Consider the following 72089-nt stretch of genomic DNA (forward strand, 5'->3'; position numbering starts at 1 on the left):
TGCATTTGGTTGACTTCTGGATCATTAATCGCCCCTTCTAGATTCCTTTGCTGGTGGGTAGTAAATCCAAATTCTATCAAACTACTGAAAGGATTTTGTGGAGTAAGGGGATCCTGGCCTTGCCAGTTTGAGGTTTTGTAGAGTGGTTTATTTTTTTAAAAAAACTTCTGCTAGGATGATGATGACTGCTCTATGAGTGGATAACAGTTTTGTACCATTAGACAGAATATAATGGAAGTCTTCTCTTCGTGGGGCCCAACACAACTGTGATAGAGTTTTTAGATGATGATAGGAGTGTTCAGATTTCTTTTGTGGGCTATACTCGGCTGTGTCTCCTAAATGAAACCACCATACAATGCACAGATGATCCTGGAGATTGTCTAGCAGGAATGATACAATAAAGCATTGCTTTTAATGAATGCTACCAGCAAGTCAATGCCAGTGTTTCCCAGGCACTACCTAGCATCATCTGTTCTTCACTTACTAGATGATTAGTGAAAGACAGGCCCAGCAATGTGCCCTGGAGGTATATCTCTAAGTACCCATGGACCAAAGCAGAATGCAGATTGCCAGTGATGTGATTAAGTACACCAAGCAGTGATTTGCCTCCCATTCGTCTCTGAGACAGCAGTTGGAGTAAGCCTGGTTGGACACCCCATGTGCTTAGTGAAGCTGCCGTAATACTTGGCTTAAGCAAGGTGAAAAATGAAGATTAGAGTATCTCTGCTTGTGAGAAAGGGCAAAGAATAACTTTAAATACACACTTAGATGTGCTGACCAAGACTTGTCTTAATTTGTGGGAGGACGGTCTGCTACATGTGATGAATGGGGTACCATGTGGCAACTGCAACAATAAACCGCCTTTTTTTTTTTTCCCATAAAGAAACCTGTTTATGAATGGCTGAGACAGGGTAAATCCAGTTACCGGTTATACTAAACAAGCAGGTTACAGTGTGAAAATCAATTAATTTAATACATTAGAAAAAGGGGAAAAACAAAGCCTTTAAAAACGGAGAGAGAGAAAACTTTATTAATTGTTGTTTTCTTTTCATACTAAAAGATAAATGAAAAGATGCAACTTTTCCAGGGCTTTTGTTGATTGATAACCAGGAACTCAATTTGTAATAGCTGTATCCTGAAAATAAACTTAACTGCAAAACCAAAGCAGAACATACAGAACACTTTCTAGAGGCACAGCTTCTTAATTCATTATGTCTAATCTTTAGCAAATAGGTAGGTCCAAGCCTTTATATACACTGTCTAGATGGTAGCTGTTCATCTGAGGGGAAAAAACAGTCTACCTAAAACTGGGGATGTTCAACAATCTAGTTGAGCTTTGGAGGCTGTGCTTTGAGTGGCTGGTACCTGATGCTCATGGTGTCTGTATTGTGGAGGCTTTTGCAAAGATGTTTCACTGCACACAATATACGCGGGTGCATTGTGAAGTGCAGTTTGCTGGATGGAGGTGCTGGGCAGAGGCATGTATTCAGTACAATGTTCCTGCAGGAAACACCCTTACATGAGGTATCTGTGGGTTTTCCTAGTGATATGGTTTCCTTTAACTCTAGGAATCTGAGTATGAATGTTGGAGACACAATCTGGAGGATCCCTGAAGTGTTTGTGGCTTTCCTGTCCTCTACTAGAGAAACATTTGCTCTAAGCCAAAATAAACAGCCCTGTGATCGTACACTGGGCCACAGTAAGCAGACTGCCCTCATAAGCATTTGGGACGTAACCGGGTACCAAAACAAGGGAGGAGCAAACAATTAAAATCCTATGCTCATACCTGTGTTCTGCCCCTTGGCTGATATGAGCAGAAGGATCTCTGCAAACAGGGGAGCTCTGTAGCCTTTGAGCCCATGCAGAGAGAACAGACGTCACCTGGTGCATTGTTCTTTATTCTCATTGGAAAATCTAATCACCGTACGAAGTAGTCGCATCAGAGCAGTCTTTCTCCAGGGGCTGTGGGAGTAGTATCACAACAAAATAAAACATTCCTTTTCAATTCTTGATGTAACTCACTGTAATAGTTCTCCCTATTGTCTCATCATTTCCCTTCTATTTCCTCTTCCATTTAGAGGTTTTCTTGTTGAGAGAGTCTATGGTTGAAGACAACAGAGTGATAGAAGCAGCATACTGAAAAACAAGTGGAATCACTCATTATCAGCAGCTTTACAATCTTAAGTGTGTCAAGTTGCAAGAATTGCAGGATCTAGATAGCATGCTGGGAAGTGTTTTTTCCTATTTTAGTAATGAAATGGTTGTGACCTAAAGGGATCATCTACTCTATGCACTAAGAAATGTGGACTTGTGGCCAGGTCAGCATGAATAGGTGTATTCAGTACATTAATCAAAACAAACAACTTCTTTTTCAAGCAGGAAAAGGTTGTTGGGTTTGGATTTGGATTTTTTTAAAAGAAGATTAGATCAATTGTTCTATGAAGCAGTTTTAACTGAAAATTAAATACACCAACTGCATGAATAAATAATTTTGAGTACCAAGAGCCCAGTGTATTAATATTTCCACTAAGTACAATGACTATAAAATAGCACTTCAAGTCTTGTCTTTACATCCTTTATTTTACAAATGAAGAGCAGTGGAACTTGCAGAAAAAAACCAGCTAATTTTGGGGATTGACGAGATACTTTTATGTCAATAAAAATAGGGAGGAACCCCTCACAAATTAGGGCAAGTCATTCAAAAGAAAAATAATAAAAAAACCCCACCCCCACCCAGCCCCCCCCCAAAAAACCCCCACAAAAAATCCCACCCACCAACCCCCCCAAAAAAAACCTCCACCAAACAAAAATTCAACAACAACAAAAACCAACAAAAAGGTGATAGAGCTGCCAAACAAAACTCAGCTACAGAAAGCTGAGTGTTACAGGGGATTGTGTAATAAAACTAAACCATGAGTGTATTATATGCAGATTTCAACTCTTTACCTTTCTGCCTCTGTAGAGTTTAATTCTGAAAATGAACTGCAGTTGCTTTATTGGAAGAGCAGTTGCAGCTGGTGTGCAATGCACAGCTCAGCCTGGCTTACCTCTGGAAATTGTGAAATATTTGAAATGGTACAACAAAAATAACATGCCAAATACAGACTTATACAGGGGTGTCAGTGTTTATGACCAATAGATAAGGAAGTTGGATTATTAAAAAAAATATTTCAAAATTGCTTTGATGCTTGTGTTTTAGGTCATTAGTTCGCTGTATGTTAACACATGTACTCAGCTGTTTGCTGGAATGGTTTCACTTCTGTAATATATGCTTTGACCTTTATTTTCAACTATTTTATCTAATTTACAAGTTTTGTTTTCTGAAGCTAGTTGCTGATTTCTCAGGTTAAGGTGATTTTCCAGGCTTAACCCCTAATTTTCACCTTTTATTGAGGAAGTTTTCTTCTGTATTAAGTAAAACCACTTAAGGCACTTTTAATCTTCTCTGTTTTTTTGGTCAAACTCTATTAGTAGACTTTCACAAGAGTGTAGGCTGGCAGAAAGCAAAACATCATTCAACAAAAAGAATACTTGTCACTGTCAGCAGAAGGATGAGGTTGAACTGTGCTCACTAATGAGAGAAAAAGCTGAAGTTTAATGGAAAAAGGAAATATTCTCTGATGCTTTTACCGAACTTTATATATTTGGTACTGCCCATGGGGTATACTTGTGTGCCCAGCATAGCATCAGGTTTTTTGCATCAGATCAGGCACAATAAAAACAATGTTACCTTAACATAATGAGAGGCTGTGAAAACAGTATCTTTTGGGTGGGGGGCAAAGGAGTTGAAAGGGAACCAAATGTTCTTTTGCTTCCAGTTTGACCTGGCATTATTACTTAAAATGTGAGTAGATTTCTCTTCCAAGGAAAAAAAACCCAAAACGCCAAACACCACCACCACCACCCCTCCCCTCCCAACCACCAAAAACCCAAATAGCTTTTCTTTCCTCAGACTACATTATATACCACAAGAAAGGAGTTTTGCAGCCTTAACTGGCTTGCCAAGGAGTAGTATTCTATTCTAATGAAATGTAGGCAAACGAGGCAGAGGGTACACCCTCTTCACAGTGCAGGGACATGTCTTTTCTGGCTGTGATACTTAAATAGGGGGAAATGGAGGAAAATAAAGTAGCTTCTTGGAAATTAGTCAACATGTCAGTGGCAGAACTGGACAGGGAACCTGTATCTCCTGACTCCTGGCCATGAATTCCTTGTAACATGTGACATCATCAGAACCAGACGTTGCAGGATGACATCTATTTTAGCAAGGCTTATGATCTGTGCTCCTGACAATGCTGTTGAGTCCTGCACTTATTGTTTCAAATATAGGCCATATAAAACAATCACTGGTGTCAATAGGATTTAGTAATAAAAGTGAAGAACACAGCTATAAGATTAAAAAATGTGTTAGGGTGGAAGAGGCTGCTGTTGTAGGAAATAAATATTCCTGGTTAAAGGAGTGAATGCAACAGGTAACACTTAATGGGTAAATTCATAATGAAGTCATATTTAAACATCAGCATGTTAATAACCATGCTGAATTATGACACAGGACAATTGATGTAATGAGTTTTAAATAAGATAAAAGGAAAAAATCCTTTGAAGTGCAGCTATTATTTAAAGTAATTTTAAAGGGATCATATTATGATCCATCAAAGAAAGATCAGTAAAAAGGTGTGTGGTAAAAGTTATACTTGAAATATACTTCTACATTATTCAGCATAGTGATTCATGCTATAAGCTATATTATGCTGTGCTTGAAGCATGGCTAGGGAAACCTGTGACTAATATACCAAATGGACCCAATCTTGAGAGATAACTATCCTGAAGTATGAAACGAGTGTTCATGTGTAGGTAGGTAATGTCATGAAGCAAACTTACCATTGTTTTACGGGACAGATCTTGTAGCTGTTAAAACTGATACTACTCAACGAACTCAGGGTTGTACAGACTCATACCTGTTGAGCACTTGCTTCTAACTCTTGCTAAAAGATCTCTTCTCCGGTATCGTAATAGCATGGCCCACAGTGCAACTGTCTATTGGATCCCGTTTGCCCCATTAAAAACAATCTGTTTGGATGCTACTTTATAACCAAAGTGTGGAGTAACAGGGAATAGGCCCTTTAGTTTGTGCTTATGTGTGGTTTAGCTTGCGTTCTGGATGCTCAAAAAGCAGGAACTTAAGTTGCTGATTTCCCATCTTCTTTAATCTTATGGGAATATGTGAAAAAATTGAGACTATTTTCCTTTCATATCTTTGCAGATGTTTGTGAGAGATGAGGAAAGTAGCTCATCAAATTAACAGGAGTTGATAGACACATGCTGCATATGACTGAAAATCTCTCAAATGATATGTTTGTGCACACAAGGGATTTTCAGCTTTATACACAGACACCAACCTTGTGTTAGTAACATCTTTTTAATGGAAGAAATATGTAAATGTGCTTTTTTCTAAATCCTTGTTAGCAGGGCTACTCTGGGGAAAACTGAGCAACTACATCCTTGTAAGAACTTTGCTGATTTGGATTTAAGCTTAGGCTCCATACACTTAAGGAATGCCGATAACCCTTTGCCTAGCAAAGGTACTATTAGAGGTACCGGCTTTAGTGCACTACCTGGTCTCGGGGCGTGCGGTGCATTTCCTGGCTAAGGTCATGCATCTTTGTTGTGTTTCTTGTATATTTTGGTGATATCTGTGCTTTAACTGTCTAGAAGTCTTTCTTTTGTGCTTCCCAATGAAAAGCATAAGAAAAATCTTTCTTAACAGTGCTTCCCAAAAACCTCAGATCCAGACTAAGAAGATAATTACCTCCGTAACCCATAATGATTAGGAATGGGAAGCCTAATGGTCTTTTAGCATGTTCCTCTGTTTGACAGATCTGTGTCTGAATTCTAACAGGGATTTTGGATGTGGTTTTAAAAAGAGGAGGATCTGTGTACTATTAGATCTTCTGGGCATATAAACCTGATGAGGATCAAGAATGACCAGATGGGACCAGTCACATGATGGAGCTTGCTTCAGCTTTGTTTAGGTAATTTGCAGAGGTACTAAGGCTGTATGCTCCAATGCAAAGCTGTTACAAATATCAAAAGGTGGAGTAAGATTGCATGGGTTTGGCACTCTTCATCAGCTGCCCTAATTTTGCTAATCCAATAGTAAGACCCAAAATCTGGATGTATTATTGTCAAATTGAAATGTCCTTCTGCTGTGTTGTGTCCAGAAAACCAAAGCATACCTACCGGGTAACAGCTCCATGCCTTTTAGTGGGGACTGCTTTTTTTGGTATTGAAATAATGAGTGGTGTGTCCATGGATATGCCTTCTACAGATCTGTGCCTTTACACGTTCCAGTGCACAGAGAGCATCTGTGGCTGCCAGAGGTGCCCAGAAAAGTGGGTGGGAGAGGAAGGGCATTGCCAGTGCCACTGCCACCCCCAAAGTCTGATGCACAGGACTAATGGGAGGTGCTGAGAAAAAAGTATGTTTGACTCCTTGTCAAATGGTAGGAGTCTAACAAAAATCATAAGCTGTTTCACAGTCAATAGAGAGCTGACAGATCTCCATTTCTGAGTGGTGTGAGCTCTAAATATTGTATCTCCAACAGGATTTGTAAAATTTCTATGCTAATGGCAATTAACACAGATGTCCTGCATTTCATTATTATTGCACCCTAGTAGAGCTTGGCAAAGCCTATATGATGATATTATCAAGCACTGGTTTTCAAAGCAGGACTATGTAATGCTGATATTTAGTCCAATCTGGCTGATAATAAGATACAAGTAGGAATCTAACCCACCCCTTGTGGTAGAGAAAGCAGTCCCCACAAGCCTGCTGGAAAGGGGGAAGGAGCTGTTTGTGGGTGGGAAGCTCAACATCTCTGTCCTCCGCGATAGCTTGGAGAGCTCCCTTGTCAGTTTGAATCTCTCCCTGCTGGCAAGCATCAGTTATATTCCTGAGGGACAATCCCCAGGGTATTCCAAGAGTTTGTAATTTAGACTTTTGGACCAGGGGCCATCTTTCTGTCTGTCATCTACTGTAGTGGAATCTTATTTACTAGCTGGTTCTTATAACATTGTAAATGGTCACAGTCTTGGAGGCTCTGCTGAATTAGTTTCACTTTAGAAAAATCTGTGTGATTCTGAGCACTTCATAAAGTTCCATTAAAGTAACAGAGCCTTAACACATATTGTGATGTTGAAAAGTGATAGGCACAAGAACATTATCAGCTGCTTTGCTGAATCGGTATGCTATGCTTTCTTGCAGGGTTAAAATGAGTGGTGATAGGAGTGAGGAGAAACAGCCCATCTCTTAAATGTTACCTTATTTAAACAGCTATTTTCTTAAACTACTCTTATTCATTAAAAACAAATGATGTTCCACTAATAAAATATGATCCTTGCTTACATAGATTTATTCTGACACCACCTTTAATAAATTGGAAGGAGAAAGTGCCAAAAAAGCTCAATTGCGCACATCTCCGGTATACGATACTGATACACTTTGACACCTGCACATTTTAGTTTGCATCAAGGGTCACTTTAAACTAGGAGGGAAAAGGAGTTTAGGATAAAGTCAGCAAATTGACTCTAGGGTTTTTTTTTTACAATAAAAGTACCACTTAATTTAAGATTTAAAAAAACAAAAACAAAAACACCCCAAAAGTTATGTTGTGCGCTTCAACTTGTGTGCCTGAAAAAGCAGCAGGAAAAGCTGTTTGAGGAAAGGTTCTTCTACAGAGAAGCACATAAGTACTGCTATACCCCATCTGACCCCAAACCTTTACCCTGGTTGTGTCCTTAGTTGATAACTGGTGATATTCTGTAAACAATTATTGATCTTTATTGACAATGTTTTGGGGCATAATCTTGAATAATGTGTTAGTGAAAGAGGTTAAAGTATTTCACCCTGAGGGAAAATAATTTTTAAAATTATTTATGAAAGAAATTGATACAATATAAGGCTGTGTATATGTGAAGTGATATGATAATATTTTATTTTCTTTTCACAGAAAAGAATAAAGCTTCTATTCATAATTTCAACAGGATCACATCCTTTAACAGGTCAAGAAAAAGGCCTGATCCTGTGAGAGTTTCTAGAAGTCTTGTCATTACATAGCTTAAGCAAAAGAGTGCTCTGTGATAAATGTATACCCAAATTGCAGACTCTGTTAGCCTTAATTTCTGCTTATACATGGGAAATCATGTACAGCTCTCTATATGTAGTCACTTTAAGCCCTTAAAACTTGCGTTATTTTTTCCCCTTATCCCTAATGGTTAATCTGAAAGTGCTACATATAATTGAGAAACATGATTTCCCTTAAGCAAAATAAATATCATATTCATGAAAGAAATTTGGTTTTACTTTCCTTTCTGGTTACCCAGGAGGATATCACGGGCAAATTTATCTTGTCAGCTCCCTGTGTGCTTACCTCTGAAAAGTGATGAGTGAAATCCCTTGTGGGATGAACTATTTTACTGTTGCTTCTCAGATTTTTGTCTCTAGTCCCAAAGTATTTAACTCCAGGTTTTGTAGTCTCTGCTACATTTTAAAGCATGGACTTGTGATAAAAAGGAGAGTGACTGAGTTCAAAGGAAGGGCTATAGACATTTTTCCACTTCCAGCAGCTGGAGACTGCAAATACTAATTTCTTTTTCTGAACACAAGCTGCTTTGAGCTTCTCCTCCAGCACTGAAATCTCACTGATTCCTGTGTCCCAGAGCCTCCTTGCTGCCTCGGGGAGAGCTGTGAACTTCCAATTTCACTCCTCAGGCCTCCCTAGGAGACTTTGGAGAGCTCTGCTTCTCTCTGTGCCATAAATCTCTGCTCGTCCCAAAGCGATAGAATTAGGCTGTAGCTGTTGGCATTGTGTTGGCTCTTACTGTGGCCAGTCCTGTGACAGAATGTTGGCTTACTGGAGTGGAAATGGTGGTGCAAATGTCCTGATTTCATAGTGGGGTGATAGTGCTAACAGCATACAACCGTGCTGAGAGCAGCTGTGCTCGGGCTCCGGCAGCAGCTCTCTGCTCCCGCTACGACAAAGCACGGCAATGTGGCACCTCGATGGAGGCAGTGCTGCCCAGTCCTACACCAGCACTGCCTTGACTACCTGAGATCAGTTTAAATCATACTTCAAATACAACAACCCCTTGTTCTGGGTGTGTTTTCACTTTTGATAGATCACAATTCGTAATGCTATGAACTCTGCTTTGGTTTGTGTGATGCAGCTCCACAGAGAGGCCAACTGCTGACTTGTCAGACTAATTGCCCTTTGTGGAAGGAGAAGCACTTTGAATTTAGAATGATTCTCTCTAACAGAGTCTGATAGATGGAGACTGCTTCACATTTCCATGCCCCATGACCCGATGGAGTCAGCAACTCCCTACATTTACTGATGGAAAGCTTTCTGAGATGGGCTTTTATCCTGTTTCTGACATTCACCCTTGTTTCTTCAGCAAAATATTAGATTGTTGACCTTAGTCATCTCTCCAGTCTCATCTGTTTTTAATGGGCTGTTAGGTTCAGGTTTGAAGTCTATAAGGAGAGTGATTTACCATTTTTACCCAGTGGTTTAGGCAGTTTGTCTTTCTGAGTTGTTTTGGATTGTGCTTGCTATTAGCTTCTTGTGTTAAACTCCTCTTGTTTTATTTGTATCCAGTAAAAATATGTATATATAGAAGTGGCATCAAGACAGTGGGAATGTTGACAGTGGCTTCTGTGAAGTTAGGAGTTCAGCCCCTTAATATTTGATTTTCTGTGTTTATGAAAAACTGCTACCACCGTTTTGGGAATAGGTTAATGTAAAAGTAGAATGCAAAAATAGTAATGCTTCAGAGCTTCCATGTATGGTACACAACTTCTAAAGTGCTGGACATAACTCAGGGGAATGTAATTGTCTAGCTAACATTGCATCTCCTGGACATCTCACAATCACTTGTGTCTCATGTCTTCCTGTCTCTTAGGAGCTCATAACATAAAACTGCATGCTGAAGGAAATGGAATTGTTCTTTCCTTTGGCAGATTAATTATATGAGATCAAGATTTGTGCCTTTCAGGTTTAAAGACAAAATAATTTCCTGTTTCTCTCTTTGGCTGCTTCAGGAAAAGACCATAACAATTATTTTAGTAGTGAATGATTTTTGAAGTCAAACTGATGCCATACTTCACAAATAGTTGCTTTATTTTTGTTCAGCCGGAGTCAGAACATTTTGGTTTCTTTCAGTATCTAAAAAAATGGTAATTAATTTATCACAAGAGGTTGAACAGTGTTTTTGTAAGTATGACCTAGGGATCACACTGTATAGCTGAGCATTTATGTACATGGAGATATTTAGAGATGTTTTGAAAGTCTTTCCATGACAGAAGAACTTTACCCTGAGGATTAGCTGATGGACAGAATTTGTGTTCTATCACTGCATGTAGATCAAGCAATAATTGTAAATAGCCTGGCTGTTCAGTTGTATTACACAGAAATTGCGAAATGCAATAGTTCTGACATTTTTTCTGTAAGTCACTTCAAACACTCATCAGCGATGAACTATACAGGCTGTTTGATTCCCTCTTGCTACACAGTAGCAGATCTGTGGTTCCACAGTGTGGTTGGTCTTGCAGACATGACAGAGATAACTAAAGAATTTTTCCTCTTTATACTGTTATGAAATAAATAACAGCAATATGACCCTATGACTCACTGGAATTGCAACCCCCTTCTCATTGGGTGTGACCATGTATTTGCATGAGATGGATCCTTCTTGATACCTTCTAACTGACTACTTTAGACCAAAAATACACAAAATTAAATGACCCCAAAGACAGCAAAACTGGTTCCATTTTCTCTGGCTTCACACATAGCCTAGGAAATGGCTGCTGATTGATTAACCTTTCAAGATTATTCAGCTGCATTTATAAAATACAACCAAGGTATCTTACAGTTGCTTTGAGTTGAATGAAAATCAGGTGCAAATGTCATACACCTACTTGCAGACTGCTGCAGAAGGACAAAACTGCAGTGAAAAATGTTGTTTTAAAGTCTTTCTTAGTACACTGCATGTCTTGAGTCCTTGCTTTTCTCAGTTTTCCAGCTTAATCTTCTGGAAAGCTGAAGCTTTAAATTAATTTGGTGACAGGCCTGACTTTTGAAAAATTTATGTAATTTGTGACCTATACTTATATACATGCTCATGATGGTAGTTTAAGGACTTCTTTCATTTCACATTAATCTGACTAAGAATGCTTACGTGGTCTGTGACTGCATCTCGGCTAGTTCTGCGCTTCAGACAAACTGGATTCTTAGCTTCACTCTTGACACTGTCAGAGATAAATATATCTGCAGAGTTTCTGCAAGTGGCTTAATCCTTTGTAAGCAGGAAAAGTCTGGCTTATTTCAGCCTTTTCCCCACTTGCTGCTTGACTCCAGAGTATGGCAATTGCAACCCAGCTTTTGTTGCATTCTGGGAGAAAGTGGGATGTAAAAAAAGAACTACGTAAATGAAAAGTTGTCTGGTAGAAGGGAGGATGTACGTTTACTACTTAAAGTATGCAATAATGCTAAGAATGTCTTGTAGAACTCTTATTAAGCTCTTATGAGGGTGGAAAAATTTCTTAAAAAGCCAGTAATCTGCATTAATACACAGTAAGAGTGAAGCCATTGCTCTATGGTAGCTGCTCCATTAGTGTCACTGCTGTAGCAAATATGCTGCTGAAGTCATGACTGCAGCTTGGTTTTGAAGAATTACTGACAAGCTTTCTAAGTCATAACTGAGTAATAGAGTGCAATTGTCTCATTGAAGCATAACCTTAGAAAAACTCAACTGCTCTGAGCTTGGCATATCAATTGCGTGCTAAAGATAAGTTGGTAAATAATCAAAGTATTACGAGGCTTCTCACAAACAGCGTAATCTATAACACAAATACATTTAGAAATGGCAAAGAATAGAGAGTAGAAAGGATAATATCTGGTATAGATAGATCTTTCAAAGCCTCTTTGTCATTTAGGAAAAAAAAAATCCACTGTCAATAAGACTTGCTTTCCTATCAATAAAATAACACCGAATACCAGTAGAAAAGGATGTGCAAGAAATAAATCCTCCTGAAGGGAGTAAGATTCAAATCCCACACATCCTTAAGAGTCTATGCGTTAGTCTGATTCCCATCAATTTCAAACAGAGCATTCCCTGAGCTAAGACTGCCTTGACACACTGTTACTGCACCTACGTTTTCCTCAACATAAAAGGTTCGCAGGTGTGTGAAATGTTCCCGTAGGAGTAAGCCGGTGGTAGCTGCAGGTGGGCAGGAAAATGCCTTCCCTAGGGAGTGGACAAGGCTCTCCTCAGAAGAAAGCCAATCCTCACAAAGGCATTAATTGCATAAAAAGCACCCATTTACTTCAGACTGTTCTCCGTGAAACACTTAACAATGGCCTGCAATTTGAGAATACTATGGAACCTTTGTTTTCAAATGGTTTTGTGGGTTCAGGAACATACCTGACAGAAGGTTGCAGATAGTCAGTCCAGTCCACTGGTTCTGTAGCTTGTTTGGACCCTTCTCTTTTGGTCCAGCTAAGAGACAGAAGATCTCTGAACACCAGTAATGGTTCCTTTGATCTCTGCTCAGAGACCTCTCACATCGCTTAAGTGCAGTTGACTAAGGCATCCTTCAGGGCTCTCAGAGCCTCTCATATTTACCCCTTATAAAGGTTAATCTACCTTTGATAGATGATCAAAAAGGAAGTACATATTAACTTGATATAATCACCTGCTAACTTAGAAATGAACCTCTCTTCTCCAGTATGCTGCTACATCTATGAGGAGGCAGAAAAAATGATTCAGCTTTCAATGTTTTAAATTACTGGAGACTTTTCTAGTTTTAAGAAAGCTGAAGAGAAGTTCCCTATTGAGTAGATATCTCATGAAACCTCCCTTTCCATTCAAAGCCCTTCCCTCTAAGCTATTTGTTAGCAGGAACCTCATACATCCTTCCAGTAGAAGCACAATATTCCTTTTCACTTAGTTAAACTAGGATTTTCAACAGCTGCTGAAGGAAATACAGCTTAATTCAATCTAGCGCTTAATGATGGACGTCATGCTAAAATTAACAGCATCTCTTCCACAGGACTCTTGATTCTATCTTTGCTGCCATCAGTTCAAGTCCTCCACTCTATTAATAAAATGAAAAGCGGCAGTGATGGCAGGAGTCAGGGTGCTGTTTAATAAGTCTTCTGGCTGCCGAGCTGAAATTCAGGCTCTGGTGTCCTCTGAGGTTGTGAAGCACAGAATGTCTCCAGTGCTGAGTGAATAGAGCCCTAAGCCTTTACATGTTAAGCACATTAAATGTTTCCAGTTAATTTCATCTGACATCAATCAAAGCTGCACTAAAATTACTCTTAGGGAAGGTGCTGGAGAGGGAGGGGAATAGCAATACCTTTTAGTTGGCTTTTAGTCCTTTGTGTGAAGAAAAATCACCAAGCACATTTAGGAAGAAGGAAAGACCCGTGTTAAGAACAGTTCTTTCTGAAGGCTACGTTACCTGCTTTGTTTTCTTTGGGAAAGAGTAGAACAGGAAAAAAAATAAAGGTTTTGACTATACTGTAGCAAAAGAAGGGTTGTTAAAACTCACTTGTGGCCTTATCTTCTGGGCAAATTCAAATAAATACCATAAACTGACTGAAGTCCTTCAGTCTGGAGAACTGTTGAACTGGATGCAGTTCCTTATTCACAGCCTAAATGGTAGGGAGTTCACTCATCTGGAAAACTACTGCAGCAAGGTGCTCTGAGCTGCCGAGAACTGACCAGTCGTTAGCTGGGCAGTACTTTTAGAAAGCAATGACACTTATTTGCTGAATTATCCAGTCTCAAATGAGAGGGAGAGATGAAGGAAGAAGAAGAAAAGATACTTCAGTATTTATGAAGAAGAAGAAAGCTGTAAATTACCTTTTGATAGCCTGTTCTGCAGAGCAAATGAAAGAGTTGTGCATTTAGTTGGTATGAAAATGTGTTTGAACCATAAGATAAAATGGGATGCAAGGTTTGTCAAGGGTCCTTGTTATGAAATGGACAATAAAAAGAGTGATGGAGGTCAGCTGCTCTTGAAGATACTGTGGGAGTTTTAATGAGTTACACCAGCATCCTCATCTGATCACCTTTGCTACAGCGAATGAATCCATACTTTCCAAAAGTATGCACAGAGATATGTCTCCACTCTGGTCACAGCTTTGAGTATTTTAATGACTTTCTCTATTTTCTTATCATACTGGCTGAAAGGTTCCTTGGCATGGGAAAATCTCCCGTGGCTTCTAGCCCATCGGCTGACAGCCTGCTGTGATTCATCCTGTGGTTCCCCCTCCATTCTATTTTTGCACAGATCAATCCGATTTGATCCCTGTGCTGTTTCACCTGTCTTGGTTCCCTTCATTTTTTTTAAGTCTCTCTCCCTTAAGAGAAGGGGCTTGGGATATGGCACCTGGAGAAGAAAGCACATGGTGCAAGAAGAGGCACCAGAGGGAGAAAAGGAGAGCCTGCTCCTTGCCTCATTAGGTGGCTTTTCTCTTCCACTGCTTCCACAGTCACGTTACTGTTACACTTCTCTCGGCAGGTGCCGCTTCCCACTTGACTATGCCTATTTTTGATCTGTTTACTGCATTCATTAGGGCTGACAGCCATTGTGTCTTGTTGGTGCCTCATAGATCATTTTTAAGTGTTAAATTAGGTATATAATTCTCTTATGACTATTCCTGCCTTCCCTCTTTTACCCCCCTTCAAATTAAAATTGCTTAACAACTTTAATAAAACTCAACCAAGCTCTTGACTAAACTAGAAAATGTTGAGAACATCTCATTGCATTTTGATTTAGTATCTTTTAATGGGAAGTAGGAGTTACAGATGCTATTGAAAAGCACAAATAAGCCCAGAGAGACTTGGCAGAATACTAACATGAGAAGGAAAGAGTTGAACACACAATTCTATAATCCATGCATTGCCAGAAGCCATGGCTATGTGCCACAGTCCTTCATGTGCAGCCAAACTCTATCAGCTGTGCTAACTGCTATCGCTAATCCTATGTACTGTCATCACTGACCATAAAAAAAAAAAAAGGTAAATTGCAAAGTCTGAGCTTCAGGTTACCTGTATGTCTTGTCCTGCATCTTTCCTTTCCAATGTGACTATGTAGCTGAGTGCTGAGTACTTTGCTAGATGTACTGTAGAATTTTTTTGAGAGGAAGTATTGCCCAGTAACTCTAGCTTGCTCATCAGTGCTGAGAAGGGTCCATATAAGCAGAAACAACTAAAGTGCTAAGGAGCTATGAAGACTAAGCAAAACTAACAACTTTTCAACAGAACTGCTGATACTTGTGTTTGCTCTGAACCAATGTCACCTGAGTCAGCTCATAAATGTTTCAAAAGCAGGAAACTGGCTGTTAAACTGGGGATATAATGCTAGGCACTTGTTTAAAAAAATATTTAAAAATCCAATGCAGATTATTCTGTTCTGAGCCACAATGTATCTAGTATTTCCTATAGAATGAGAAAGTCTTGAGCAGCTTTTAATGGCCCTAGAGGTGACTATTTTTTTGTTTCTTCCAAATTCTTAGGAAGGGGGAATATTTAGGTTTGCATTTTTCAGCTAGTAGTTCAAAGCTATGCAGTGGTTTAGGCTGCCTGTAGAAAGGTTTCATGTGCCTTTAGTGTGAACAGAGACCTGGTAGCTCACTTCTGGAATGAAATTCAGAACTATATGAGGATTGCTACTCGGAAGCAGGTACAAGCAGTACCAGAAATCCACATGTGGGGTCTGTTGGTGAAGGAAGCACCGTGTTGTATTGATGTAATTGATGTAGGGACAGTTATAGAGTCTAATCCTACACTTGAAACCTAAAGGGCCAGAGAAAGGATAAAACCTATGCATTGTGGCTGACAGGTGAGCTTTAATGGGGCCACCTGCAGGGACTGAAGACCACCTCCCCTGAGATGGGTCCAGAGTACCCTCTTGCAAGTGGGTTTCAACCCATCTGCAAGCGGGCAGTTGAATTCAAGGCACACATTTTAATTTACAAGAGAAGTTTAAGTCATGGGCAGATAATTCCATTCAAATGATACCTTAAACTTGGCTCTTACCAGCACTCTCAAATTAGATACAATGCTTTTTTCCTTGAGCCCTTATCTTCAGTGCAGGTGTACAGCAAGGGAAGCGCAGCTGGTGAGGAAGGGAGAACCTTGGCTCTTGTTCTCATAAAAGATTGGATATTTTCAGGGTTTTTTGGTAACAGTTTATTCTGTCTGTGTTTTGGGTGCACAATGGCAGATCAGGCTGACCATCCTAATGGTTCATTTGTATCCTGTAAGCTTCCATTCTTCCCTCCTCCCTAGAACATGTCTTAATAAATGAAAGTATTCTCATCGCTCTGATTCAAAACATGTTTGTTTTGTATATTGGGCCATAGTTCTTAAGTGATGATCTACTGTTCTAGCTCATCTCATTTAAATTGCATTCTCTATCAGTTTATTCAAAAGGAAAATGAATTCTGACAACTGGCATCCCTTCCTCATTATTGTGATTGGTGTACATATAAAATTTGTTCTGAATGTTAGCAAAAAACATTGGACTCGGAAACTATCTCATCCTATTATCTATTTAATAGAAAGTAAGTTTTCTAAGTGAAAATCTGAATAACTTCATTTCTTCCTATTTCACATTGGCTTTTTTCTTTGTTCAAAAGTGTGCAAAATAGTCTACTGTTTGTGGAGCCTATGAGAGAAACTCAGATTTCTGTGCTCACAGATTTATCTCATAATAGAATTCAGAAAATATGCAAACGTAGACAAGGTTTGTAACTACTAGATGGGCTATGCTGTTGAAAATGAAACGAGTTGAAGGAAAAATTGGGAATGTAGAAAAAAGATGGAGAGAATTACTCTGGGGGAGGTGGGAACCTTTGTAAATATTCTAGAAAATTAGGAACCTTTGTAAATATTCTAGAAAATTGTGTGGAAGAAGGGAAGGTGTTTTTAGCACCTTCCTTTTTAATTGTTCCCTCAGATTTCTGTGTGACCCTGGCAATTTTGAAGTAGCACCAGGAACTGTGTACACTTGCTGTAGAACTGTGCACAAAACCTGTAGATCAGAGTTAAAATTGTGTCGACGCCTTTGTTCTGATACCAATATTTCTCTGCATAACATCTAAAGACCACTAATTACACAAAATAAGAAGTTTCCACTACGAATATTTTACATTTATTTTAAAAATGTTTCTTAAAGAAATTGGAAATTTAATGAGATAGAAAAATTCTCCATGTATTATTTAAAACCTACTCCTCTGCCATCATAACAGTTCACAATACCCATCTGTTCTACAGTATGCAAGTTTTACTCTGAATGCAAGTAATACAAGCTACTCTGGCATATTCATTAACCCAACAAGGAAAACAAAGACATTTTCCCAGAAATTACTGCTGGTGTAAAGCAAGAAGAAAAGCAAAACTTACATTAAAAAGAAAATTAAAATCATCCTATCGATATGAAAGCATTACACTGATACAAGTTTTTATTAATTTATGAATCTAAAAGATCATCCATGCATGAAGAAAGGACCACATGCTCATTCTTATTTTCCAACAGATCAATAGAATGACACTATTGATCACTTTTTTTTAAAGTAGAAAAAAGGATTGATAATCCTATGGTAGTGGTGGGAGTAAACAAGGAAGTTCAGAATCTTTAATCTATAGTATCGCATGCAAGCTAGTATTAAACAGAAAATTTTAATTGGTGCAGTATAAGCTTTAATTTTAGGAAGGAATAATTTATAGCCTGTCTATGCTTTATAAGTTAACATTTCTTGAAACTTATAATGGGACTATTTGAAGAAATCACTGCTGGGACACAAATAAGGAACACTTTGTTCCTTAATTTGATAGTTCACTGGCTTTTGCACATTCATAAAGTGTTGCTTTATGAAAAAATGGGTTTTGACTTAAACTAGTTTTGTACAGATTTAAATCTTTATGTAGACCAGATAAATGCGTTTTAAGATTCCTGCAGTACAAAACCCTGTAACTTAGTGTCAATATCTTTTCCTGTTTATTCAGTGGGTCTCCCTGCTCCTTCATTGCATGTGTAATCTCAGGTAGATGTGGGATACAGTTATGAAATGTTTCTGTGATGAAGAAAATAATCAGCCTTATACAATAAACTTTATAAAATCATGGTCACTGCTTCTTACCAAGAAGGAAAGTGTGAGCTGAAGTTTGTTCAAAAGAGTAAAGCTTATGCAGGCGTATGTTTATAAACCTTTCTGCTGGACCTGAGCCTTGTGTTGAAGACTACATCATATTATTCCTGCCATTCCTCAAAATCTCCTGAGGCAGAGAACCGAGGCAGTTAATGAAGCGAGAGACAAATGTGCCTGCAGTTGGGCTGTGTGTGGTGCCAGGTGAGCATGTAAATGCTTGGTGTGGTGACAAGGGGAAAGGAGGAGACCAGTCACTTCCACAAACCCACTTTGCATTTAAATAGAATATTTTTATAGAGGGATGAGGAACTGGTTTTTAGCAGCTGCAGAGCCTTCTCATGTCTCTGGCATCTGGGTGTGATTCCTAGCTTTATGCATTTGGGCAGAGAGCAGTGAGAAGTGTTTATTCAGGAGAGAGATGTAGATGTCTGGACACAGAGCAGTTTGCAGGGGCAGACAAAGGTGATTACTTTTTGTGACTGAACTATGCGAAAACTGAACACCAACTTTGATAAAAAGAAAATAAGGGTTGTTTCTAGTTCTCTGCTTTGTCTTTCCCAGTTGAAATCTTATTTAAATTATTCTATGAAGCCTTTTTTAAAGATCGTATGAGATGACCATTTTCTACTAAATTCACATCCCTGAGTCTTTTACAGATAATCCATGAACTTCCACAAATTTGTCCAGTGTCAGTGGTTGTGCAGTCAAATTTTAGATTGTGATTGTGGTGTTCTGTGATGGTACTCCTTGAGCAGAGCCTTTATGAGGTCCAGGACTGAGTTTTTTAGCATAAATATTTTGTAATGGGCAAGTTGGAAGTGGACAGCCAGCATTGTAGGTCAGACACCATAGTGGTCAGTTTACATCTGGAAACCTTGGTCCTTTGCCTGATGATGCACTGTTGAAGTAAAGCTTTAGGCAGGGCAGTCACTCTTTGCTAAAAGTAGTTCAAGCACCTCTGCGATGCTACTGAACCCTTCCAGATAAAACAGAGCTGGCTGTTTTCTCTCTAAAACTACTTTTGGTTTCATTTTCATGTTTGTAATGGTGGTGTCAGCCAAGCATTAAATTATAAACAATGAACCATGGGTAAATTTTACAATGCACCATGTTCTCCTAAACTGTTCATGTTTATAAAGAAATTTCTATCCCTTGGGAGCAGACTGTAACTTCAGTGCCCCAGAAGTTTTTACAATAAAATGATACATATGCTGTTCTTTAAAAATCATAATCTTGTATGTCTAGCCATACATTTTGCTGAAAATCTTTTCAAAAGACACTTTTTCCTCTGTGTGTTGTATGGACCCTTCCTTTGGTTTAGAAATTGTTTCACATTCAGGCATTGTGGCAGCAGATGTGAATGCAAGGACTAATAGAATATGCATGAATATGTGTGATGAATCCTTGAAAGCATCCTGTATTGATGGATTACAATAGCAGAAAAAATATAGTCCTAGCTTTGACGCAAGAGGTCATATGGATCTCACTTCACAATTTACAGCAAAGACTCTCAGAAGCAAAATGGCAGCAGAGAAGCCGTCCTCTTAAGGGAAACATGTTATATATGCATGTAATATATTTGTCAATCAAAATTATTGCCTTTGGGGAGGGTGTGATGGCTGGGTGGATAGCCAAGGTTTTAACTGTCCAGTACAACTGTGCTAGGAAGCAATGAGAGGGAAGGAAACTTCTCTCCTCCACCCTCAGTGAGCATGGTTACCCCACAGCAATGCCAATAGTGGTCCAGGTTCAGATATTCTTTTAAGGGATGAAGAAGGACAAAGGAAGACTGGATACCACCCTGGCCTCCACACTCTAGTAGCTCAGGGAAGCACATATGCTGCAACTTACCTCCAATACTATAAATTATTGTCTCCCACAGAAATAATTTTGCCTGAGATGATATTTCCTCATGCCCACATGTCAGTGTCTCTTTTCTGACACTCAGCACGGGAACTGCCCTTGGAAAAGGGCTGTGCTGCATGGGGGCAACCAGACTTACACAGGCCAACTGCCTGGTGCTGAGTCTGGCTGCAGTGTCTTGTCACGGGAAAAAGCTGCTCAGCATGCACAATTTACATCTCATTAGGATTAAAGTGGTTTAGTGACTTATTAATAGCACATAATTAACAGGTAAGAAGTGAACTAAAATTCAGTATCGGTAATAGAGTTAATATTTTGTTTGCTGTTGTGGTTTAAGGCACAGCTATGAATTCTTCAACATCTTCCTGTAACTAATCCTGAACACCTCCAGCTCCCCTCACAAGGAACCTGCACACCCCTTCTCACAGACACGCGGTTTACAAGCACCCCCTCTCCTGTGAGCATGGCGTCAAGCATCCTGTAGGAACTGCAGAGGCTGTAGTTTCGTGCTGCTCTCTACAATTTGCTCACCCATGTGGCAGTGAGAAAGTGAGTTTATATGCTCACACACCTGAGCTGAGGGTCCATAACATGAGCATAATTCATTGATTCAGCATCCTATTTAAACAGTGAATCTCAATTCCTTCAGCACTGTGACACAAATCATCCTCTGCTAACAAAGCACATCTTACTACGTCTTAATTTACCAAGATTAATGTTGGAAAGTTCAACTTTGTGCAAGCCATTAGCGAGACAAATTTTTCATTAGTTTTAGTCAACCATCAAATTATACTGAGTAATTTCATAGTGCAGCAATAATTCAAATTAAGGAGATAACCTATTCACTGATGTAGACCAAACTGATCTCAAAATTAAAAGGTCAGAGCCTCAACTGGTATAAATTAGCGTAGTTCTTCAGAAGCCGATGTAGCTGAAGTCAGTAGAGCTGCCCTGGTCGGTACCAGATGAGCCCGTGGCACGAGGACTGCTCCGTGCCTGGGTCGCAGGGCTCGGCTGGTGGCTGGGCTTCGGTGAATCCTGCTGGGGGCAAGCTGGAATTGGAGCAGGCACTGGCCACGGCTTAGTGGATGTGTTTGAGCATGACAGTACTATACGACTCTGATACAAGCTGCAGATAGTCATTGCTCTCCTTTAGAGGGTCAGGCTATTTTTTTGACCAGGGATTATTTCAATTCTTATCCTACTTTAACAGAGAAGTTGCAGTGCGTTTCAGTGGGTCGGCCCTTGTCATTGTTATCCTGTTGGGTTGGCAGCTTATTCCACAAATGGCTGTATTAAAACCAGTAAAGATAGGGGTTTAAACAAGTAAATAAGAGTCAAACTAGTCAACCCTCACTGCTGGTAAGCCTACGTGTTGGGTAACACTTGTCTTAAGTATCAGACTCTACAGGTAGGTTTTAGTTGTAACTCGTCACCCACAGAAGGGTAGATCTTGATCCCAACACTCATTTTTTGAGCCATGCTTGGATGGATATTAATTAGGTATTCAAATATAGAATCCATCTTTTTAAGGAGTTCACACAGCACAGGAATATTCCCTTCTCCACAAATTTCTGCTTGGTTCTGTGAAACTGCAAAAAAATTAAGACCTGCTGCCCTGAGAACCCAGCACATGATGGGCAGCCTTTCCCGCGCAGCGGTGACTCCAGGTCTGTCAGGCGGCTGTTCCCGGCTTCGCATTGCAAGCAGGCCCAGCAGCTCTGGGTGACTGAGCATGATGGAAGTAAATTTTTCTATTGACTTTGGGGGAATCTGGACCAGGCCTACATCCTGCCACTGAAAACTGATAGAATAAGCTGCTTGTTCTCCTTTGCTGTTCTACTGCCTTGGCAGCAAAATTCTTTCCTTCAAAGAACCAAGAGCCTAAGTTTCAACCCAAATCTCCCACTGGTTTCTTCCGGCCAAGTGGCCCTGGTAAATGCACAGAGTGGAGAGTCTGTGAACCTTTCTGAAATTACTGTGGACAGATTAATGTTCCTGTAATTATATTAGAATGTCTTGGAAACACAAATATTAATTAAGAGTATTGAACCGATTTAGAACAGTGTGCAATAGTGTTGAACAGAAATCCTGTAAAAATTAAGCAATATACAATCATTGGGAAAATAATCAGCATCAGTCACAGCAGATTAAGTAATTATTAAAGGTAAAGTGATTTTTGGCTCCGAAGTTATATCATGGCTATGAAAGCCTTGCTAGTATAAACCTTGTGATGTAGCAATAAGAGTTTTTCCGTATTTAATTTTAAATCAGATTTTGAGTAGTGAGAGAAATACATGCTATGTTTTAAGGTGTGTTCCAAGCCTCTAAGTCCCAGGTTCTTCAAGTTATTCCATGCATGTGCTGAGGTTGAGAGGACTACTAGTCAGTTAAGAAGTTCATAAATGCAGTCCAAAAAGATCAAGTGTTTACCAGTCATTGCTATTTCACAAGTTGTCTTTTCTAAAACACTAGGGCTATTTTGTTGTCTTTTTATATTTTGTTCTATAGCTATTTAATTTTATTTAGCTGGAAAGGACTAGGAAACTATAACTAATGAGTCAAATTTCTTAATTGTAGAGAAAAGGCTTATATTTGGCCCATCTTGGCTTCCCTTCATGTTCACAACTGCCTACTTTCCAGCTACCTAACACCCTGAGGGCCCATTCATTCTCTTACAAGTTAGTCATGAGAAAACCAACACAAATTTTTGCCTTAATGTTCAGTAATATAGACACGAGAGCATACCTGCTGAAAGTACTGACTGCCTTTTCCCCTCCTATATGCCTTTGTTGTGCTTTGTTCAACAAAATTTATGCATGTTCTTAACTCCGTACTAAGTACCAGACAAGAAGGATGGGTAGGTCTGCTCAGGGTGGGCGAAGGCAAGGACAGCTGTCCCAGGCTAACAGGTGAGCTGTGCCTGCTTCAGAAAAGTATTCAAGCATCTGTTCGGTCTAACACTAGGACTGAAACAGGTCATCGGTTTTCTTAAGTATGTGCTTAAGTACTTTACTAAATGAGATTTATTAGCAGTCCTTTCATCTGCATTTTATTATATGTGGCCTTACTATAGACTTTAATTAAAAGAATGAAATAGTTAACCATATTACAATGTCAAACTTTTTAAAAAATAGTTTGAATTTTTTTTTTTTGGTTCATTTGCATGTCCTGAACGTCTTCTGAATTTTCTGAGTTTATATTCTGCATTTAGAGCCATGTACCTTCTTGCTGTATCTTTTCTCATTTGCAAAACCCCCACAAATTTAAGAGTAGAAAATCTAGCATAAATACTAAAAATATTCCAGCATGGCTGAAACAAATGAAATCACAGCTTGCCTTGAAAATTATCTGCAGAAGAAATAACCAAAGAAATGTGCATTCTCTTATCTGTATTAAGCTTTAAGACAGCGAAGTAAGCGGACCACAATGTTCTGTGCTGTGTATATTTTGAAAGCATAATCACACTTCAAATCAGAATATCTATGTATGAATTCACATCAGATAAGTAATTAACCTTCTGCCTCAAAATATTTCTAATCTCCCTGTCCTTGAGAATTTACTGATGGCATATAAACTATTTACATCTTTTCTGAATAATTTATCCTGGACTTCCATTATGCCAAATGAATTTATAATCTTGGATAATGAAGCATTTCTGAGTGAAAGTTAATACAGAGCTGCACCTCCTACTGAGTACAAGCCTGATTTTTTTTTTTTCCCACGGAACCTTATAAATTCTTTAAATATACTTATCCCAGCAATTCTAGGATCAGAGAGCTTGGTTTTGCACAGCTTTTGCTGATATAAAACAAGGTAATTCCATTTATCTCAAAAGAGCAATTCCTGATTTTTTTTACCACTGTTAAGTCAGAGAATTGAGCCCAGAATATTTAACTCTGATAGAGAAATGTGGATCTTAACTGTACTCAGATGCATATTCTATCCCAATATTACCATTCGTTTCATGACATTTAATTAAGAAAGGTCATTTTTCTCCAGAGTACTTGTAAATATTGAACTATGTTTCCCCTATGTATAGTTTCTTCTGCACAAAGGGATTAACATCAGCCCACTTAAGGTCACTTTAGCTAAATTTGTGCTGAAGAAAAAAGACCAGAGCAAGCTCCCTAGAATAAAATTGTCCCATGCAAGTTTGACTTTGTGCCTGTGTTTGATTTATGCGTATTTAAAGATCCATGTGTGTCTTTCTAGGATGCAAAAATACATGGGTAATAATTTCCATATATGATTATAAGCCACAAGACAAGCAACCCACTTTTGTAATTTGCCTGTTATTGTTTGTGACAGTTTAATAAGGTTACAAGAAAGAAAATACTACTGATCTATATTAGGCTGTTTTTCAATAAAGCACAGAAAAGGATGTAGGTGCAAGTATTTTCTCTTGTACATGTGCCAATAGGAATGAATTCTTGATGTGCGCTGGTGATAGGGTTTCTAAGCCATGAAAGCAGGTCTCTGTCTTCCTCTGTCTCTCCTTAATGAAAGTTCCCTTCAGCAATTTCTTTGTTTTACAGCAAAACTTACCGTCTATGTTCTCTTTGTCCTTGCCCTTAATTTTGTTAGGTGCACAGTGTTCTCCTCCTTTTTCTTTTTCCAAGTAGTGAAGGAGTGGGTGGGTGTGTGTGTTTTGTTTTTTTTTTTTTAACATTTATTATTTACAGTCTCCTTCCCTTTGGCCTCCAGTTGCCTTTGCTGAAGCACATCCTGTAGATAAGGCACCAAGATGCTCCATGCTGATGGAAGCTCAATCTGCTCCTTTATTCCTGTGGGCATAGCAGGAAACTAATGATGATGTGACATTTAGAAAGTTTGTCAGTGGCTTTTACCATCCCTTTCTGGAGCCTTTAAGTTTTCCAACAGTGTCCTTGTACAAAGGCAATCTTTGAGATAAGGAAGAAGTGACATACAGTAATCGTGCAACTCAAGGGGAGGAGGAGTTTGGCACCTGGCTCTGAGAGGCATCTCCTCAGGTGTGGGAAGTGTCAAAGTTGAAAACATTGGCCAGGAAGACAGATAAGAAGATAGTCAGAAATGGTACTTTTGCTAAATAATACTATATTTTTAAGCCTGAAATTTAGGAAAGATTGCTAGCAATGGGAAGGCTGCTATTCATTCCTATTTTTCCCACCGAGCGTAATAGCATTGTTGACTCTCCTGACTTACCTCATACAATAGCATGCTCCGATGACAGGCAGACTGCTCATTGCTTTCCCATCTGTAGTATCCGCATTCAGACTCTTTTGTTACAAGACGAAGACTCAGGTGTGTTCCACATGGCACAGGAAAGAACAACATTTGACAGCTTTTCCCTGTTCCTTTTAATTTCCCTTTCAGAACTAATGAACAACTGACAGACTTAAAAGTACAACTTCTGAAAGTCCTGGTCTCTAATTCTGAAAATAATCTTATTTTTCTCCTTTACCTGGAAGCAATGTACAAGCTAGTTTGTACTCCATTTCCCCTTTATGCTTGCTTGCTCTACTGATTGTAGAGAAGACTACTTGCCCTTGTCTTTACTACTGCTGCTAAGCTCATATTTTGACCCCCTAACATTTGATGAAAAAAATTACAAAATGCTACATGTAGAAACTTTCTTTCTTTTTTTTTTTTTTTTTTTTTTTTTTTGGGGGGGGGGGTGGGGGGAGGAGCAGCAAATGGTCAAATATTGATCCCTTGGAATCTGTTAGTTTTCTCTGTCCCCACTCTGGAATTCCTGTATACCAACTCTTTTACGTAGTTTAAAAAAAACAAAAACAACCTAGCAGAAACTAGTAATGTGATGGAAAATTAATAAAGCTGAGTGGAAAACTACATTCCTAATGGGTGAAAGAAGGGATCACAAGACTGATGGGAGAAAGGCTGATGCCCTGCAAGAATGAGTCTCCAAGTGATGCAACGCTTCAGTACCTGGACTCAGTTCACAGCTTCCCATGGGTGGGTCACAGGGATGAAGCTTCCAGTATGTGACCTAGAAACATGATCTTGGACCAAACAAAGGAGGCTTCTAATTAAAGGTCACGTTTGGCTTTCTGGATAATTTAATAAGATTACTTTCTCTACCCCACTCCTGCAGCTTTTCTCAAATGACTAGCCTAAATGGGAGGAAATTACTGGTGATTTAATGATTCTACAGCATATGTTGGTATCATGAAGATATTTTAGGAATACAAATAGGCTGATGGATGGATGGGAAGATGAAAAGAGCCTTTTTCGAAGAAAAGAATATGCAGCAGGCTTTACACTTCAGTAATATTTATTGCCAAAAATGTTTTGAATGTATCATTAGGACTTTTCATGTTTCAAACCCGTTCCATTTACTTCATATAAAAATGCACCTGTGAGATTTTTCTTGTGGGCAAGTCTTAGTCCTGCAACAAAAGGCGTTTACTGCAAGCTGAAGAAACCCTAGGCCATGAGTATGCTCTGCTACTTTCCATGAAGTTTAAGACTGCAGTCAGCTGTCAGACTTCTGCTTCCTATTTTACCAGAAGTCATAATTCATCCCGTGAGCTGACTTAAAAGTGGAATTTCAGCAAGACTGGACAACTTGTATTTGAGGGCATACACTTTCCCTCTCAGAAAGATCACTTTGACTAAAACACAATCTCTCATTTCTGTTCTTCCTTTTTCAGCTTTGGAAAGTGGAATATTCCACAGAATTTGTAGGAATATTTAGAGCAAGGAGATGTATGATTAATTGTTGTGATAATTATATCCCTACTGCTGTCATCCTGATGAAGTTTTTCCTATTTACCTTTTTTCCATTAGTTCATTTAGACTTCAGACCAATGGATTCTTCCATTTGCTATTTTTATACACCATGAGAAAACCCAGGTGCTCAAAGTACCTTAAAATCGCTAAGCCAAACAGACGAACCCTGACTCAGAGGTTAAATTATTTTACTCTGGAGAAAACAAGTCAGCTATGTTCATTATCTGTTGCTATGCTGCTAAAATATTTTTTTTCCCTACACTAAATGGTGAGAGACAACAAAAGTTTTAAAACCTCCTACCTGACTCATAAATAAATCTAAAGGATCCTGTTCTGCTAGGCATTAGCTCTTTTCCTGGCTTCCAGAGTATATACAGGTGGATGAAACTGGTGGTGATACAAAAGGGGATGATTTTTGTTTTCTTAGATGTGAAGAATTAAAGGGTTTCTTAAGAGAAAAGAAACCTTGGGCCCTCTTAGGTGATTCCATATAGATGCTGGCTGGTGTTTGCTGATACAAACATCTTACTGATGTGGACAAGACTATTTGCAGCCTGTTTTGCAGCAGGTCCATGAGGGCAAGACCCTCAGCTCAAAAACTGCCCCAGGTCAAAACAGGGGCCCCCGGCACTGCTCTGGGGTGGAGAAGACCCTAGCCTTTCCCCAGCCCCTTCTCAAAGACCCCAGGCTTGGTCATCTGCTAGGGCACCGTCTTGCAGTGTCACTTGCCTTGGACACAACCCCAAAATGCCTCTAGTGGGGGAAGGCTCAAGGCATTTACTGTTATCAGGTTCATTGTTTTGCTGTTAGTAAAAGAGCGCCAATAATTACGGCTTCCTGTTCTTCTGTGAATAAAGTGGCCAGCCTGATGATATGCAATAAAAATAACTGAAGAACTTAAAGACAGTGTTTCAAAGTAATTTATAAAGACAAGAGATCAAGTGACACCATCTTCCTAGCCACTTCAATAAATACAGGGTTATGATTAGGAAATAAAACTGAGTAATTGTAGTTTTCTGCTCAACGTAGTATGATTTGCTTAAGTATCTCTGTCAATCAAAGTTATATTTAGATTGACACCGTAGGGATATGTAAAACCTATTTATTTCTGAATAAATATTTAAAGAGATTATATAAGCAGAAATGTCCAAAGCTCAGGGATTTTATCTGAAAAGATGAAGATTAGTTATTGATAACAGGCTAATATAGAAATCTTCATCTGATTATCTAAAATAGTCTAAGCGTTAATAATTATAGCCATAGGCTTATGAAATGGAAAAATTCAGCTCCCCTTCCCCCCACCCCTGAACATTAAAGTCTGGATTTATTTGCCTTCAGGGAGCATCTCCAGTGGCATTAGAAATATCCACTCAGGATTGTGGAATACAAAGCACTCATAGAATGACAGCTGGAAGGTGTCTAGAATAGGCTAGGGCATCTTAAATAATGTGCTCTTAAAGTATCCAGTGTTAATAGAATCCCGTCTTTTACAAAATACGTAAATGCAGGCAAGGGGATAAAAAAAAAAATCATTTTAATTCAGCTTGACTTCCTCTAGGAGCTTCCACAAAAACAGAATTTGGAACAAAACCTGCAGATTTCAAAAGTAATTCAAAGCAAACCTTTTTGTTTTGAAATGTTATTTTCCATATGTGTGCCACCCCTGATTTTCAAAAGGGAAAGTGGGAAGGTACTAACTGTACCAAGGCAAGCACAAAATTTTAAACTTGTAAAGAAAGTTAACACAACATGAAGTTGTGGGTTGTCCCATTTTGCCAAAACCCCTGAAAATTATCAGTACTGAGACAAGAAAGCTCTTATTTTAATATGGTCCCTAAAAATCCCCAAACAAACCCTTAAAAATTATCATTTCCCTCTTTTTCATATTGTAATGTGGATACTTGCTCTGAAATAGCACTCTCAGAGCTAAGGACAGTAGTATCCTTGCAGTAGTCTCCTGCCAAAAGTAGAAGCTTCCTGCTCTCAGTCATTTCCTAGAACTGAAGCTTGTAATGCTTGAAGTGAGTTTGAAGTTATTTTCTTCAACTCTTTTGGTAGGAGAACTATCAAAAATAGATACATGCAGATGTATCATTTAACTAAGAAGCATAATGCAGGCAAAATTTGGCCTTGAGTATATGACATCAATTAGGTCACTTTAATCATTGACTTGGATTTTGTTTAGCTCCTTTCAAGTATTTTTTGTCAAAATTTCAGAGCAATGTAACAAGTGAAGGAAATGAGAGTTCTCCATTGTGGAATTGATGATGGATTAATCCTTCCAGTTTGCTCTCATTCATGCAGAGCACTGTTTTGTTCCTGAATCTGATAGTCTCCACATCAGCATGTTTTATTGCTTACTGGCCAGTATCCCCTGGGCACACTATCTTTTTGGTCCCAATTGTATAGCAATAGCAAATGAGGGCTTTTTAGTGTTCTGGATGGGCTAAATACTACATTTCCAAATCTGTCAAGAACTCTGGATACTCAGTTCCTGTTAAAATTAATGCCCTCTGTTTCCTGTCTGTTGTTGGTATCTACTGTTGTCGGTATCTAGGACCTGTCTCTGAAGCTGTTTCACATAATTTCTAATGCCTTTTCAGGCATCAGTTGAGCTTTCACTAGCTATAGTGATGGTCATGTTTCAGTTTCTCAAGCTGAAATTTCTTCCTGGAGACTCCATCCTCTGTCACAACTACATTCCCTTTGGGAAGATCTCTAGGGTACATGTTTATTTCTTATCTTTCTGAGTAGAGAACAAAGCAATAAAAGTACTTTAACTGCTTTTAAAGCTTTATTATAATTGACCCAGCTCCCTTTTGTTTACATTTGTCTTAACAAGCACACAAAAACATCTGGGGCAAAAAAACCCAGACAAACTTAACCAATGTTGCTGTAACACTTTCAAATTACAACCAGATAAAACATAATTTAAAATACCTAAGCATTATAATTATTTTCCCACATTTAATTTCATAGCATGCTTGTTTGTGGAAAGAGGCATGTGTCTAGTTTTATTTGTTTTTACAACTGTGTCATATAGCCTCTTCTGAGGTTTTGTGTATCAGAGATGGAGAAACATGTGCCTAGAAGATGTATATCTGTCTTACCACCCCTCACCTACACGCATGTATGGCTGTAAAATCTTAAAACTGCTCAACTTTTTAATGTGCTTTTTGAATTCTATTTTCTAATTGAAAGTTGAAAATGCATATAATTTTTAGTGGCATTTAATTGTGTTATTCCCAAAAGACTTGTGTTTAAAATCAGATGTTTTGATTTTTTTCTGTCATCTGCCCTAGATGATACCTTATCAGCACAGTGAACTTCCTTTTTATGTGACTGTTCAAAGCTCTTTTCATTATCCCAAATGAGCTCCTTGCATTTAGATAATATACTTATTTGCAACCCCACTCAAACCATTTGCTCCTTTTTAATCTACTTTTTTTCCCCTAAAGAAACTTTAGGATGATCCTATTATTGTGATACAAAAAGGTTGATGGTTGTAGGAAAAAAAAAAAAAAAAAAAGACCACCCAACAACCAATCTGGAGGAGATGGCTCCTCTAGCTCCCGCTCAGCTTGTGTCCAACATCAGCCCCAGGGCCTTTCCTGCAGAGCCATCCCAGCCTGTACCGTGCGTGGGGTTGTTCCATTCCAGGTGCAGGACTTCTCATTTCTCCTTGCTGAGCTTCATGAGATCAGTCAGCCCCTTCCTGCAGTGTTTGAGGTCTCTGTGAATGGCAGCACAGCCTTCCTGTGCATCAGCTGCTCCTGCCCCCACTCAGTGCCACCTGCAAAGGTGCTGGGAGTGACTCCCACCCCATCATCTAAGTCTTAGATGAAGACATCAGGCAACAGCATCCCTGGTACCATGCCCTGAGAAACTCTACTTCTGACCAGGAAAAAGTTAATTTTAACCAATGACCTCTATTGCTTGAGCCCGATGGTCCCACAGGTTTTTAACGAACTTGTTAGTCTGTCTGTCCAGGCTGCTTGTCTCTGACTACTGGGAATCTTTGGGAGATCTTGTCAAAAGCTGGGCTAACGAGAAAGAAATTGCATGTACTGGTCTCACCTACAGAGCCAGTCATTTCACAGCAGTTAGCTGAGCTGGTCAAGAACAGTTTCCTCTTGGTAAATCCAAACTGTTCCTCTTTGTTTGCTTGTCCTTCGTATACTTGGCAGTGGCCTCTGTGGGGACTTGCTCCACACTTTTCTCAAGGAAGTGAGATTAGACTGACCCACCTGTAGCTCCCTCTGCTTTTTATTGAAGGTGGCTTTGCACAGCTTTTCAAATGTGAAAGTTGTCTGCCTTGCTATGTCAGCATTCAAATGTATCGCTGCTCTTGGATGCAGCCTGTCCAGTCCCATGGACCTATATGTGTCCAGCTTGCTTCTATAAATCCCCAACCTCATCTACTGCCAATCATGGGTAGTGCTTCTCCACCCCAGACTTTGCTGTACAGCTTAGGAAAGGGCTCCACGTTAATGCTTCGTACTGTTGGTGCCATTGGCGAATGCCAAGGGTGGAAAGAAGTGCTGGGACTGAATAGCTGGGAGGAGACAGATGGAGTAAGGAGGAGTAAATGGCTGATAGCCATGTCAGCAGACAAAGGATGTATGTTATTTACTTTGAGTTGTTGATGCTGCAGACAAAGCAGATTTAAGTATTTGGGAATGAAGCAGATGGGATGGGAGCAGCTTCCAGAAACATGGGAAGAAGGCAACGTTTTACCAAATGCATATGTCAAGTCATATACCAACACAGATAACAAAGATATTTACATTTGCAGTAAGTCTGTAGCAGCTTTCTGCGAGATGGAAAACAAAGCTTTTCTGTTGTTAACTACTGATGAATGAATGCGCTGTTCATACAATGATCTGTACTTCCACATTGCGTATCTGGTGCTGGAAGGAAACTAATAGAGTTAATAAAAACAATCATAAGCTGCACATTATTGTAATTCATCTTTCTCTAGAATCCATATGCTGCAGACATGAAAGACAAAGTTTTAGGCAGCAAGGATGAACTACAGTATTTTCCCAGGCATTGGATTAGGCTGTGCTCCAGCTTCTGCTGCTGGCTCTCGGCTTATCCCCAGCGGACACTGTACAGTCTCTCTCATTTCCCATCTTTCTTTCCTCTCACCAACTATTTAGATGCAGAGGTACGCGATCTTCCACATGATTCAGTATCCCAAGGGACCTTAGTCTTGACTAAGCTGCCAGGACATATAGCCACATAAAAATATGTTGTTTGCCTCTGAAATTAAACACTTGTTAGTAAGAATAAGCACTCTATATTTCTGTACATCATCTGTGCTGGCTTCTCCACGCTTGGACAATGCTCACCATATCTAGAGCTCATAGCATTCTTCCATGTCTGTGGCTGTCACCTTAGATGTTACAAGCTATCAATGACTTGGCGAGAGAGAAAAAGAAGCCTGGTCCATTTGAATCAACTGATGGCTGAATAGTTGCTCTAAGACTTAGTAATTTGTGCTATATTTGAGTGCTTTACAGGCTTGATGTGAAAAATGGGAAGAAATTAGCTGGTTAACTGTATATGATGAGGATAGGAGAGAAGCATATAATTAGATTGAACAGACATAAAAGCAGCTCTTTAAAAACCTGCTCATTATTGTTTTAGTAGTTGGAATGTGCATTTGCTGTGGTGATTGTGTGCAGCTACTGCTAAATTGTTGCTACAGCAAGGTTTTCACTCAGGTCCTTAGATTTTGTACTTGCCCCTTCTCCTAATGTATTCTTTTCTGTCTTAGTTTTAAATATTTTTTTACTTAAAAAACCAAACAACAACAACAAAAAACAGAAGCAAAGGGAAACTGAAAAAAAAATCTTCTATGTTGGTCATAGGGGTAGATCTCATAATTCCCCAGATTGCCCTTTTCCCCTATAACTGTTCTGATATTTTGTGGAGTCAAAAGCATGTTGAAGGATTGCTACAAGTTAGTAAAAGGGTGATGTAGGAGAAAATTTTAAAATGCTGTAAAGGTTACTTTTAAGCTATGACCATCAGAAACTTATAAGGTTCTTAATAAGGCTTCATACTGAGCAGCACATTTTCTACTGAAGCTAAACGTAGTATTTGTCAGAGAAAGCCATTTTCCTGTCTATTTGTATTCATTGCAATTATATATGCCATGTCTTATGCTCTTGCATTATAAAGAGCTGCATTTTCCCCTAGGTATATCATCCATGACTACAGTACAGGAAAAAGAATTGATTCTCTCTCTAGTCTTTTTTTAATGAACTACAGTCTTACAGATGCAGTTGGGTTTGTAACCAAACATATTGTGCTGTACTGCAAGAAAGGCAGTCAGGAAACAACCTTTGGACAACTTAAGAAAATCAAGACATTTCCCTACTAATTCAGAAACAAGTATGTGCTTTCTGTTTCTCAAAAGTTGTCCAGAGTTCAGCAACTTTTTTTTTCTTTCCATTTTACCCAAGGTCAAGGGTGGTTTGCCAACTTTGTAAACAGTCTTTTTTCATTTATTAACTCCATATTCTTTAGGTAATTCGAACTACTTTACTGAAAACACCTCCTAATGTTTTGAGATGTCATTGCACAGCAGTTTGCTGTTAATAAAGCACAGCAGTTTCCAAAGTGAACCTCCTTGCATCACATCCATCCTTTTCTTTCTCTGTGAGGAATTGTAGTTGTACTTCTGTTGGGAAGAGCAGTGGGTTTCTGTCTAAGATAGACACGTTAGTTTGAAAGGGATGTATGGAAATCTCACTGCCCATGCTCTTCAAACAAGTATATCTCTTAAGACAATAAAGTATCTAAATTGTTGCATAATTAATGATGTACCAAAAAGCCCTCTCATTCCAAGTGGAATGCTCAATCATTTAAACTTTTTACTCTGAAATTATCAGCAGCAATTTTAATGGTGCAGCTGACTATAAATGGAGGCAGGTTGCCTGTGGCAATGTCAGATGGGATCGCGTCAGCCTGCAGACCCCGGCAGTAATCTGGGCTGACAGCTTCCCCCATTACTGCTTTTTCCTCGCTGCTCTATCAGCACACAGCGTGATGCAAACAGACAGTCCATGCGCTGTGCGCGCAGTCAATGTATTGGCATCGTGCACTGTGTGCATCAGTCCTGAGCTCACAGCATCTCTGTTGTGAAATCCGACAGATTTGGCAAATAACTTACAGATATGGCAAGGCCAGCAAAAAGATAATTTTCTTGATAATGGGATTTAAATAACAGAGGGTTGGTTTTTTGTAGTCCAGGAGTGGTTGCTTTTTAGCTGTGCTGTATTCTGACTTTCCAAATGTCTTCCTTCTAGAGCTAAACTGCTTTTGGGACCGCTAGCTTGTCAAATCATTAAAATGCTGAACTGCAGAGGTAAAAAAACTTAGCAAGTAGCTTCAGAAACACGGGGTAATCTATAACAATTCTCCTTTTTGATGAGTTTCTGTGCTTTTGACAGACACTGTTCCTGTTTGTGGATCTCAGAAGCTGCAGCACTGATTTAACTGTGCTGACTAAAAATAAACCACAGGTCTACATCTCACTCAAATGTACTTCTCTGTATAATTACTGAATTTCTTACACTTTTTTTACACACATCTCAACTACTTTATTACCAGTGTGTATCTGTTTTGGTATCCTGAAAGTAATAGTACATGGATTTCTTGGAAGCATCATGTTAATCAATAGCAAAATAACACATTCAGTTTTTCCATGTTCAATGCCACTTGATATTAGTGTCTGTAATAAATTTAACGGTAAAAATTATGTTCTGAATAAATATTTTAAGAAAGGGATGTTCTTGGTAATTTGAAGATAAAATCATCTAAAGACGTGGGAAAAGTAATACTTTATAGATAGGACACAGAAAAATCTCCTTTCATGTATATAACTCTACGGTGCCTCAAGTCAAATGCAGCCAAAGCAGCTATCTTCTATTTTTTATAAAGAAGTAGTATATGTGGTATATAATGCATTGCTGTCCTTGTAGGAGAAGATTTGAGAGACACTTCTTAACAGCAATTGCTTTAAAAAATATTTTTTCTTCTTTTTTCTTTTCTTCTGCCTCCTTCCCCTGCTTTCCTTTCTTTCTCTGTCATTGTTGGGTTTTTTCTTCTTCTTTTTTTTTCCTTTCCCTAGTGTTTCTGCTATCTCTCCAAAATATAGCCTAGTCCCTGTGACTTATTTTTAAAGGCCGTAGAAAGACACATTAGGGCTGTTGCAACACTTTGTGTATTGATGGGGTTGTGCTAAGTGATGCTTTCTGAAGTTTTGACCCCTTCATTCATAGATTAAGTACTGATCAAAGTAATTACCTAAGTACTAATAAAATAACTCTGGATTTTTATGAAAATTAATTTAAAAATGGAAAGAAATCTCTCTTTAGTATAGGCATTTAAGTTGCAATTTATCTCAGCAGGTTTGAGAAATTGTTCTCACACTTTCCAAACAAATAAAGAGCATATTAGTGTTATTATAAATGTTGCAAAGTCACTCTTAAATCTCTGAGAATAAAAAGAGAGCCTGGATTTAAAAGAAAGTTTAATTTTGTGAAGAAGCTTTCATGAAAGGATGTCAGCACGTCTTTATGCTGGACGTTAATGATCAACTTACTGGACAGGTACTCTTAAACAGGAGGTATTTCAGTGCCCTGTGAGGTGAGGTGGCACTGAGGACGCAGTCTCTCGCCGTTGCACAGAACAGGACTTCCCAGGGAATCTGTACTCTTCATGTCATATTTTCAGAAAGGCGTTTCTGTAAAACTTACTGTGATGTGGGAAAGTCTCTTTTGGTTGGAATCGAGGTACAATCAAACTTAGTCATGATTTATAATTAAAAATTGATTTTTTGGATTTGTATGACTCTGGTTAGTGTATGCATTATGATTGGCAACCTTAACTAAAGAGGCAAGATTGAAAAGGGCACAAAGTTATCCATCCTCTAACTCCAGATGATAAATCCAGGCACTGATTGAAGCAGAGAAGTAGGTGGGTTGGAGAAGCTTATCTCATAGTTTGCTGTACTGTGTTTTCCTATCTGGGGATACAGATAAGTTATAAATCACGTACAATACAGTAAGTCTTCAGGTGATGTGAAAGTTATCTGTCTTGGCATTTTGACATGTCTACCAGAGCTTCCAAGAAGTCTCAACGTGCAGAGGTAGTCTTTGTACTGCAAACCGCCAGGCACAGTGACATCGGGCACATGGAAACTGGTGAAATCTGTCTCCCAGCCTCTTGCCCTGGGGTGACAAGCAAAAGCTCTTCCCAGGAGATCCCGATCACCTCAGTGCGCCGGTTGGTGAGGGGCTAACACCAGCATCTGGCTTGACCATTTGCTGAGTATGAAACCCAATTGCGAAGCAAGACGCCTGGCACAGTGTATACATGTGGACACGTCAAGCACAACACCGTGGATAGACAGGAGCATGCCATGGTATTTATTCTACCCACTAGAAAGCCTGCTCCTCCCATCACGTCAGGACTTTGACCTTCACCAGTGGCTGGACCACTCAGAATAGTTTGTGCTTGTTGTTTACAAGGCAGAAGTGCTGCTTCTTGGCTTTGACAGCAGATGAGCCTGCTTTTAGGTCCAGGAGTGCTAGTTTCCCTGTTGCTGCAGCAGCACTTTCCATGATGTTTTTTGGTTTTTTGGTTGGTCTTTTTAAAAATAATTTGGAGTGTGGTGGTTTACTTAGGCTTGAATAATAGATCATGTGTGCTAGAAATGCATTACTGCTTACTATTTTATGGAGAAACAGTGAAACAGCATATATGTTTTTGCATGATATTGAGTAAAATTGATTACAGCTAAGAATGTCCCGCTCAGTTATGAGAAGCAATGGTCTGAACTCACCAGGATAGAGATGTGCACGTTTATATGGCAGGCACAGACAGCTCCAGGGAGGGAAGGGTCAGAAGTGGAGGAAATGTGGCTTTTGAAAGATGAATATTTTATCCGTTTTACCTAAACTGTACCTTACCCAAAAGCCCAGACAACACAATAGAAAAGAGAAGCACCTCTCTGAAAATACAAGGCTTTCAGTTTGCTAAAACTTCTTTTATTGCAGGCTGGAGAAGCAGTTGAAATAGGAAAATGCTGAATGGTCATGCTAGGAAGCATAAAGCAGGAAGGTAAGTTTTCACTTGCCTTTTCCTCCATCACATTAACCTCTGGAGACCTCAGGCCAGGAGACCCCTTCCCTGGCAGAGTGCCTCTGCCAGCCCTCTAGGCATGGCTGCAACACAGAAAAGACCCAAATCCACCTAGTTCCTCCACAGAGAAAGGGATAGCTTTCGGAGAAATACAGAGCTGCAGAGGCTATGCTGAGACTGGGAATGTCTGAGGCTCACAGGGAGAGTGTGGCTCTTCTAGCAATTGCAGACATGTCTCCCTGTCTTTAAAAGTGCCTTTTCTTTTGAAGTTTCCTGAGTTATCTGGGTCTCTTTCTGCCATAGTAATTTAAAAATATTTATTTTTTTTAACCTAAAGATTTTTTTTTTCATGTCTTCTCCTATGAAGCCAACTTTGCTTAGTTCTCACTGTGTTAATATCAGCAGGAAATGTGGGAAGCTGTGTTATTAGTGCCTAGGTGTAGTCAAGGTGGTATAACTTAAAAAGAGAAAAGCACAGTCTGAAATGGCATCCATGGATCTCGTGACAGTCACAGTTTTTAACAGGAAAATAAAGAGTGGTTAAAATTCTCATAATCAGAAGGGTAAAGGTTAAACTTGTGATTTCTATTTTAATCCCTCTTTCCAATCCATTAATACACATTTAAAGAAGAGAAACGTGTATAATGCAAACATTTCGCCTACACACATGTAAATAAGCAATGTGTTGAGTCCTAGCAGGGTATAACAGCACTTACACTTCTCTCCTGAACCTAGTTCTGTCCTCAAAATGAGTGATTTTCACCCTTCTATTCTCAGGAGAAAAAAAAAAAAAAAAGCTCTACATAAAGCAAGTTGGATGGTGGTTATTTGCTTTCTTTATTTGACTTGAAAAAGAGATGTCATTTAATTGAGCAGTGGTCAGAAAGGTATCTTCCTCTTGACCCCAGCTAGTTTTGAACCAAACCCACTCGGCAGACTGATTGTATACACTTCTCTGAAAAATATGATTTACTGGTCTATAAGCATTCAAGGTATCACAGCACTGAGCACCTACTCTGCAGTAAGTGCCCTGGATTTGTCATATGAAGCTGGCTGGCTGGTTTCACTGGGAGCTGGAGGCTGGTTCACATCCAGCCTACCTGCAGCTCCTCCTCAGGGTGCAGTGCAGTGGTGGTGGACCCCTCGGCTCTTCTGGAAGCCTTGTGAATGGTTAGCACTTCTGAAGAATTTGCCTATCTGAAGGCTGAATATCTGCTTGGAAAGGCAATGCTCTGACCAGTATACGATGGGCTAAAATTCAAAATTAAATTCCTTTAATAGATCCTGTTGTAGGATACATTTACATTTAGTGATCTTGCATGTAGCTCCATAAATAGTCCACATAAAAAAAAAAAAACCAATACCACAAACAAAACAGCACAGAAAGACATTCACAGTTCTCTCTTTACTCAGTTTTCCCATTCCCCTTCTCCCCCAACCTTTTCTTTCAAGGGGTTTGACAAATTGACCTCATCAGGTTAAACTCGGTATGTACCGAGGCCCCATGCACTCAGAAAGGTTGCTCCCTTTTCCAGCTTCATCTGTTGATCCAGTAAGATGCCACCTCTCGCTGTCTGTCCCATTGCCATTATAAATTCAATGTCACTTTATATTGCGTACTCTTTCACGCAGATCACGTATTCCTACATCCTTCTTTCTAGCATTGAGTAAATAGTATTTACATGTAATATGAAAAATAATTGTTTTTAAAATATTTATAAATAAATGTTATGGAAAATTAGTCAGCAATTAAATATGTGGAACATAAATACTCAGGTTTTTTCATGGAGTCTTAATTATGCAGCTGATGTGAGGAGCTACCTAGGATCAGACTGGGGTGCTGTGGTGGAAGAGAGCTGCAAGGGGTCGAGGCTTGTGGGGGGTCATACATGGTCAGAGACAGAAAAGGTGGCAGGGAGATGGTTAGGGGCCAACTGGAAATTTAGAAAACTCAAGAGCCTGAGCTTGACATTGGTGTGGTAATACACAGATGGGTTGAGGAGTCTGGAAATCCAGAAGTACTGTGGAAATTCAGCAACGGAATACAGAGGCAGCTGCAGCGGGGCTGGGAGAACTTGGAAAGGCTAATGAGGACAAGTAACTAAAATATATTAAAAATTATGTCCTGGTGAACTCAAGAGTTGTCAAACCCACTCCTAAATACACTGACCCTTTCCTAGGAAAGCATGAAAACCTAAGACTGCACATTACAGGATACGTGATGTGACGGTGGCACAGACTGCCAGTGCATGTATGAGCTAGAATAACTAAAACATTCCTGTTGATTTATTGGAAAGTTTAAAAAAAAGCTGTGTAAATAGGCAGCAAAAATTCTTGTACTTTGCCATAAATACGGTGTAGTGTGGTTGCGAGTAGTGCCCGCAGAGTCAGACAAGCCTCTGCCTGGCCACCGATGAGGAACCTGTGTCCTTTACCCACAGCCACCCAGACTGACCGGGCAGCAAAAGCTACAGCGAAGTCTAACGGCAGTAACCTCTCAACTGCTCTACTTTTATTTCTGACAGTAAGAAACAATTGAATTTGAATGAAATCAGTCTTGTAACAGTGGATGTGAGAAACTATTTGAATAAATGAAATATAATCATGCCAGCACTTCCCTTGAAGTAAACACCAAACTTTATCTTAATTCTCTAGAGTACTGAGACTCCTCCATCACTCTCCCTTTCCACAGGTTTGAAACTACATTTTTCTCACAGTTATAATCTGTATAATCCTACTACGTGATCTTGGATAAGAATTAAATTAGTGACAGTGTATTGTAAGTGGAAATTCTACATTCTACATGAAGACCGAGCACTGCTTGTTTCAAGTTCAGTAGCAGATTTATTGCAAGATGACCACCACAGAGGGGTCAGGAACATCAGCTGTCATGAGGTTTCAGTTTCCTCAATGAGTCTAGTTTTATACCTTGTCTCAAACTGAGAAATCTATGAAATACAAGTCAGTATTTGCCTTTCAACTTCATTGCATAAATATTGGAATGCTTGAAATAAGTACTTTTGAATAAATGCTTTTGTTTTCAACAATCCTTTAGTTTCATGTAATAAGTAAGGTTCTCCATCAAGTTCTTTCTTTTAAAAGTGATATTACCTAATGCACAAAGAAGATCTTAAACAACTGTTTAATAGTACAATAGTGCTACAGCTAGGAATTGAAATCATGTAAGCTCATCTGTTCCCATATGGCAAACAAAAAAACCAATTAGGAGTTCTCAAATTTCATCGCTTGCAATCTAGGAAATAATTCTGCAAAAGTCATCAAAGGAAATTATATTTCTGTAAATGGAAATCTTGTATCACTGTAAGCATCGCTGTGGCTTGTTTGCTTGCATGTCTTTGCTATAATAATGTACACAATTCCTGGTCTATTTAGGAACTTAGTTTTTTACTTCTAATACCATTATTTCCCTTAAATCGTTATTTCTTGTAGTATCAGATATCACTATTCTCAAATGTGAAGTTGAATGTTGTCTTCAGCTATAAAAACAGCAGCCTAACAAAACCATTTCTAAAATTTAATTATAATTAAACTAGAGCAGTATGAGCAGTATGAATCACCCCTTCTTTGTGATTTTCTTCTTAGAAGGTTGCTAAGAATCTGACTGCACATACGAGTTGTAGTAGTTACAATAACCAGGTTTTTAGTGAAAATGTAGGCTGCAAAGCGATTTCTACGGAGAACACTTAAATACCAGCTTCTTAAACTAGCACTTTGCATTAAGAGAAGGTCTGTGCAAGATGTGAGGTGGCAGAGAATTGGTTCTATATGACCGCAAATCACAACCAATGCTCTGCACAGCACCCACAAAATCCTGTCCTCCCATGCACAGACAGGGACTCACCATAGTGCTGCTGTACAACACACAGCGGTCAGACCAGTCTGTCTGCTTGTTGATCTCTCTGCTGGAATAAAGGAGTCTGGAGAGTGGTTGGACACGTCTGAGGGGCTTTGGGTCGTTACCTTCTATTTTATTTTTATGTCTGGAAGCTAAGAAACAGTGCAGCAATATTGTCTTCCTTCTGGTAATGTTGAGCTCTGGCAGTAGTCCTTTAGCAGCTTTACATCTGTGAATTCCAAGCTCTATAGGGCCCAAAGCAGCACAAGTCCTGAATACGTGGTCTTTGGTTATTCAGGCCATGAAAAACTGGTGTCAGTTCAGAAAAGTACATCACAGGTCTGATTTTAATAAACATGAATAAAGTCCCATTGTTTGCTCCCACAGTTTGGATATTAGCTCAGGAAAACCTTTGTAGCCTAGAAGGCAACTGCAGCCCTGAAATACATGAACATCAAGCACATGCTGAATTCCCCAATGCTCAAAGTAAAGCCCATGTTGAAGTTTCTGTGTGAGTAGGTCACAGGGAAAACTGTGGGGCTGAGACTCCAAAATGCATTTCACAAACTGCCAGTAATTCAGATCAAGCAAATGTCCAGAAGGTACTCTGATTCTGTGAAACGTGGGAGATTCATTTCCTCGTTCTGTACAAGCTCTGTGTGTATCTCTGAGGTTTGATTAGCGAGTAGCACTGTAGGACACAATTGTTTCTGGGAATTTTTTCACGTGGTCCAAGACTTTAATCAATCTATTTTGCAGAAATCTTTAAACCAGGCTCAAATTCTCTTCTCCTTATGTCAGGAAATCCTCTGTAACTCTTAATCCTTTTATCACTTAACTACTTAGCCCACTCGATGCGTAAAAACAACACTACTTTGAAAAAAAAAAAAATGTATCTTGGTTGGTGCTTATTCAGAGCAGTGCATTGCAGAGCCAGACAGTCGAGCTTTTTAAAGGACTGAGGTTTGCAAATGGTGCTGGAGTAGCTTAGTGACTCCCAGTCCAAAAGCAGGAGTGGGCTGCAGGCTAGAATGTGCATCACTTGCCTCCATTCTTTTAATGAAAGAAAAACAGAGTGGATGAGAGATTATAGCTGTTACCCTCAATGGCACAGTATTAAATTAGACTGGAATATTAAGTTTGGACTTTGATCTCCTGTGAACTTCAGTGGTTTTAGGGCACCTCTGTATCCATGAATGTATTTTTGGGGTACCTCCTGCGTGGTCTGGCCTTGCTGCCAGCTGTATCACATTCTCTGTGAAACCATAGATCAAAATCATCCTTAATTGCCTAAGTTGTTTAGTTGATAAAAGCTAAGCAATAGGAATGCTTCTGAAAGTTGATTCTGAGTGTATCCTAAATTCATGGATTTGCAGATTTGGGCTGAGAAGGTACTGTGACACTTAAATGGCTAAAACTCAAAATGTTCCTAGCATGAACTCTCAGGAGTCAAAATTGCTGCATGTTTAACTCAAGTCTACAGAGAACCTTTTAAAGTCTCTACTTCCAATCACTTCCCGTTCCCACTGGCGTGCTAGATCTGGTGTTATTCTTTGTTATCATAACAGTTATGGTCCCTCAACTCCCCGTGTTTGTGGAGCTTTTATGTGCACATGGCAGAAAAGGCAGGGTGCGGTGGCCTCGCTTCGATCCCGATTCTGTGGCAATACAACACATTTCAGTCTGGAGCAAGAAAATTAAAGAGAGAAAGCAAGCGAGCGGCATTGTTAGGAGGAAGTAGGTGACCTGGGTTGTAGCTGGTTCCCAACAGAAGCTATGTGGGCAGGCTCGGGCTCTGCAGGAGGTTAATACATCGCCAGGTTCCCTCTGCAGGGGGCTGGAGGAATTCGTGTGGCCGAGGGGACTCCCCACCTTGCTGGGTTTTCCAGGTTTTATTGTCCCTGTTAGATGGACTTCATTTAAATTACAAGCTATTTCTGGTGATACTAGTGCCCTTCCACCGCCACTGCCCCTGACCCACAAGCAGCTGGCACCCCACACTGCACCAGCACTTTCCTGTTGCACAGCTCCAAGTCTCTACTCACCCTCACCTCAATATCTTTTAAGGCATTACTTCTTTTAAGTAAGTTTTTCTGCTGAATAAAGTGTCAGCAGGTAGCATCAGTGTTACTCCATAATTTAATAGCTCCAAGTATGGGCTGGAGACTGACTCAACACCCTTGTTTAGTAGAGAGTTTAGTATTTTGATAGTATTTGCCTGTGACTCCCTACACTGAGGACTAGCAAGTACAAGAACCATGACTTCAGACCCATAGATATCTTACATTCCCTCCCACCCACCCCCTGCCCCCCACCTGTGTTTTTGCCAGCTGTTGGAGGTAATGGTGCTGCATCTGTTCAGTCTGGCCCCAAAGGAGGTGGTCGGTGTAGCTGTGCCTCTGGCCCCAGGCACCCGTCCCCGCCGCCCCTCCACTTCTCTTTCAGGGAGTCCCTGCTTGTCCTCAGCTGCTGACTTGCTGCTTCTGTTCAGTCACCTGAATTTCCGGCGCTTTGCCTTAATGCTGGTATTATCTTGGCTTCTGGAAGGATAACAGTAGTGTGTGAGGAAACTTGTCTTCTTCAGGCAAATTTTTTGGTACCTTTCTAAGAGGAGCCACACAGAGGAAAGATAAACCAAGAAGATTATCTTTTAATATTGCTGGATTAGGGTTAACCAAGAAAGAAAACTTAAAGAATACAGTACTTCCAGGAAAAGAATGTCTTCCCAAATCCCTGTTTTTCAGCTCAGACTGTTTTGAGGATCAGAACTGAAAACCAAGGGATGCAATTTTTCAGAGCTGGGAGAAAGCTTTGGGAGAACCAGTTTCTCCACAGCCACAATGGTCCTTTTTCACTGGGATTTCTCCAGCTTTAGCATTTGGCCTTCACATTTTGGCCCGGGGACAACACTGTTGAAGTCTTTACTTTCTTTACTGTAACTTTGCATATCACATTATTATATCAGCTTCCAACTGTATCAATAATGCTATTGGTCATAGGATTCTTATTAATTTCTGTAACTGCCTTTAGAAATAAAGTAGTAAATGTACTGTAATAAAAGCTAACAAGACCTAAACGTTTTGCAGTCCCAAGACCACTTTCATATTTTTAGTGAAAAAACTTAGGTTCAGAAAGAAGTTTCTGCCTCTGCAGCTCCTTGCTTCCATGAAGTGACGACTGGTGGGGTTATGGGTCACCTCTGCAGCAACAGGAGCCTTCCACTTCTCCCTCAAGAGCAGGGAGATAAAAATCTTTGTCTTCACATTTAAAATGTGGCAAGACATGGCACAATGTGTTAGAGGAAATGGAGCCAACGGAGCAGGACCTCAGACATGTGCCCAGAGGTTTCACAAAGCGAAGGGACTCCAATGCCTGTAGTTTCTCTTTGGAGCTGCTGCTGTCCCGTACAGGCATCTGCCCCAAGGCTGCAGCAGCAAGTGGCACACAGCTCCTTTCCTGGCCCTAGCAAGCACTTTTCTTGCGTTCAGTTATATAATACGTTAAAATCTCTGGACACCAGGCTTTTGGGAATGCCTCCTGAGGAAGCCATACTTCCATGAGGATGGGGTCCTTGTAGCATGAGTTCTATTTATATTTTCTGAATCAACAAAGAACTAAATGGATTTTGTTCTATACAAACCACACAGGCTTGCTGTGAGCAAGTGCTGACATGGTGAATGTACCTGTAAGACAGTGAATTGCAAGTTGCTAATTTCTCTCTGTCTCTCCTTTTGCATGAGGCTACATTTTTGCAAGGTGCAGTTTAACTTGAAACTTGACCTATCTTCCTAAGAAATCAGTTAAATCAATAATTGCTCTCTACTTAGGGACTGAGAAAAAACAGTGGAACTTGCGAAGCTGCTCTGGAATTCATTTCTAGTGAGGTGAAAGCTCATTTTAAAAACCGAAATTTCTCTCTGATTATTGCTGCAGGTAGAACATTAAAAAACCCTCTCCTCTTAGAGATTGCAGGAACTTGTCACAGCAAAGAGCTTAATGATGTCATTTTATTCTTCTTGCAACGTTAGTGTTTCCATTAAAACTTTAGCACTTTAATCATTAAGAGGTGTACTTTGTGTTAATTGAGATTAGATTTATGTTTTTGCACAGAACAGCTCACTCTGAAATGACCTTGGCCCTTGTCACCAGTGCACGAGACTGAGTTTATTGCTGTTCCAATTCTTAAATAGACACAAGGCTAATGTCATTTGAGGATTTGTTTTGATGCACTCCTTCAAGCAGCAATTTTTGGCTGAAATGGTAAAATAAGCAGGTTTTGCAGAGGTCAGTAGCTGACCATCAACTTCTGTGGCTTTGCAGGGCTTAAGGAAGCAATGCTGGATGCTGTCATGGGGCCGGCTGGCTTAGCGGCACTGTGCTGTTTGCTGTCTGAAGGGACAGCATGCAAGCTGAGAATTCAGCTTTCAGCGACAAATAAGTGATCAAGATCCCTTGTTATCACTCAAGTCCTCCAAGTACTTTTTAAATGAACAATCTTACCATGGATTAACCACATCAAATCCACTTCGGGCAATAATAGTATGCCCCCTCTACCAAGTTGATTCCTGTCATTTAACTTGCATTTCTTCTCTCCTGCAAAGTCCTCCTTTGTGCTGTTAATGCAGCCTAGTAAGTGTCTGTATATCCATGTAAGTAATGTTACTCATACATGGCATGAATGTCAAGAAATCTGTGCTCCAAGTAAAACCTCTCAACCATTATAGGATTTGCTTAGCTGACTTTGTGAATAGGAGTTTTTAAATTTATGCTTCAGTATAGCTGAGTAGTTCTTAAAGAGAAAGTGGTGAAGCATGTCAGATTATTTACCAAAGTACTGTAAATATCATAGGCTGCAATTATGTGAGTGCAAAGAAGGGAAACACATTGGTGCTGTCCTCTTAGCCAAAGCCTAATATTCCCGGCTGTATGCCACACACTTAATATGGTGCTTATTTAACATGCTTAATAAGAGAGTTGTAACCTCAGTTCTGAAATTAAGGAACGTATAAACTGTGATAGCAAAATGAGAGATTAGTCCTCTCTCTCTCTACCTTCTGTCATTCTTCAGTCTTCAACATTGCCTAGCAGATGTAGCCACCGTACAAAATCAGGGCAAGTAGGTTTTAATATGAGGAAATGGCTTTAGTTATAAAAATCCACACAGCCCATACAGCTGGGCAATCAGCTAGGAGGGAGCTCCGGTCCTTGAAGCTATTATGACTTGGTTTTGTGCTATCATGTTGACTCTAATAAGTCATGGCTGGATTTCCACACACACACACACCCCCCAGCATTGACATAGTCACATAAAAGCATCTGTGGATGGCTTCAGACCAGAAGTGGGTCTAGACCAGAAGTGGGTCTGCAGTCAGAGATCTGCACTCAGCAATGGGGACATGCCCTAGATATTACATTGTGATGGTTGTGACCACAACTTTGTGGTTGTTTCAATCAAGCCAAGAAACGCTGCCTGAGTGGATCTGCCAAATCAGTGGGAAAGGCCGGAGCTGCTGGCAGATGCTCCTGCCTTTGTGCAGGCTCCAGCTGCTGCCTCTCCCCAGCGTGAGCAAACGTGTTTCTGCTCAGGTGCCAGCCCTGCCTGATAGCGTGCAGGCTAACTACTGTCGTGATGAGGCATGTGAAGCTTGTGCCCACCTTCAAGAAACTCTGTAGGCCTACTGCCCTGTAAAAAAAAAAGTCTGGATGAACATCAGAGACATTTTTGACCTTTCAATGCTGAACTGGAAATAACTGAACCAACAAATAAAAATCCAAATTGTCAAATGTGCAAGAGAGCTGAAAAGCAGGAGGTGTCCTCAGTGCCTTCTCCAAGACATGGACTAGTAATTTCCCTCGTGAACATTGGGTCAAATCTCCATTATTTTGATTTTTCCCTAGGGCCACTTTGTCAAAGAAAAATAGATCACATCTCTGTGTAATCCATTGATTCAACAAGGTGAAAGAGCTGAGCACAGCTCTTCCCGATGTTGTCTAGAAATAGCTGCTCAGCCTTGGCAGAGCCATTCTTGCATGTGCCTGGCAAAGGCCAGTGCATTGTCTCTTGAACCCTACTCGCTCCTGGCAAACGGCACGCAGGAAAAGAGAAATATCCATAAATCTAAGTGCTCTGCTCTCCTACCTGTAGCTCATGCAGGCAAGGAGTGTTTGCTGGTTTAATCACAGATGTCCTTCACAGGTGGCTCAGCCATCGTTAGAGAAAAGATAACCTTTTGAAGCTAAGATGTTTTAATGCCAAAATCTAACAGGCTGTTGGAGAGCACTGACTGGGCCCTGTGTGTGTCTGCTTCTTCAGCAGCTTGGTGCAGACACAATAATCCTCAGCACTAAAGACATTTCTTTCCCAGAAGGTGTCATATTAGCTACTATCATTACAAACTTTTTCTAAAATTAAAGATGATTTGGACAAGTGTTTTAATAGGACCTCAACCAATTAATACATAACTCCTTCCAACTCACAAAGTTAAAACCATCCTGAGTCTTAGGGTCCTTGCTTATCACTGTCCAGGATGCCCTAAATGTGCATCTTCAAGTCCGTAAACATCTCAGATTCACTAGAGAGAAAACAGAGTGCTGATGGGTTTTCTTTTGACTCTTTAATGAAGCTAATAGACTTGTAAAAAGCATTTTGTAAGGTGGGAGAGGGAGGGAGGGAGAGAGAATTTGAAAAAAAAGCTTTTAAAAATGTAACATCTTCAGAGTTTTTCCCTGAGGTGCTTGGAGATTTTCCTCTGTTCAGAATCACATTGTGGAAAGGGCATCAACAAACTAAAGAACTTCAGTAAACAGACAAAGAGCAGTGCACAAAGTAATGTCAGTGCAACTTGTAAGCATTTCCCGGGACTTCAGCTCACGTCTATAATATTGCACAGTGACTTCAAAGGTTTTGATTATGCTTGGTAGTTGCATATACAGTACTTTCAATTAAAAAAAGAAAAGAAAAGAAAAGGCTTCAGCTTCTTCTCTGCCTTAAACTTTGCTTTAACTTTGCTTTAAACCAGGCAGATTAGCTCCGGTTTTGGCAGAGCTGAGGTTGCAGGCGGCTGCCCCTGCCGTGCCGGGCTGCAGCCGCCGCGGGGGACACGGGGGGTGCCCCGGAGCAGCCGTGCCGCCGTCTGCCCGAGCTCGGCAGGGGCTGGACCGGGCCCCCCGTGCTCTGGAACCGACCTGCGGGGTCGGGGGCAGGAGGGGGGAAAAAAAAAAAAAAAGCAAACAGCAAAACAGAAACCCCAGAGATCCTGTTTGCACTCCTGATGCTTTTCCGTTTTCGGGATGGGGCAAAAGCGGTGCAGTGGCAGCAAGAAGCCCTGCGACCGGGGACCGGCTGGGGGAGCCGGGGCTGGGGGGGGACAGGACAGCCGGGGGGGCAGCCCCGGCAGGCGCGAGGTGGCAGCAGGGCGCTGCGCCGGGCCGCGGTTCCCCAGCTCCGCCGCTGGTGCTGAGCCTCCTGCGTCGGGCAGCGCTTCTGCTCCGGGAACGTTTCGTCCGTTCAGTTACTTTAATAGCAGTGAAAATATCTAATGGGCAGAACTGGACTGGTTATGAATGAAACAGAGAATAATTTCCCCCTCCTTTTTAGCAATTCAGATTTTAACTGCAGCAGCCCGAGAGGTGAGTGTGACGCTGCCCTCCCCCACCCCTGCCCGGCGCAGGCTGCGCTGCCGCGCTGCAGGTGACCTCGCTGCTGCGCCTGGGTCCCGCGCAGTTTGGTCTGGTCGTTGCATTTTGCTGTATTTAGTTGCCCGGCGGGCTGGTGCGCTGTAGCTGTACAAGTCAGCAGTTTTCATGGTTCTCTGCTAATTTTTCAGTACATTCTGAAATCTTGTAAATTAACATTTGCTTTTCTGTTCCATTCTTTCTTCCATTTAATTTTTCTAAAAAGAAGCAAATGAAAATAGCACCAGTGAAATTTTTATTTGTGGTATTTCAGTTATTCATGACAGTGATTTCTGCAGCAAGCATCCCAGCAACTGGTGTCCATTTATTATCTGAGTGACTGTGAATACGGACACCATCCCTAAACCAATATTCAGCTCCGTAAATATGGTGGAAGATCAATTTGACTGCATCACAAGTCTTGTTTTTTCTGGTTTGCTGTTTTTTTATCCCTGAACTTTAGGTTATGCTAGGTAAGGGGAACTGGGTGGATAACGGGTACTTAAAAATTATTAATCTAAAAGCATCTGACAAACTGTCACTGAGAGATTAATGACTGAAGCAAACAGCTGTGAATGGTAAAATGACTCTTAACTGGACGCTCGCTTAGGATGAGAAATCAGGGTTGTCAGAAGAGAAAAATCTTTTAGTAGATGGTCTTTGGGCTCATCAGAGACATCTTGCTAGAGCATGGTCCTCACTCGCTGCCACCAGACAAAGCGTGTGTTTGCACGGGGACGATTGCGTTGCAGTGCAATCTTCTCCAGAGCACCTGTCACTGCTCTGTTTTCCCCTGGCCACGAGGCACTGTAGGAGGAGTGGTTGCCACTTGAACCACACAGCTGTACCCACAGCACCACCGAAATACCCCCCAGAGCGAGGCAGGAGCTGTGGCCAGGTCCTTTCTGCAGGGCCAGCTGGGCTCCAGCCAGCGCCTTCAGCCAGCCGCTGCCGGAGTGGGGGGGACGTGGCGTGCCCCCTGCCCAACAGCAATGCCAAGTACTCCGAGTACTGGCAAAAAGCTAGGCTGCTTTCATCCAAGTCTCTTTCTGTTGGCCAGATCTAACTGAATCTGAGTTGTCTAAGAGACTGGCGTCTTTTCTTTCCTCTTTTGTTTGTTTTTTTTTTGTTTTTAGTTTTTTTTTTTAATATGCTGAAAAATAAAAATGCTAGAGGTTGGTTTTATTTAGATCTCACTCGTGACCTGTGCAGTTCATTACTGCCTCTGCCACTGGCCTTCATCTTTAAATTGCACTATGCCAAACACGGAGAGGGCAGATTTCTTTTCCCCTACCTCTCTCTACTTGCTAACGGTGGGGTACAGCCACCAGGGACTCCTCTTAGTCAATTGTAATGCAAACAAGGGCTTTCTGCTAAATTTTCAAAATACCAGTATATGACACCCATTTCTCTGCTGTCTCCTGGGCTTCCATGCTTGCCTGTGTCTGATGTGAGAAATGGGCTGGTAAGTCCCAGTGCTGACCAAGACAAGGTTTCTCTGGTGAAAAACTAGGCTGCTGCTAATTGACAGTGAGGGAAGGAAAGCTTGCACCCTTCCTGGGATGCAGCCAAACTTGAGTTAATGAGGTCATAACAGGGGAAGATACTTCACAGTACAAACATTTTGATATGCAAAACCTTCTAGTGGTTCTTTTTTTAAATAAGAAGTTTTGATAATTATGAGAGTGATAGGGAAGAGATAAAATTCTCTTTAAAAGATTCCTCAGAAAAGTTACTGTTTCTCAGTCAGACCTACATATGCCTTTGCTGTAGGTTATGCAAGAGGCATGTGCATGGGATGCAGCTTTGCCTCCTTATTTACAGATGGTAGAGTAGTGGCTTATTTAGATCTTCCACTATTGTCCCTGCATAATACACAAAATTAAAAAAAACCTTTTGACTTGAAAATTACACTCATGTACATTAATTTTACTAGGGCTGCGAACAGCTCTCATATTGGATTACGTAAACTTTCCTCCTCCAAGTAAAAATGTCGTTTGCAAAGACTCTAATAGCCTTTTCTGGACATGTTCAGAAGCACATTACTAAAGATTGCTTTATGTAATGGCTCTTAAAGATCAATTTATATTGAAATAGGTTGAAATGAATTTTCTGTTCTTGTGGTATGAGCAGCTTTCAATTCAGTGGTGAATGATAAGTCAGCTGCCATTTGACATTTCAATATAAGATCTGACTTACTTGCAACCTCTTTTATCTATTCTAATGAAAGGCAGATTTATTATAACCTACTGCTGATTACAATATTTTTACTTCTGTCATCTAAGCTTGAAGTATTGAAGCAGATTTCTAAACATGAGTTCAACTAATTCAAAGTCTGATCACCTGTGACTGTAAAAATAGTAGACGCATTTGTCTATGGCACGGGTTTCCTGAACTATGAATATTTTCTTTCCTCGGTATGCATTCTGCTCCTCCGTTGGGACTGTGGATGACACTGAACATCTAAACCCTCTAATCCACTGCAATCAAAATTCCTTTTCTCCAGAAGTGACACAAAAGATACTTATATAAATTGTAACTGCTTTGACCGAATAAGCAAAAATCCCGCTAACCCAACCAGATTTAGCTGAGAGTAAAAGCATAAAGGTGGGGTACCGCAAAGTTACTCTACATGTCATTGTTCAAATTTAAAATCTTCATACAAACAGAATATGGCATAGCAAATTCTGCTATAGCTAACTCATAGAAGTTTCTTATTTAAAATATATTGTATATAAATGTCTTTACATCTGCCTTTGAAAAAGCAAGGCTTACTCTCAAACCAGCATCGTTCTGAAAATGATGATACGTAAGACAGTAGCTTTCATATAAGTTGGGACACATACTAGTGGTTCATCATCTTGAATTTCTGTTCAGGTTGTTACTCATAGCTAATCTCACATATCATAGGATTGTTCCTGTTTCGTTTTCATTGTTGAACAATTTAGTAAATTTTAATGGATAGATCTTTTGGAGTTCTTGATAACTGAATGAAAACAAAACAGAAAAGTGTTTTGGCAACAATCTATTTTTGTCAATTTATCTAAAGGATAAAGATTTATTTCTTAGACACCTACAGCAAAATTACAAATTATTATAGAATTGCGTAAGATATCTGTTGTACTGTTAAACTGTAATTGTCAAAACCAAATTTCATTTAAGCTTATTGGAGGGCATTTACAAACTATTTGATCTGAATTCTTTGGTATTTTTATTGTAATTACTTTTTGATTCATAATGTCATTCTTTAGCCTGCATATAACTGCTTCCAGAAGCAGAGATGGCCAAAGAATGGCAATTTCAGTCTGTGACATCTTTCTTTTTTTGTTTCCACACCATTTTCCACTCATTCGTTCCAACATATTTTTGGACTGGGATTCTGTCAAAGCATCCATTTTCTGACTTGAGAAGGTCAGACTTTATTCAGGGTCTTTTTTTTTCTGAAACCAGCCAAAGAAATCACCGTAGTCCCCAGAAACCTTCTCAACAGAACCTTTACATTGATACCTTCTTTTGAATAATTTCCATTTTAGCAAAGCAACTTGTTTAGATGAGGAAAAAGAGAAACAAAACCCAACGCAGCACTGAAAGTGTTGCAGCCAGCTGTATCCAGAACACTGTAGCTGACAGTTTGCAGAAGGTACAACGGCTGGTGAAGGCAAATTGATATTTATATGATTATGTGGTGTTAAAGCAATGATCTGAGTCCATCTGAAATGCACCTTTCCCTGTCAGGAAAGAGTAAGCTTGCCAAGCAGAGGTGGGGTGCAGGTCTGTGCAGGTCTGGCCCCAGTGTGTATGAGGGCAGCAGGCTTAGGAAAAATCCCAGGCTGGACTTGGAACGGTTGTTTCTCCTCCAAAGACTTGTACTGAGTCTTTTTGGGGCTCCTGGATTTCACATTCTCTATTAAGAATCTTTCTGTTCTAGAAATACTTACTATGTGTTCTTATACTGTCAACAGTTCAAACTACTGAGATACTGACATTGGTTAATATAATTTTTAAAAATCAGGTTTTGTACTAGCTGATAAATACTGGTACTGGTTGAAAAGTATTCAAACCAGCATAAGCTTGAGCTGTGGCTCTTGGAGTCACACAACCACTGTTACGTTAGGAAATGTACTGCAAACAGGATGATGTTTTCCAAAGGTTACCATGAATATTTCGAAGGATATTTCTTGATCTGGTACACAGGTCAAGGCAAAAACCGTCAGTAAACTTGAATGTGATATCAACAAAATAGTCTGGAAACTTTTATTAATTTTGCTGGATAGTCCAAAGAAATAGCTGCTGCACAGATTAATGCTTTTTAGCTGTCATCTTTTCTTGTATGCATAGTAGCAAAAATTATGTAAGACTTATTTTGTTGTCATTAAAATCCAATGATATATAGTTTTATGCAATGTTGTATGTTTAAGAACTAAAAGAATTAAAGCCCAGCTTCTGAACCTCTTTTGAAGAGATTACAGTTGACAGATTAATTTCTGTTTGTTAGTCCCATCTAGAAAGAAAATAGAACTATCTCAACTACAAAAACGCCACCTCATGTATTTCTCTGAATGACTGGCTTGTAAAACAAACCGGTCGGAGGTTCTTCATGATAACTTGTAAACGGGTAATGCTGTGCAGGGACTGCCAAGCCCTTCACCGCTGAGAATATTAGTCACAGTTTACTGGATGATAGGCATTTTTGCCTTAGTGCTATTTTGTGACTAACACTTCATGAACGAACAGCTGCTTCCATACAAACAGAAAGCCCCCGTTTACATATAAAAATTGTGTAATGCTTTACTCAGGAGCCTGAGGCCTGATATTACTGTTGTGGATTTGTGTGCCTGGTCTTGCCATGCCCAGCATGTACATGGATTGAAAGAAAAGATGCAACCCCCTTAGCTGAGCGGGGTATGAGATCTACAGCAATCCCTAATGGCCCATTGCTTCCACAGCCCCTGTACTGGGAAAAAAGGTTACTCGAATAATGCTAATGCTGAGATTAAAATATTGAACCGGGACTGGGAAATACTGAGTTAATTTTCTGGCTCTGTCAAAAAACAGTCTATGGGAGTTAGTTAAATCATTTAATCTCTGCGCCTCACATCCTTATCATCTGACAATTCTGTATCTCATAGGGCTGTTATGAAATGCAGTGCATTCATATGAGTCATTCACATTCTGCAGTGGTGGGTACTGTGTACGTGGGGAGATTTAGGCTTTCTGTTTGTATGGAAGCAGTTGTTCGTTCATGAAGTGTTAGTCACAAAATAGCACTAAGGCAAAAATGCCTATCATCCAGTAAACTGTGACTAATGTTGTTTCCACATCTGTATCTACAGTAATACAGGTGGAAATGATTTTCCATTTAAAACGCATTGATTTTTATGTGTTGCAATAAACACAGACACACAAGTGCTTTGATAGAGCAGGCACTCAGGCAGATAGGTCTGTTTGGTCATGTTTACTCAGCTCAAGCAAGAATGAAATCAGAAAGACCCCAAAATGTTATCTAGAGATGGCCATTAGGGAAGAGGCAAAGTTCATTTAAACTTAAAAAGATATTTTTGAGTGGCTGTGCACTAAGGTTCTGAGAAACGTGGGCTGAAAGTGGCTCTTCCTGAACAGGTAGCTGGACTTGTTATTTATTTGTTTGAAATTGCTGCCCTCGAATCCTTGATATCAGAAATATTCTGAATATTTGGCAGTAGTTTATAAGTGCATTCTGTAACAGCATTCATAATGTTTTTTAAAAAAATAATGGTTTTGCGTTGTACGACCTTGAAATCTCTTCGTTTTCACTTGAGGGTAAAGCTTATTCCATGGCTCCGTTGACCTTCCCTGGATACTAAGTACCAAACATATCCAAATCCCAAGGCACTTTTGGGATGCTGTGCCTGCTTAGCCGCCCACAGAGAATCCTAATGCCACTTTCCAGCATCAGTCTCAGATTCACCCTAAACCCTGCAGCATCCTGAGGTCTTACAGCAGCCCTGCATCTGTGAGCTAATGTGGTTCTGAAAATGATCCCGCACCTGAAAGTCCATCTGTAATTGAGACAGCTGTATAATCTGACAGTGATATGTGCACAGAAATATGTGCAGTTTATTTTGAATATCAAAGCCTATACTGAAAAAAGGAAATATTTAGTGGAGGTTAATACCATGCTTGAAAGAGTGTTAATGAAGGAAAATAAGAAACAGGCTATGCAGCAATTTCTGACTGAAATAAAATAACCCTCAAAACAAATAGTCTTCTTTTACTTTGTTCTCAAGCTTGGAGCTCCTCTAGCGTAATAATTACTTTGATTTCTGAAGGGGATTCTATTTTTCACAAAAAGTCTTTACAGCCCCATCAGATCTAATTATTCCTGGCTTTTTTTCTTCAGCAGTTTTTCAAAGAGATTGAGCAAAACAGCATTTCTCTTTCCAAGATAGGGAGAGAGGAGGAAAAAATGGTTAGGTACCTATCCTCCTAGAATCCGGGCTCTTACATTTCCGGATAAGTGAATATATTTAACTAGGTCATAATGAGTAATAATGAAAAGCTTCTGTTTCATTGCCTTGAAATAGTCCATTTTGGTCTCTTATTATTATTTATTATTTATTTTAATTAGTCTTAATTGCTGTGACAATTTGCATTTTAATAGATACTCGGGTGATTAAGAAGAAAACTTTCCCAGAGCCATAATCACAGTATTTCTAGAGCATTGAAATGCAGCCCAGTGCGAGCCTTGGCCGGGCTGCGCCAGTGACCGGCGACCGCCGCGGTCGCCGTTGGGCTCGGGCGCAGTGCTTATCGCTACAGCCGTGGGCTCAGCACCGTTGTCCCAGTGGACTTGCTTCCCTGCAGGTGCAGAGGAGCCGGTGTAGCGGTAATGCTTATATAAAGCTAGTTTGACGCTTTTATTAATACTGCAACACTGCTTTTAAGTGCTCTGTTCGGTGAGAGTCAGGTTTTTTCTGAGCAGCCTTTATAGCTTCTCTGTTGGCTACTCTCACCCCAAGGAATTGTATGATAAGTCTCGCTTTGTGCACGAGTGCCAGAGGATGGGAATCGGTTGCATTGGGAGAGAAGAAGCTGTAGCAATTTAATGTAGCCAGCAGCTTTGGGGTGGCTTGTGAGCTGACAGCATTATGTCGTGGTGGTGGAAGGCAGAACCTGGGCTCGTGTCGAAGCTGGAACCTTCGCTGTGGTGCACCGTTTGCCGAGCAGCCACGTAGATTAGTCTCCCCACAAAGCTGGAGCAGCAGTTGCCTACGACTAATCTCGTTTGCAGCTGGCCTGGGTGCCCTGGTGTCGTGGGGCTGCCAGCCCACAGTCAGCCTGCAGCCACCGCCCCCAGGCCCCGTGGGTCAAGGAGGCTGCTGTGCCTGGACCGGCATGAAATGCAGATTTTTGTCAATTGAGCCATAGTGTGGGCAAGGAGCACATGGAAAAGGTAGAAATAGAGCAATGGCACCAACAGCCCTCCAGAGCAGCCCTGGTACTTCCAGGGTGGAGCCTGGTTGTCCTGCACGGATGAGGTGAGCCAGCAGCTGCTCCCACAGCCAGACTGACCTGACGCGGCTCTGCCTACTGGCTTCATTCCTTGGGAACAGCTACTGCCACATGGACCCCGTCGTAACTTCTTGATAATGAAACGCAGCAACACAAAGCTATTTTTCTGTGCTTATTTTTTAATGGGTTATTAATACATGCTTGATATGATATACCAAAAATATTCATTATATCACACAGTTGGGTTTTTTCAGGTATGCAGAAAAATGTTTAGTTCTGGGGTTTTGCTATAAATAAAATAGATTTTGTTTTCAGAATCAAAAATTCAAGTGGAACTGTGGCAAAATTCTGTGGGGTCTTGTGGAAGTTTTTGTTAGAATTCTTGTTGAGAGTTTTTTAACTTGCAACAGTTAGTAAGAGTCTTAAAACTGATGGGGAATTCTGTAGCCAGGAGAAGAGTTATTCACCTTTAAAATAACTTATTTCAATAACAGAAAACTAAATTTCCTTTCTAGGATTTTTACAGGTATTTGTGCCATTGTACAGTAACATTTGTATTGTAATTATGTATCCTACTATTTCTCTACTGTTGAATAAATTTGGCAGTGTTAAAAGTAGACAGAAGATGAAAAGTAATACTGCTACTTGCAAAAACGTGCAATCAGCAGTGCAATAATTTCCTGCGAAATTACTTCAGTCAAATATATTAGCTTTTCAGTGTTAATAAACAAGTCTATTGTGATCAAAAGAAAGGTAAGACTTGTTCTCATATCAGTTTACCATTAGTCTTGCCTTAACGAAGCAGAGATATGAACTTCCATTGCAATTCTATCTATTTTAAGGAAGCCAATGAAGAAAAATAGACTATGTCTCCTCATCACCTCTTTACTATCTTTTCTTTCAGTACAGATCAAGAAAATATTTGCTAAAATGTGTCATTGCTTTACTAATTGCCCTCACAGCATGAAGCACCATTGCAATTCCTATATTCTTATTATGTCCAGACCTGGATACTCTGGTATTTCATTAGTCTAATTACAGAAGTCAAATGATAACAGTTCAGCTCTTTATCCTCACAAGTTCTGTCTCTTCCCGTGTCCTTATTAAAAGAGAAAGCTGCAACAAAAAATAGAAATATACTTTTACTACTCCCTGCTGCCTGTATTATGCTGCACTGGGAATTCTGATGGTCCCTCTCCATCCCCCTTGTGCTGCTCCACTGAGCAGTTCAGCTGGAATGGGGGTCTACAGCCGAGCTTTTGGAGACCTCTGCCAATAAATAATTGAAATGCTAAGAAGATACACCACAGCTCCTCTTTCCCTGGGAGGAGTGTATGTGAAAGGAAGGTGGTGCCAGCGAGAATTGTTCCACTGACTCCAGCGAGGCCGGGACTTTCTCCCACGCTGCTCTGCCAGCATCCTTTCCATCCCTTGCTGGTCCCTGCCAATGTCAGGGTGAGGCTGACAGCAGAGCTGCTGGGAACTGCCATGCTCCCTTATGCATCCAACCACTAGTTCAGAATGTGACCTACATTTCTCTGAAAAGATTTATAATACTCTTAATAACTCTGAAGCATGATATTAACATGCTTCTTTAAAGAAAACTCAGTAAGATTTATTATTAATATTGAGGGGAGGTTTATCTCTCAACAGTACCTTGCTGTGTTCAGCAAAGCTCTTGCTGATGCCCATGGACATACTTGTGAGGGTTTAATCATCTTATTTTCTCTTTGTTTTGCCCTGTGCTTGCTTTTGTGCAGCTGTAGTACCCAGAGGCCAGTGGCACATGTGAGTCCACCTCTGCTGCAGATGCCCATCTCCAGCCAGAGCTTGTTCCCTTGCTCAGAGGCTCTCAGCAGCCAAGCCCTAGATAGCCCCCAGATCCTTTCTTCTGGGAGATGGGGGGAGGCGGGGGGGGGGGGGGGCGGGGGGGACGGGACGGGAATCAATGCCAGCTGTGTTCTCAGAGGGAGCTATGTGAGCTCGTTATGGACTGTTATGCCATGGGAACCTTATACCGATATCTACCTGTAAAAGAGTGTTTTAAACACATGGAAATACATCCAGCTATTCAAGCCCTGGGAAAATATTGATATTGCTTAGAACATTATACAGTATTTTATTTAGTACAAGGGAAAGTTTTCTAAAAATCTTGGGTAAACATTCTGCAGAAAAAGCCTTCTGCTTCAGCTGGGAGCTGGACAAGATGACCTAATAGATCTTGTCTGTTTCTCACCTCCAAAACCCAGTGCAGTTTTTGTGTTTGTTTTTTTTTTTTTGTTTTTGTTTTTGTTTTTTGTCAGTGATCAGTGGAGCATATCTGTGCATGCTGGAAAAAAGATTGGCTACAACCATTTTTTGCTTGCTTTGACATGCACTTTGTCTTTTTGTGGAAAACAAACTTTAAAAATTTACAGTTAATAAGAGGCCTCAGATTACTTTTAAGCAGCCTAATCAGGCCGTGTCAGTACAAGGCATGTGCTTAAACACAGTCTCTTCTAAGCAAGGGCATGACCTGCTACTTTTAATGCAAGATATCTTTTGCTGTTGGGCCTCTGAGCCTTGACTTATGTTTAATCTTTCAATTAAATTCCCTTCAGACATGTGAATTTTGTCAATGCGTATTTCTCCCCCACAAAAATCTGTTTATATTATGTGATGTTTTCTTCAGAACTGCACTATTCTGCATGGCATTTCCCATCCCCTATTTTTTTCTTTTTTCCTTCCCTCTGCTGGAAGGAAAAACTGTTTTTAGCTATGCCTGAAGCTTTGTCTTTTATCCCTCACCAGTGACTCTCAGACAGCAAACCTCTGTCTGCATAGCAGGCGTCCTACCGAGACCCTCTGCTCCCCGCAGAGGTGGGGGTGTCTCTGGGCAGCCTGCCTCAGGCAGGGAGACATGGAGGACAAAGGGGTCCAGCAGCCATGGGCAGGACACCCACAGGTGCCCAGGGCCCCAGGCACGGCGGTGTTTCTGGCCAGCGCCTGTGTCTCCACACCACCGAGCCAGGAGCATTGTCTGGGGGTTGTTCTCACTGGAGGTAGATGCTGTGCCCCTGTCCCGGGGGTGACCTGCAACCTCTGCTTGCAGCAGGCTGAGGACACACTCAGCTGCTAGATGGGGCTTCCTCTTTGCTTCCACTAACATGAGTGAAATGATGACTCTTTGCTCCATTTTCCCCATTTTCTGGTTTTTGAATGATCTTCTGTCCAGAGGAGATGAGGGGATTTTGTCAGATTTCTGATGAGAGACAATTTATAGAAGGAGGAGGGGAAAAAAATGGAGAAAACAAACGAGGACACTAATGCAATCTGTTGTCTGAATGAATGAGATGTTAAACAAGTTCAGTGTGTTGATCTCACGCACAGCTCCTTCGCTCAATCCTGGGTGTGCAGGGACAGGACCGGTGCATGGCCTCGACTGAGTGTGGCAGTGCTGCACCTCCATCCCTCCTGGGGCTGAAAACCCCAGTCAGCTTCATACCTTTCATCTGTATTTCATTTTGGGTCAGAGCCTTGATTTGCAGGTTTAATGCCCTGTTTTTAGAGAACTCCTAATTCAGAAATGTTTTGTGCATTTCTGCAGCTTTCAGGTGGTATAAAATAAAAGTTATTCCTTCTTGAGCATAGTTATATTTTTTTTAGCGCTGGGTTTTGATGCCCACTTGTATTTGTCCTTTCGGTTTTGTCAATGAATAAAACCGCTCGCAGTTGGAGAACATAAAAGATGGGTGGTTTTACGGCTCACATTGAAGCATATGAATAGTTTTGAAGTTATCACTTTGTTGAAAAAGAATGCTTGGTTCGTTGTTGTTTCATCATATCTTAATTACAGAAATTAACTACAACTCTTAATGAAATTTCTAACAAAAGTAGGGTTGTCTTTGCTTCAAAGGGAGTTTCACACCGAGAGGTGGCAGCCAGGAGGCTAGGACCAACACAAGGACCCAGTGAGACTGACAACTTCTCCTTTCAGCAGCTCATTTTGGTAGGAAGAGTGCTCAGAGAGCTCCTGTGTACGCGGCCTTATATACCTACACATGCAGGATCTCATCTTACCAGGATCTTGAGGGATTTCATTCATTATACGTTAAAACGGGTCCAGTTAAACTACTCCTTGAGGAGACGGGATTTCTCCTAATGCGCTACTAGAGGAAATTTCTAATTTAATGATCTAGTTGAACTTCAGAGTAGGTTTATAGTGTGAATGCAGAAAGCCTACCTGTTAACTGATGCATCCCAGAGACCTGGAAAGATAAAATTTTTATTATCCCTCCCAGGTAGACTCCCAAGAGACTTGCTCAAAAATTCTTGTTTTCACAACATATTCATGTATGAGCCTTGACCTAAAGGATGAAATCTATCTTGAGTTCACAGAGGAATGTAACAGGGAGAACTGGCACGTTTAGCCTAATTGTACCTTTTCCAAGTGAGGTGAATATAAGCAAATACTGCTTTCAGACAAGCTGCTCTAATGGAGGACCTTCCTGTACAGAATAATTCATCAAAACTAAGCACTGCATCTCGTTTCAGCCACGTAGTTCACTGGTTTAGAGATTAAAATATCTCATCTAAGATTTAACTCATTGATTCAATTACTTCAACTTGTGCTTCAAACACCATTAATGTGTTGATTCTTTTCCGTTAATTCTTTTGAAAAGCTAATTCAGACTGACTCATTAACTAGAGATGACTGCAAATTTGGATAATACATTTAAGTGGAGAGGCTTGATCCATCTTGATTAAAAGATTTTTTTGTAGTTGATGTTTAACCTCTGAAGTTTATAAACTGAGCTACAGTTAATGAGTGTGTTTCATTCTCAAATGTTTAAGCATCCTCCCACTTCCTTTTTTCCTCCTGAAATCAAAAGGGGACACTTCCTGAGCTGCAAAATGCAACATTTATGCTAATTCAATGTTATTATAATTATTTCACAGTAACTGAAAAGTCTATGTGCAAAGAGTTACATAAGTGATGAATAAATAAACAGGTATATTGTTTATTTCACCGAGTAAATCAGTACATTAGAAGGATAAACTATTATATTACTTAATTAGCCATCATCTAGGAAGAATGTTTTCATGAGCAGGAAGCCAGATGGGCAAAAACTGTCCTGGATCACTTACTCTGAAAAAGCACTGTAAGAAAAATTGATTAGCAGTCATTTTTGATAACTTCCCTTGTACTTAGAGCAGGCAGAGATGTGGAAAAAAAAATATCTTGGTCCATGACTTTGAGGCATGGAAAAGGTTTCTTCCTACTTCCTCCATCATCAGCATAAATGAAAGAACATGTGCATAAACCCATAAAGTTTTGGGGGCTGTATTTAGGTTACAATAACTCCTGAAAATGTGGTCTGTGGTGTTAGGAATGCTAGAAATCAAGCTTGATTACAACAAAAAGGGATTACTGTGTATTATGGTGGGGTCTGTTTCCTATGAATCTAATAGGATGCATTTTATAGAGTTCCTTTTATACCAAAGTACTTGCTTACTGTCAAACAGCACACAGATTACTGTCAAACAGGCTTCTGACCTCACTGATTGCATGACATGTAGGCAGTAGATTGGGTGAAAAAAGTTTGCAAATAATAAATTTCTTCAAATGTTATGCATGTGCAGGTCTTGTTTGCAACCTCGAATATCTTCAGACAGAAGCAAAATGAAACCAGGCCACAGTCTGAAAGCTTGGAGAGAATAACTCCCAGCACCACATGAATAGGACACCTGCAAGGTAGAGATTTTCTCCTTCCTGGAGAATTTTCAAGTTCCCTGGAAATCCCAAAAGGTTTTTGAACACACCTTTCACATCACTGACCCAGATGCCAGGCGGAGGAGCCAGCCCTCTGCTCCTCCAACTTTGCAAAGTTGGCTGTAGGCAGAGAAAAGACCCACTGCTGCCCGGGTGTTTGCTCTGACCTGGCACGGCCACCCGCAGGCATTTTTTCTTTGCTGAATCAGTGGTATAGCTGTATTGGGAAGGACAAGTTTCTCTGTGGGCTTAAGACCACTAAATGTGTCTCTGTGTGTATGACTGTGCTTGTCACAGCATGCGGCATTTAGGAAGCTATGAAGAACCTCAGGAGAGAGCTGACCCAGTGTTTGTATGCAAGATAAACAGGTTGCCAGCTGTATGATGTGCCGCTGAAACAGCCGTCATAATGTCTTTTTGTAATAGGAAAGGTCTGACTCATGAACAATTTGTTGCTTGCTCGCAAATGATATCCATTCACTGGCATGGATGCTTTGGTCCAGAAATTTTATTTCTTATTTATATATCAGCAGTTAATGCTTGAAAGAAAAGAGTATCCCTTCAGTGTGAGTCATTGGGAAATAAAACTGTGAGGGAAAGCTTGTGTTTGTGTTTAGATGGTCTTGTTTGCTCTTCAGTGCGTATAATTAAGTTTGACTATTTCATATTCAAGCTACACTGAGGTTGTCCTAAAAGTCATTGTCAGGTTGCAAGTCATTTCATCCCAGAGAAAAAAAATTAAACATGAGGTCTGGTTTCTTTTCATTGACTTAAGGGAGCACAGGTTTGAACAGATTACATGTAAATGTCTGTATTTTGGACATTTAAAGCAAAGCAGGCGACACCTGCCTGCTGTATATGGACACAGATACTTGAGGGTCACCAGCTCGCATAACCAAGACCCCAGGCTCTCCCAGGGTCACTTCCCAGGCAATCCCTGTATTGGCCTTATGTTCATGTATTGGCGAATACTAGTTCCCAGCATCTTGTCTCACTCTCCAAAAATAAAGTAGCCCCAAACTGCAGCTGATGTAAATCAGCGCAGCATCCCTGACTTCATCGAAACCTGTGCCAGGATCTGGCTGTAAAATACTTAAGTTACACTGACAGATCAGCTCAGAGAAGCATCCCTGTCTTCTGCCCTGCTATGACATGCTTCACAGGAGGCACTACGACAGCAGGTTGTACAAGGGTGACAGCACTGGGAAATCAGAACTTTCCTTATCCACTGTCCTACAATGGGAAAAGAAGCTGATTTTCATGCAGGAAATAAATCAAAGGCTTCAGCAGCAGCAAGGTCTCTGTGCCAGGCAGAAAAAAAGTTTTCCTCACCTTGCTTCTGATGCTGTATCTCTGCTGGGTGCAGTGACAGTACAAAGATGTACAAGATGGATAGCTGCTGCTGTGGTCCCCAGCCACCCTCTCTGGTTCAGTGCTTTGTTTGACAAAGTAGGTTACTAGATCTGTGTATAATGAGGGCAGGGATTGCAGTGCTGTTGCTCACCTGGTGCTTCTGACACATGCGCGGCACCAGCTGTGGGATCCCTCCCAGGAGTGGGCATTACCTGCACAGTCCCCTGCTGCAGCACCAGGAGCTGCCCTGTGCCATACATGGAGCAAAGGCAGACACCATCTGCCTGTGCTCCTTCGTGCTGCTGGATGTGTGTCATTACTGTCATGCTTAGTGTACCTTCACGCTCATCTAGACCCCAAATCTGAAGATCAGTCTTCTAGCAGTGGTTGTTAATCTGCAGAGCTCTGAAAGATTTCCTGCAGTTCTGTGGCCTCTGTCACCTCCTTTAATTCTACTGGAAATTGCCTTTTCTGAGTATATAAACATATATATGTGTCTGGATGTGCATACATATATACATATGCATTACAAATGTATTGATCCCTGTAACATCACTTGAGAGATGATACTTTCACACTTTCATCTAAGATTTTGCTTATTAGGATATAGAATGTCCCCCAGGTCTCTATGGAGGATTTTACGTTTACTTGGGAAAACTACCTCTCCAATAAATTGTTTCCTGTCTGAAAGACAAGGCAAACAGATTTAGAAGGAAAAGAGTGGCAAGCCAAGTCCAGGCTTGCACAAAGACTTGTCCTGATTTCCAGACTCCCAGATTAAGATGCTGTTCATTGGATTTCATCGCTGGAAACCTCGCCGTTGGCAGCACGTGGCTGGACAGCTGGGCAAGCAGCTCCGCGGCTCCTGCCCTGCACCTCAGCGCGCTGCACAGCCCCCAGCTGCGGGCTGGTGCTCCAGGGGACGTATCTGGAGAAGGCTGCCCTGTCAGCACAGCATCTTCCTTCTCCTTTTCCTCTTACATTCAGTCCTTCATTTTAGCAGAATTGTTAGCTCCTACTCCTCCTTATTGCCTTGTGCTCACTTTGAGGAGAGAGTTGCGCCCCATCTCCACGGCACCAGGCCGAGCGGTACCTGGCGGGGGTCCCCGCGGGAAGCAGCCCGCCCGCACTGAGCACAGCGCTGCCTCTTGGATGTGGCACCGCTCGGTGTGGCCGCAGTTGCAGAGGAAGGCTGGGGACTGCAGCAGGGGAGGGACAAACCGGTAAAGTGAAATGGAGAGGACGGTGAGCAGGGCACCCAGGGCGCTCTCCCACAGAGCCTGAGCTCGGTTTGCAAAGATTTGGAAGATGTTCTAAAGCCGTTTTCCAAAACTAATACTTAAAAGAAGGATTACAAGCCTGTGTGTGCTTCTGGCAGGCAATGATTTTGTAGTGGTTTCCAAGTCACAGGAAACAGTTTTTCCTGAAATGCCACTTTTAGCCATGGAGTAGGGGAAAAATGATTTCTCTAACAACTCTGGCAAACCCTGTCACTGCTGGGTACTTGTTCCCTTTCCCTACACCTCGCATGCACAGTCAGGCATAATCCGTGAGGAAAGCCTCCGGTTCTGCTGTGTGCTTGCTAGCCAGGTTCATTAAACTAGGGCCAGTTATTTTCCCCTTCAATATATTACACACACCTTTAAACAGAAGTTTGCTGAATTCTCAGGGACAGCATCCTTGAGATTTACCTTTTCCTGCTGTTAGGGACAGCCACCTTGCACAATGACTTTGCAGAAGTAATCTTGGGGGTGTCTTGTCGTCTTTGGCTATAGTTCACCCAGACACTAAGCAGATACTTGTATTCTCAAATCAGCAACCTCCTGATTGGGATAGTTAGTGTCAGCATGAAGAAAGGGGACAGAATCTGATCTTTTGCAGGTCATCCTGATTTTGAAAGATGTAGGTAATATCTTTGTTCAGAGGCACGTCTGAATATGGGGTGACTTGCTTTAGCAAGACATTATACAACTCTGTATTGGAGCAGTAGGTTTAGTAGAGGGATGATTAGACTTGGCTAAAATGCATGTGAAACTTGCTTTTTTTATTTTGCACATTCTTCTGTGTGCTTTGCGTCATCAACATACCAAATTTTCACTCATTCTACAGGTTTGTGAGCTACTTGCATGGACTAAAATATAAGGGCTTAATTATGCCCTCATTCGATTCGGTGGGAGTTTTGCCATTGACATAAATGGGAGCAGAGCTGTGAAAAAGGATTTGCATGCATTGATTTAGTATGCTGCAAGGGAAGGTCGACTGGGTGAACTTGGAGAGGAAAAGTGCACTGTCCTGATGATCATGACATCTTGAGATTAGATTTCTCCTGTAAATACATGTATCCTATAAATAGGGTGAATGGTTTGGTTTGGATCCACAAATATTGATGAGAATTTTTGGCTTCATTGTGGGATTTATAGAGCTAAATGGACCCTTCCCCTCACCCCCCCCCCCCCCCCCCCCTCCCCCCCGATATTTTGGCTTTGCATTTCAGTGGTGGTTGCCTCTTCATCTATTAAAATAATCCTTCACCTTACTCTACAATAGCAACACTTTAAAATAATCTGTAGATATCTGTGTAGCTGAATTTAAAAATCTGGAATAAGTCACTTACAGCTGTATGATTTCCTGCTTTAAAAGATGTAGAGAAAGACAGGGCTGAGACAAAGAACGAGAAGCCAAAGCTGCAAGGCTCACAGCTCTTGGTAGCACTTAGTGTGCCATATGGGCCATGTGGTTTGCCAGTAATCTTGAAACAGTATTCCCTAGCTCAGTTTGCCATCCCAGGAACCACAACACATCTGATCGTTCCATTCTCCCCATCCCTTCTGCCATGAAAGTCCTGCGACCACCGAGAGGCAATCCTGGTCTGCCTTGCAGTGAGAAACCAGAGCGTTGGCACGGGAGGTGTGGTGTTTTAAGATTCAACTAAAATTTGCTCACAGGCACTTGAGAAAGTCCCACTGGCTTAAGTGGGGACTTCAGATGGGAGTAGGGTGATGGATCAAAGTTGTGTCATCCCCATCCATGCAGGTGAGTGCCACCCACAGCCAGTACCTGCAGGTAACCATCGGGCCAGCATTCCTTGCCCTTAAGTTGTGGTTCTTAGTTTTGAAACAGATTGGCTAGAAGATGACAGTCACTGCAATCAGGGCAACTTGGCTTCTACAAGTCCTTTTACAATAAATAGATAAACAATACAAGATGAGAGAGCACCAGTGGCTAGAGAGGAATGGATGAGTAAGGTGACACTAGAGAGGAGCAGTGACCTAACTCCTGATGTGGAGGAACTCCTCGTCCATCAACCCCATCTGAGCCAGTCGGTGGAGTCCCACTGCTCTTAAACAGAGAGGCTTTGCAGTCAGCACTTACATAGATAAACCGATTTAAATGTGTTCACGACCTACTTATTTGTATGTGATTAGTGGATACATATTCTGGGAATCCTGAAACACTGCCAACCCTTTGTCAAGCTTTTGGGAAATGCCGCACTGCTGAAGATAGCCTGCTGTGTTGTCTGACTTAATTTTCTAACTTATCAGGCGTACAGTGTTTATTTTTCACTGATCTCTCTTGGCAAGTTCAGCTTTGTTTGGTCTGGCTTCTCCTCCTAGCATTTTCACTAGTCCTCTCTACACGGTCTAACAGCTGTACCTACCTATCTGTCTCAATTTCCTGCTTTTGTTGAGTTCCATATGATATATCGATATTTTCATTAATCAAGCGTGAAGAACACCCAGGACTTCAGTAAACTGAGTTCAGCTGTCTCTGAACCTGAGAAAGGTGCTGTCACAAAACATACAATAAATGAAATTAAATTGATAAAGCTGATTACAAATCCACAGAGTCAGAATGAATAACAGCTATTCCAATTTTAAAAAGGCATTGCTTTCCCTGTTTCAGCTTTCATTATATTTGGCTATAAATATAAACCCAAAAGCGCATTTATACCTACTCAAATAGGGCCAGATCCTTATTTGTCATTCCTGGGTACATCCCTGTGCATAGGTTAGGGCACCTGGGTGCTTCCTTCAAGTCACTGATGAGAAAACCCTTGATTTTTCTCCTGACCCTGCTCCAGCAAGGACATTCCAGCCTCAGCTGTGTTAATGCAGCTGCCCTGGTTTGGGCAGGAGAGGATTGCAGTGGAGTCAGGCAGCTTTCACAGAATTCCCTGGGAGCAGGATTAGGCCATCAAGCAGAGATAACTTGAGGCACATGTTAATCTATTTTAAGGGTTGCTCTTCCTTTAATTGGCAGCTGCATCTTTCCTTCTTAACCACTGACGATGTAATGACAAGGATAAATGGCACCACAGGAACTGGCTACAATTTCTGGCTGTCTGGACTTCATATGAGCTCAAAATCACGTCCATGTTTATAGAAAAAAGCTGTTGGAAGTAGAGTATTAACATTGTCGTTGTATGGACAAACGAATGGCCCCGTGGGGACAGGCTTCTGACAGCCTTATTTATAATCATTGTCCAAACGGTCTCAGGCTTCTACATAGCTGTGTATGGAATAACGTATAAGACGTGAGCTATGCTGGGTCTCTTGTGGTAAATCAAAACCAGCAAGAAACATGTTTAAATTTGAACCTACAATTTCATATCTGTTTAAACCATGATGCTGCTCTCTTCTGGGATTTTCTGGGTGACTAGTAATCTTTAGTGCTATAATCTGTAGCAGCAGAAGTTGCACATGAGCTGCTGTACTTTTAAACTGACTCACTGCATTGCCCACAGCTCAGTGGCAATTGCTCACCGTGGGTAATTAAGATGTCCTGGAAGATTCCAGGAAGAAGCTGGCGAAGGATGCATGGCAAATGGAAAGCAGAGAAAGAGATTTGCTGATCGTAGCTGATACTAAAATATCTTTTCTTAATAGAACAATTTTTTTTGTAGTTTATAGTAGTAGCTGAATTAATCAGTTGCGTAAGGCTGGCTTTGCATATGGATCCCTCAGGAGGAGCAGGCTCAGCCGGTGCAGGCAGGGTAACTCCACTGATTCTGCCACTGATAATCTGGCACTGTCTCTCTTTAAGATCTCTGTTCTGTTTTATTTGCATTTTCTGCCTTATCACTTCTCTTTTCATGGCTGTTGATCTTTTTATTTTTATTACTCAGCCTTCCTACTAAAACTGCCAACTTTTCGGCTATAATAACCTGGCAGTGTTCAAAGTTGGGAACTTGCCACTCAACATGAACAGAGATGCAAGAAATGGGTTTTTACAGCAAAGTTCCCCACTCGTGCTAATACTTTGGCTGACAATGGCTCTTTAGCAACTAAATACCCATCTCAAAATGAATGGGCTTTTCTAAGGTTAGGCTTTATCTTGTTATTTAAAACAGAACTGGAAGGAGAAATAACTGAATGGTTTACTAGTAACAAATGGGAAAGCAAAATAGGAGTTTCTCTTTTTGCACCCAGGCTCCTCGATGACAATACATTTAAAAGCATCTGTGAAAAAGGCTGTGAGTCAAATATTCATCTGGAGAAACAAATTAGGAACAGGCAGTTCCAGACCTAACCAAGCATGCAAGGCCCTCTGTTGATGTAGAGATTAGAAAAGTCCATAGTCCTCTGAGCGTTTCCTAAAGAGTATCTAAATGTTCCCCAAGGTTAATTTGAGAGTAGAAATTATCTATATTCATCATGATGTGGTGAATAGTTAAATTAAACAAAAACAGTGGGATTTTTAAAGTAATGTTTAAGATACTGGTAGCTACATGCTAGGTAAAATTGTAAAAAACTTTTTTTAAAAAAGCATCTGTACCCTGATGGAACACAATAAGGGAAAGTAATTCCATTTGGGGGTTTGTTGGGTTGGAGGGTGTGGGGGATTGTGTGTTTCTGGGCCTCTTTTAAAAAACTGTGGAACTGGTCAGTCTGTACACATGTCCTAGGACTAGCCTTGCCAAAAGCCTGAGCTAACACCAGGAGTCAATGAAGTGATCTGACAGAATTCATTGGGCTTTTGATCACACCCAGGAAATGGGGTCGTTCATGTTTTCATTCAGTCACTCTTGTAGCAGATACTACAGGGCTAAGGAAATGCAGTTGGGGAAGGAGCCTCACTCCTGGACTGCACCATATGGCAGGTCCCAAGTGAAATCGTTGGGTTTTGTCATGGAACAGTAACCTTTTGTGTCTTCTCTCTCTTCCTTTCCAATACATGTAAAGGGCTGCCCTACTCCAGACCATGCTGTCTCTAGAAAATATTTTAGGTAGGATAGTCAGATCAGTGGTTCTTTTAACTTAAATACACAGTGGCTGCTTTAAGCAGCACTCCATAGGTAGTTCCTCAGCTGTGATTGGGATATATAGGGTGCATGGCAGTAACTGCCATTCATGTGGGGCAAATAAGTGCAGATCTGCGTGATCTGAGGTACAACGGGCAGAGCTCGGAGGCAGGGCTGGAAGCCTGGGAGTTACCCACAGTCCTGGATGGATTTTGTACTCTGTGCTGCTTTCCCTGCAGCACCTAAGCCAGTACCTAAGCTAGTTGGTTTGCAACTGGATTGGATTTATTTTTTTCTCCTTTTTTTAATATTTTCTTTACAGAAATCTTTACAGACTTATCTGTACACAAATTCTCATTTACAGAGAAGAAGCCCTTGGCTGCTTCGAGCTTATCACAATGTTCCTGTTCTTTGTATTTATTGTAAATTACTGCAAGTCCATTAGGTTCTCCCACACTGCAGTAATGGCACGGTGGCAATTTATGTTTTAACTGTAATAGCAATTCTCCAATTGACTAAAATGTTTCTTGTCATGAATATTTTAATGAGAACTACGGACTTTATATCTGGTGAAAGAACATAATTTTCAGATGTCTGATGTTGCCAGATGATGTAGTGGAACAGAGGTATGAACTGTTCCAATGAATAAATGTCTATTAGACTGATCGGAAAATTACACTGTGGCTGCTTCATTTTGTGTTTCTTTGCTACCGGACATTTTCTAAGCCAATGAGCTGATCGACAAATTACACTTTGGCATATTTTTAGGTTTCATTGAACAAAGATCAGGGAAATAAAACAATGGAAACAAATATATTTATTGCTAGCGCAAAATCCAAAGGGACAATTTGCATGTTCTTCAAAAGCTGTGTTTCTCGGGCAGAGGGAGTGAAACGACCTGAATATCTTTTGTGACTTCTCCTATTTGAGCTGTAAAAATTGAGCAAATCACTCAGACCTACAACCTGGTTTGAGTAATGGGCAAAAGTCTTCAGAGCATCTGGGCAGAGAAGTACCAGGAGTGAGTGAGCTGGATACCTTCCCAGGGAGGGATGGTGATGGACAAGGCTGTGCTACATTTCTAGGGAGGGATGACACGACCCCTGATCTGAACCATCTCAGCAGACACAAGCTAGACCACAAATTCATTTTGCATGTCCATATAAACAGGGTCCATGAAGACTTCACAGAGGAGTTGTGGGATATTAGGAACTGATGTTTGTAAAGAACTTGAGAAGCCTCTGAATCCCATTTGTTTGTGTTTTTGTCACCAGGCTTTACTGCAAGAGCCTGAAAGCACAAATTATCTCTAATCAGAAAAATTTTTCTTTCCTCCTGGTTCCCACTGAAGGAATTTCTTCTCCTTCACTGTTACAGTGGATGGAAAAGGGCAACAGTGAAAGTGAGCTGGAAGATGGATAGCTGTCACTGTGAAGTGTTACTCTCTAAGAGTGATATGGACCTTTTAAGATAAGGGAGCCTGGCAGAGGGGCGGAATAATTTCTTTAGTTTTAACTGCATGGTTGAGATTGATACTAAAAGAGAAGACATTTACTGCCAGCAAGCAGAATACCCATCTGCCAGGGGGGATAAAAAGAGACCAGCAATCACATATAGACAACCAGGTAATTACCACATGATTATAACTGTCCGTCAGTTTTGGATATTGCAAAGTCAAACTGATGATCCAAGTGTGAAAGGCTCTGTATGTCATTGCCAGCCCTCTGAATCTCAGCAGCGTTCACTACGCACATCTCCTCTGCAGTGGCTGACGGTTTACTTTTTGTACATTTGTCATTAGTAATGCCAACAGGAGTTATTTACATGACTCAGAAAGAGGTTGCATTTTAAAATATTGAAGTAAGATGAAAAAAAAGTAAAGGGCAATGAAAAAGGACTGATTTGCACATGAATGTACTTTTTATCAGTCCTCAGGCTTATTGGGTGATGGTACAAAAGATTAAAAAACATCCTTACCCACTGAGTGAGACATGTATTTTATTAATGCAGATAAACTTAATTGAAGCCAGGTGCCAGGCATTTTTAAAATATTTCTGTGGAGATTTTTCTCCCTTATGTTAAGCAGCCAAAATTCAATGTGCTTGCAATCTGCTTGATGGTCCTAAAGCAGGAGAGGCTGCGAGGAGTGTCCCAGCACCACCCTGCTCCCTAGAAAGAGGGGCAGTGACAAAGGTTGTCTCGAATGGAGGTTGTCTGCGTGCCTGGGTTTAATTTCTTGCTGTCTCAGAGTCTTTCTTGTATGATCTGTCTCCTGTCTGAGCGGTAATGTAAGGTGCTCACGTGACAGACAGGTGGCAGCTAGAAAAAGATTAAATATGACTAGATATTCTGGTTTTAAACATTACTGTAAAAAAGGCAATGGTTTAATGTTATGTAGAAAAAGAAAGCAGACAAACCAGGGCTTAGTTTTTGCTTACTCAATCCCTTTGATGGACCCGCTGGATTTCAGGGAAATATCTCTATCCCTTCTGAGCCAGCCAGCTTTTTAGCCATGAGATAGTCAGGACAGAGACAGTAACGATCTGGTTACCACTGTTCTGACAGACGCCATCTGATGTTGAGCTGGATTCCTCTCCTTCAGAGTGTCTGTGAAAGTCCTTTCTCCCCATTCACGTGGTGTATCCAGCACAGGATCATGCTCCTGAGAGTTTGTTTAAATTGGGAGGAACCTGGGTAGGCATAGTTAGCTGTGAAACCTGGTAGTCAAATGTTCGTTAAACAAGTT

Source organism: Falco rusticolus, chromosome 4, assembly GCF_015220075.1.
Source record: "Falco rusticolus isolate bFalRus1 chromosome 4, bFalRus1.pri, whole genome shotgun sequence".
NCBI classification, from domain to species: domain Eukaryota; kingdom Metazoa; phylum Chordata; class Aves; order Falconiformes; family Falconidae; genus Falco; species Falco rusticolus.